The sequence below is a fragment of the Triticum urartu genome, chromosome 2A (genome assembly GCF_056163025.1).
Source record: "Triticum urartu cultivar PI428250 chromosome 2A, HENAU_Tu73, whole genome shotgun sequence".
NCBI classification, from domain to species: Eukaryota; Viridiplantae; Streptophyta; class Magnoliopsida; order Poales; family Poaceae; genus Triticum; species Triticum urartu.
In genome coordinates this window covers 295171360-295243448 of record NC_141874.1, presented here as the reverse complement: position 1 = coordinate 295243448, position 72089 = coordinate 295171360, and the positions used below count along the sequence as shown (strand labels likewise).

Here is a 72089-nt window from a genome sequence, read left to right as displayed (position 1 = left end):
GAACTGCATAGGGTGGCTGGATTGGCCATGAAGGATTTAATATTCCGTCTATGGCATGCCGAAGCCGTACCCAGCAGCCACTTTGGGCTCATGAAGCGGCTGGTCGATGCCTGCCCTCGGCCTGATGCCATAAAGCGATCGGTCTGCATCGAAGGTGTGCAGATGGCCTTCGCCCGCGTCAAGTGCAGTGGGCGAAGATGAACGCCGTCAAGCTTGCAACCGAGGGGCCGCCTGAGGGCAAAGAGCACCGCACGCCCGAGCGCTATTTTGATGATGTCCTAGAAGGATCCTGCATTGTAGCGGGCCAGTGTGCGAAAGACACTATCTTTGAATAAATGTATTTGTTTATCCAATCATGTATTATGGAACAATGCCTATATGTAATATATTGCTTATTGTTTTTCGAAAATATTTCCTCCTGTGCGGCCGTTTATTTAAATTTGAGAGTTGGCCAGTCCTCGGCTTCAGCCCCCACGTAGATAGTACGGGGGTCTTAGGATTGGAACCTAAACACACTTGACCCAATAGTTTGGTCCTTGAAGGAGGTATTTAGTGCATCGAACCAGGCAATCAGACTATGTGGCTTTATCACCCTCACTTAGACATAGGATTTCAACAAATAGGAGTATAGGCGCAACCCCTTGTTTGTTTATCACAAGAGATTTTAGCCACAGAATAGCTGACCCGCTCTCGCCGCACCATGATAGTCAGTTTTCGTCTTTCTCTACTGAGGTGTTTATCCGGATGAACCAGAAACACAATCGCATTAGTTCTCCCTTTACTACCCTAGACGATAAAACGGAATGTACGGTAGCAAGCACAGGAGCCGGGCAACCCAACTATTCACCAAAGACATGATTCGGAGCCAATGCATATAATGCAATATTTGGGGCACCGAATCGTACTGTAAAGAGTGTTCGGACTTGTTGCCAACATATGGGGCGCAATGGAGCCCCTGGCGAGTTAAGTCGTACCAAAGTGTATGGGTGCAGTTGATAAAAATAGTTTAAGTATAATAAAGGAGTAAGCCAATGCCACATATGTTGGCCACAAACTGTTTCTGTTGTAATCTAATTCATACGTCAAAGCGTATTTGTACAAATAATGCAATAAGCAACCAGGCTATTTAACATGCTGAGGCCAAGGGGAAGCTGCGTGCGGGTCCTTCAAACAGGCATAGTGATCGTCAAAAAGATCATCTAGATGTTTCAACCACACGTCTATACTGCTTGCATCCTTGTGTGTTTATCCTCCGAAAGGATCAATGATGAGGCTGTCGTGAGGGGCCATTGGAAATGAAACCTGAAAAAGGGTAAAAAGTAAAAAAAAAGGGAAAGTATGAGTGCCCGGGTACGGTCAAGCCGTATTGTGGACCATGATCGAGTTATGCCTCCGTCATTGCCCATGGTATTTTTAGTGCATAGTTATGTACGGACGGTACATATGCCGCAGTTCGGTCGGGACTAAGACGAAGGCTGAATTGCTACACCAACTTCTGACGAGCCGGGCTGTCATGCTGCGGAGTAATCCGCACTCGTTTAATAGTGTCCGCGGTCTTAGCCGCCAAATTAATGTTCTGCTTGGTAAGGCCGCCGTGTACTTCCGCTGCCAGGGACGCAGTGTGCTTCTCGGTATGGAGGGAGTAGTCCATGTTTTTGTTGACTATTATGACACCGCGTGGCACGGGCATCTTATGTTTGAGATAGGCATAGTGTGGCACCGCATTGAAGCGAGAAAATGCGGTTCGTCCAAGCAGTGCGTGATAGCCACTGCAGAAAGGGACGATGTCGAAGATCAACTCTTCACTTCTGAAGTTGTCCGGTGATCTGAAGACGACTTCCAATGTGATTGAGCCCGTGCAGCGAGCCTCTACACATAGTATTACCCCTTTAAAGGTAGTTTTGGTGGGTTTGATCCTTGACAGATTGATGCCCATCTTGCGGACTGTGTCATGATAGAGCATGTTAAGGTTGCTGCCACCATCCATGAGGACCCGCATGAGGTGGAATCCATCAATTATTGGGTTGAGGGGCAGTGCGGCTGAGCTGCCGTGACGAATACTAGCCGGATGGTCCATGCGATCGAAAGTGATCGGGCAAGATGACCATGGATTCAATTTTGGCGCGACTAGCTCTATTGCATAGACGTCCCTGAGTGCGCGTTTGCGCTCCCTCTTGGGGATATGATTAACTTATGTCATGTTCACCGTTTTGTCTTGGGGGGGGGGGGATTTCTACTGTCCCCCTGTGTTCAGTGGATGGGGCTCTCATCATCGTCCTCACATGGTGACCACTTCTCTTCGTCCTCGGTATTTAACTTACTGGCCTATTTAAAGACCCAACAGCTTCTGTTGGTATGATTGGCAGGTTTATCGGGGGTGCCATGGATATGACATGGTTGATCGAGGATTCGATCCAAGCTGGATGAGCCCGAATTGTTTCTTTTAAATGGCTTCTTCCGCTGATCGGGCTTTGAGCCGCTGAATCCGGCGTTAACCGCCGTGTCATCAGTATTACCATCGTTATTCCAATGCTTGTGCTTGTTGCATCGGGGCTTACCATTGCTATTTCTGGCTTCGGAAGTTGTCGTGGGTTTGTCACGGCAGATATCCTCGTGAAAGGACTTAGTCGTGGAGCCATCGCAACGGGTTAGCTTAAAGGGGTTAAACCGGACAAGGGAACACGTGAGTTTATACTAGTTCGGCCCCTTCAATGAAGGTAAAAGCCTACGTCTAGTTGTGATTGGTATTTCTAGGGTTTCGAAGGCCAGGGAGCAAATCCGCTTTGTCTGGCTCTCGAGTTGTTGTTGTCTGTCTCTAAACCGCGGCCGGGTCGTCCCTTTATATACATAGGTTGACGCCCGCGGGGCTACAGAGTCCCGAAGCCGGATTCTAAATGTATCCGGTTCGGCCTCTCTCTTTCTATCTTATTATACAAGTTACATGACAAGGCCAGTTTACATTTACAGTCTGTAACCCGCCTTTGGGCCCTTCGTAAAGCGCCAACATCTTTACATCTTCATGGGCTTCTAATCTTCAAAGAGTCAACCCGGCTACATAAGGCCGGTTTACCTCCAGTCAGTAATATCATCAACATTAGGCCCCAGATTGGTTTGAACTTGTTCATGTCAATCTTCCACACTTTAGAAAAAATCTTCTCTCTTATCTTCATTTTTGATCTTGTAAACCACCGTGACGTCATACTTCAAAATTACGATAAACCGCCCTGACGTCATCCATCTGTTGATGTCGGAGATTTCCTTCATTTAATATATATCCAGTCATCGAGGCGATACCTTTATTTACTTATCCATTTTTTGGGCTCCTCGATTCCCGTATTTGCCATTTTATCATTTCGCCTTATAAATAGGACCGAGGGGTCATTTTCACCGTTTCCCCCTGTGCCTCTTCGCGTCGTCTTCCTCGCGCCGCTCAGCCTATGGAGCTCCACCGTCACCATCGACCGTCGCCTCTGCTCCAACCTTGGCCGCTGCATCACCCTGAACGCACCAGAATACTGCGGCTCCCTTCCACTTCCTCACTAGCTCCGGTAAGTTCTCTGCTTTTTTCACCATAGATCTGTTCTAGGGTTTCGAAGTTCATCAGTGCTATTCTTCCCTGTTCTTCCTTTAATAGATGGACACTTCATGCTTGATGCATCTCTTGTCGTAGCTTACCTACCATGGTCATCACAAATCCTTATGCGCAAAGAACTGATCTAGTTTGTCAAAAATTGCTTCAGTTCTGCACCCCTTCAAGATCCAATTATTTTTGCTTTTTTGTCTTATGTTTAGATCCGAAAGTTTTATACATCATTGTGAGATCTGTTTCTATGTTCCTGTGAGATCCGTTTCTCCTCGCACCAATATAAGCAGTTTAACATTGTATAAATAGTCTATGCCATTAGCCCTCTAATAAACCGAAAGAGCATGTTACCTTCATAATTATGCTCTAGTTTAACAGTGTCTAATCAACCCTGTGCTAGCATTACCTTTCTCTCTCATTATACTAGTCTCCGGGTTGTAGCATTTATCATATCAGCATGTTTCTTACTCCCTTGTCTCTTGTGTATAATCGTGCGTAATTTATAAACTGGCCTTTCATTTTCAGTTTGTTCGCTTTGCAATGGCCAAACAATTCACTTCCTGCAACTGGGCTCGTTCCCGGGTTACTGAGGCTCAATTGAATGAGATGGTTAGCATCGGCTCTGTGCCTAAGAAAACTAAGATCAAACGGCGAGTTCCAGGAACAGAGAATCCTCCAACCCCAAGACAAGGCGAGGTGATAATCTTTGTTGACCATATAGGCCGTGGTTTCAAACCGCCAGGGTCAAAATTTTATCGAGATGTGCTTGCCAGCTTCCAACTGCATCCACAAGATATTGGTCCCAACTCAGTCTCCAACTTATGCAATTTCCAAGTCTTCTATGAAGTCTATTTACAAGAAGAACCAACTGCAGAATTGTTCCGGGATTTCTTTCACTTAAACCGGCGCACAGAGTTTGTGAATGGCCCGAACACAGAGCTTGGTGGTGTCTCGATTCAAAAGCGGAAAGAAGTGGAATTTCCTCATGCCAAACACCATAGCCAACCAAAGGAATGGAACCAAACATGGTTCTATTGCGGAGACACTTCGCCTGAGGATGAAAATCCCCTCACCGGCTTCCGTGATCATAGATTATCCAATACTCACCAAATGCCACAATGCCTGAGCTCTTCAGAAAGGGAAAAATATGCTCCTCAAATCGCCAAGCTTCGGGCCTTTATGGCAAATGGTTTAACAAGTGTGGATTTTGTGCGTTGTTTGATATCCTGGAGTATCTTGCCGCTAAGCCGGTGTCCCGGTTTAATGTGTGAATATACCGGTGAAGTTAACGATCCTCAACACCAATGCAACATCCAATTGTCTGAGGAAGAAGTTACAGAAGGTGTAAAGAAAATTCTGAATGAATTGGAACTGGTCTGTAGTCAAACCGGTTTGAGTCCCTTCTATACCAAGAACAAACCGCCTGCTGTAAGCATTACACTTCCTCTTCATCTCTAATATCTTTAACTTATACAAGCTGTAACCCTTCTTATTTATATATATATAGGGTGATGACCCTTTCTGGAAACGGAAATCCATAGAGAAAGCAGCAAAGCCAACTGGAGACAAAGTGGTCAAACCAACCCGCCCAAAGACCAGAGCCGTAAAACGGACGTCAAAGCGGAAAACGGCTGACCGGATTAATATGGAACTTGATGATGATACTGATGACCCAGAAGTTGAGGTAGAACTTGACTCACTTGGCTCTCTTTTTATGCATCTTGTTAACAATGATCTTCCTCAGGAGGAGGCAGAAGCTAGTCAGGTTGATGACATAGAGGTAATTACCCTTTCTTCCGGTTCAGACTCTATGCCAACACAAAAAACTCGCCAAGCAATCCGGAAAGTAAGCTTTTCTCATCCTCTTGCTCACTTGGATCCAACATTTATTTTGAAGACTCAACGGCATGAAGCTCCCCGGACAACCTGGCACAGTGGCCAACAGGTCACCTCTACTGGTTTACCTGATACTCTGGTTTGGAAGCTCCAGTCTGAGGTCTCTCCTACTTCTGACCATTCTTACCCCAAGGCAGGTTATTTCAGACAGCCTCTTAATCCATCTGATTCAAATTATCTGGTGACACCTCCTTCCTCTTCTGGTGAATCGACAAGAACTCAACTCCCCCCTTTGAAAACTATGGTCGGGTGAGTTATGAAAAACCTTTCCTTTCAATGCGCCCTACATCTTTTGAATAGGATGTTAATCCTTTTTTATTCTGTTTGCAGGGCTAAAGCCAGACCCAGCAAGAAAGCTCAGGTCACCAATCCGCCAGAAGACCCTGTTGTCGAAGAAGAAGAACCAAGAGGTGAACCGGAGCAGACTGGTGAACCGGAAGGCCTCCATCCTGAAACAACTTTTGATGATCCGCCCCTTGACGGCCAACATACTGACGAACCAATAGATGCTGAGCCTGCCGCCCCTGATACTGAACCGGCAGAACCAAACCGGGCTAATCCAATGAAAGACACTGAAATTCCATCATCATCCACCAAAAATCCTGAAGGCCAAGGTGATGACGTTATTATTACTAGAACAGGCCACAGCTCTCCTAGTCATCCCGTCATTTTGGCTCAGCATAGTGCCAAAGAAGAGCAAATTGCCAGGGATAAAGGTAAATGGAGCAGCGACTTATCAAACTATGCTCATCTCAACGCTGATGAGCTTCATTCCGGCTTCTTGAACCGTCTACACTCAAACCGGGATTATGAAGCCGGTTTGGTGAATTTGATAAAAGAACGATATGAGGTAAATGCTTCTCCCTTGTACATTCATTTATAGCTGAAATACTATTCCAAGTAGCCTCCAAGAGCCATTTTATCATTGTTAATCATAAACCGGGTCTTTGTAACACTTCAAGGATCCCATCATTGATCCTTGCAAAGGCGTGTCCTCAATCATAGATAAGACTCATGTTTGAAAAAAAAAGATAACATTCTGCATCATAGCCCCCAAAGGCCGGTTTAACTTGGCAAGTTAATCCGATTTTTAATCCACACCGCCAGTTTAGAACAAACGTACATTTTCCCCAAGTGTCAAGGATAATGCTTGCATTGTTCTGGAGACTTGTATAGAGGGTAGTATTTGAGAGCAAATAGGCATTAGCCCCCAAGTATGAAGTGGATAACTTGTTATATGCTTTATACTTAGTGCATAAATATGTTGTGTTGTTGAATATACCTTCAATGTTGCAGGCTGAACTGAGAAGCAAAGATGCCCAAAACTCTGACTTGCAAGAAAATGTGAAGTCCCAACAAGCCGAAGCTGCAAAAGCCAAAGAGGAGCTAATGCAGGCCCTGGCCGGAATGGAAAAAATTGAAAGAATCCTTCAACCGAGATCGTGCTGAATGGGAAACCGAAAAAGCCGGTTTGACCAAAAGAGCTGTAGATGCCGAGGAAGCCCTGAAACCGGTAGTTGAAGAACTAGCCAGTTTGAAGCGCCAAATCAACGCTATGACCTCTACTATCTTTGGTAAGTGTCTGCTTATGTATGTTGCACCAGTCAAGGAATCTTAAAACTGACCAAAATGTTGATAAAATCTTTGGCAGGAACTCAGATCACTCATCTTGGTGTAGATATGCGGATGAATCTCAAAGCGGCATATACATTGGTTGAGCAGCTATACTCTCGATCTCAGCGAGCCATTAGTACAACGGCTTATAACAAACTGGCGCCAACATTGATTAAGGAGACCCTTGAGAAGCTGGGCATGTTACCGGCGCGTACTGTCGAGTTGAAAAGAGCCGCTGCGAGAGCAGGAGCATTAACCGCCCTTATTCAAGCCAAGGCCTGGATTCCAGACCTGGAAGCGGAGGACATCATTAAAGGATATCCAGGCGTTAAAGAAGACGTTTCAAACTTTGACAATGATGATCTTCGGCGGCTGACCAAGCAGATGCGGCCAGCGGCTAGCAAATTGGCTCAGGACAACGATTTGTCCCATTTTCAACCGTTTTATGATGCAGAAGGGAAAAGACAGCCGACCGATATCCATGAAGTCAAAGAACATGTGCCTCCGATTCGTAAGCACACTTATGCCCCTGATATTAACCCTTCTGATCTTATCCATGAGGAAGCAGTGTTCCAAGCTTTAACCGGAATTGATTGGTCAACGACTGATTTCCAGCGGCTGGGGAGGGATGAAGAAGTGCCAACACCAATTGATCCGCCACCGTCAAACTGTCGTGATGAAGAGTCCTGATCCGGTCGCCGGTCTATATGGCTACTGTGAAAAACAATGGCACTGTTTGAACCGCTTTGAAGCTGCATGTAATAGGATAGCTGAAACTTTGTTTATCTGCCATGCCATCGAGCATGTTTCATAACGCTTTGTGACAATCTGTGCCGCCCTTCAGGATATATTTTATGCATAGCCTATGATGACTTGCCTTCCTGGGTCCAAAAAACTTAAAAGTGTCTAGCGGTTTACCGCTAAACATGTCATAATATCCAAGAAGTATATAGTACTTTAGCTGAATAATCAAGTGTTTGCACAAAAAATAATGTACAAAACATACCTCATTGATTGGCCAAACGTGTATACAGCAAAGGTGTTTGACACAAACTCGATACGTTTGATAATTTCATCTTCGTAATGCTGGTCTATCTATTAAACCCGGCCGGTATAACTACAAGATTTTTTTTATAACACTAGTGCTTTAGTCAAACCAGACCGGGTCAATGACCACCGATTATAATTGATCATGTGTCAACAACTGGTGGTTGGAAAGCAAGCCGGGTCAAGGACGCCGGTTTATCAAAAAATACTTATGATTATCAACAAACAAAATTCAAACAGGAAAATATGTGAGGCTATTTACGAGCTGCCAGGCTCCAAATTGAGGCTTTTCATGGGCTGCCAGGCCTCTGAGTTAAACCATTTAACAAAGCCTTTTAAGATGGGCCTCCAATTAACCAATCATCGTTTTAACTATGACAAGTTCAGGGTCTGTAAAAGATTGACTTGTCAAACGTTCAATGGGTCATGCCAGGATTACCTGGATAGGAGTGGCTTACTTGATAAAGGTAGGTTAACCCAGGGTTTTAGTTGAATACACCAGGCTTCCAAGCCGTGGCTTGATAGCCAATTACGAGGGTCCTTTCAAACTCTTTGTTGCTTTGCAAAAAAGAGCCCCCAAGTAACTTTGTGAGCGATGCTCAGCGTGTGCCTATGTTTGAGTTTGTACTATGTACAATACTCTCTTTGGCTCCACAATTTTTTCCTTGTGTGGCTGAAATGCCTATCAAGAGGTGTAGCTGTGGTTCAAACATGATCAAGCCCCCTAGTGATTTTATTTATCTTTATGTAGGTGCTAAAGATGGTTTAACAAAGACTCCGCTTTGACCGTTAACTTGTAAAAGCACACATATGATATAAGAAAGAACAGATACCCCGCTTATAACGGAGGCTCCGGTTTATTATATGGTATATACACTGTCATAAATATGTACAGGTGAAGAGCCTATGGCTTCAAGTATAGTAAGGCCGAAGGAGAGCTATGTTCCATGGCCGCTTTGTCTCCTCCTCCGATTGACATGAGTCTTCATGCTCTCGAACATCAATGAGGTAGTAGGATCCGTTGTGCAGATTTTTGCTGACCACAAAGGGTCCTTCCCAAGGGGGGATAACTTGTGCATATCAGTCTGATCCTGGATGAGCCAGAGCACCAAATCACTTTCTTGAAAGGTTCTAGTTTTAACCCGGCGGCTGTGATAACGTCGAAGATCTTGTTGATAAATCGCCGAACGTGCTGCTGCAAGATCCTGCTCTTCATCCAACAGGTCCAGAGAATCCTGACGTGCCTTCTCATTATCAGCTTCAACCTAAGCTGCCACACGGGGTGAATCATGATGGATGTCACTAGGAAGAACGGCCTCCGCTCCATAAACCATGAAGAAAGGTGTGTAACCCGTAGACCTATGGGTGTGGTGTTGATGCTCCATAACACAGAAGGTAGCTCCTCGACCCAACAACCCGGCGTCCGCTTTAAGGGAACCATAAGCCTTGGTTTGATTCCCCGTAGAATTTCTTGATTTGCCCTTTCCGCTTGACCATTAGATTATGGGTGATCCACTGATGCTAGATCAAGCCGGATGTGCTCACGTTGACAGAATTCTTCCATCTCTCCTTTTGATAAGTTAGTACCATTATCTGTTATAATGCCATGTGGAAAGCCAAACCGGAATAACACCTTTTTGATGAATTGAACCGCCGTGGCTGCATCACACTTGCTGACTGGCTCTGCCACTACCCATTTAGTGAATTTATCAACTGCTACTAACAGATGGGTCTTTTTGTTCTTGGAGCGTTTGAAGGGTCCAACCATATCCAGCCCCCAAGTTGCAAACGACCACGTAATTGGAATCATCCACAACTCTTGAGCCGGAACATGCGCACGGCGGGCAAACTTTTGACATCCATCACATCTTTTGACTAAATCCTCCGCATCAGCATGCGCCATCAACCAGTAAAAACCATGGCGAAAAGCTTTGGCAACTAACGACTTTGAACCGACGTGGTGACCGCAATCCCCTTCATGAATTTCTCGCAAAATCTCACAACCTTCTTGAGGAGAAACGCATCGCTGAATTGCTCCTGAAACACTGTAACGATGTAACTCCCCGTTGAGTATGGTCATGGACTTGGACTGCCGGACTATCTGTCGAGCCAACGTTTCCTCAGCTGGTAACTCGCCCCAGTTCATGTAATCCAGATATGGGATCGTCCAATCCGGTATGGCATGCAGAGCTGCCACCAACTAAGCCTCCGGATTAGGAATAGCCAAATCTTCTTTGGTTGGTATTTTGACTGATGGATTGTGCAATACATCAAGAAAGACATTGGGCGGAACCGGTTTACGTTGGGAACCAAGACGACTTAAAGCGTCCACCGCTTCATTCTTCCGCCGGTCTATATGGTCCACCTAATAACCTTTAAAGTGACTAGCCACTGCGTCCACCTCTCGCTGATATGCAGCCATGAGTGGGTCCTTAGAATCCCAAGTGCCAGACACTTGCTGAGCCACTAGATCTGAATTGCCGAAGCACTTAACCCGGCTCAAATTCACCTCTTTAACCATCCAAAGACCGTGGAGTAAAGCCTCATATTCAGCTGCATTGTTAGTACAAGGGAACATTAAACGGAGGACATAAAAAAACTTGTCACCTCGTGGGGAAGTTAATACGAGTCTAGCCCCTCAACCCTCTAACTGTCTGGACCCATCAAAATGAATAGTCCAATATGTATTATCTGGTTTCTCCTCAGGTGCCTGTAACTCCGTCCAATCGTTGATGAAATCTATGAGTGCCTGGGAGTTGATCGCCGTGCGTGGCATATATTTGAGCTCGTGAGGTCCAAGATCAATGGCCCACTGGGCAATCCGGCCAGTTGGCTCTCTGTTTTGAATGATGTCGCCCAGAGGAGCTGAACTGACCACTGTGATAGGATGGCCCTGAAAATAGTGTTTGAGCTTCCGGCTTGCCATAAACACCCCATACACCAGTTTTTGCCAATGTGGATACCTCTGCTTTGACTCAATTAGCACCTCACTGATATAAAACCGGCCGTTGAACTGCATACTCTTTGCCAAGCTCCATGCGCTCTACCACAATGGCTACACTGACGGCCCGGGCATTAGCAGCCACATATGATAATAATGGCTCTTTGTCGATCGGTGCTGCCAGCACGGGCGGTTCCACTAGCTGCCTCTTCGGATCTTCAAACGCCTTATTAGCTGCCTCACTCCAGACAAAGTTATTTGTTTTCTTGAGCATCTGATATAAGGGGATGGCCTTCTCTCCAAGGCGGCTGATAAACCGGCTCAAGGCTATAATCCGGCCGGCCAGACGTTGCACATCGTTAATACACGCCGGTTTAGCCAAGGACGTAATTGCTGCAATCTTTTCCAGATTAGCCTCAATGCCTCTATTTGAAACCAGAAAGCCTAAGAGCTTGCCTGCCAGGACACCGAAAACACACTTCTCCGGATTGAGCATCATCTTGTAAACCCGGATATTGTCAAAGGTTTCCCATAGATCATCTATCAATGTCCCCTCCTTTCTGGATTTGACCACAATATCATCCACATACGCATGAACATTGCGCCCAATTTGCTTATGAAGGCAATTCTGAACACATCGCTGGTAAGTTGCCTGGGCACTCTTGAGTCCAAAGGGCATGGAAACATATCAGAAGGCTCCAAAGGGTGTTATAAAGGCTGTCTTCTCCTGGTCCTTAACTGCCGTTTTGATCTGATGATAACCAGAGTAAGCATCCAAAAAACACAAACGGTCACAACCCGCCGTAGCATCAATTATCCGATCAATGCGAGGGAGAGCAAAGGGGTCTGCAGGGCAAGCCTTGTTTAAATCTGTGTAGTCCACACACATGCGCCAAGTGCCGTTTTTCTTAAGAACCAGCACCGGATTGGCTAACCACTCTGGATGAAAAACTTCAACAATAAACCCAGCAGCCAACAAACGGGCTACCTCTTCACCTATAGCCTTGCGTCTTTCCTCGTTGAAACAGCGGAGGAACTGTCGGACCGGTATGAATTTGGGATCAATGTTGAGTGTGTGCTCAGCGAGTTCTCTCGGTACACCTGGCATGTCAGAAGGTTTCCATGCAAAGATGTCCCGATTCTCACGGATGAACTCGATGAGCGCGCTTTCCTATTTGGGATCCAGGTTAGCGCTGATGCTGAACTGTTTGGATGAATTGCCAGGGACAAAGTCAACCATCTTAGTGTCTGTAGCTGATTTGAACTTCAATGTTGGATCATGTTCCGTAGTTGGCTTTTTTAAGGAGGTCATGTCTGCCGGATCAACTTGCTCCTTATAGAATTTTAACTCCTCCGTGGCACAAACCGACTCAGCATAAGCCGCATCGCCTTCTTCACACTCCAAAGCAATCTTTCTACTTCCATGTACTGTGATAGTCCCCTTATGACCTGGCATTTTAAGCTGTAGGTAAACATAACATGGCCGTGCCATAAACTTAGCATAAACCGGCCGCCCAAACAAGGCGTGGTACGGACTTTTGATCTTCACCACCTCAAATGTCAATGTTTCTGACCATGAATCATAGTCATCTCCAAAAGCTACCTCCAAAGCTATCTTACCAACAGGATATGCAAACTTACCAGGCACCACACCATGAAATACCGTATTCGATGGTTTAAGATCCTTATCTGTCAACCCCATACGGCGGAATGTATCATAATACAAAATATTAATACTACTTCCCCCATCCATGAGCACTTTAGTGAACTTGTATCCCCCAACTTGAGGGGCTACCACCAAGGCCAAATGACCTGGATTATCAACCCGGGGCGGGTGATCCTCTCTACTCCACAAAATAGGTTGCTCCGACCAGCGTAAATACTGAGGTACTGCCGGCTCAACAGAGTTGACTGCCCTTTTGTGAAGCTTCTGATCACGTTTGCACAAACTAGTAGTGAAGACATGATATTGCCCGTTGTTCAGCTGTTTGGGACTGCTCGATAATCCGACTGCTGCTACTGCTGACTCCCCTGATGGTTGTAAACTCCCTCGTTGCCTTGGTGTCCTTGATTGACGTGTCCGGTTTGATTGCCTGCAAACCCTGAACCGGAACCACCACCTCCATAACCTGGCATGTGGAAACCTCCTCCTAAACCACCTGGCGGGCCGCTGTCATATTGGAACATATTGGAATTCTTGAAATCCTGCATGATATAACAATCTTTCCAAAGATGTGATGCCAGTTTCTCCTTCGATCCATGCTTTGGACAGGGCTGATTTAACAAACGCTCCAAATTGTTGCCTGAACCTCCACCCCTCTGGGGCTGCTTGCCTTTACGGCGCTGGCAATTCTCCTGCGCGTTGGTATTTGCGAAAAAGTCCAAACCACTGTCGGCCTTGTGCTTACAGTGTTTCCATGGCCTGCCAGATTATGTTGTTGGCCTTTGGCATTGCCGTTCTTCTTACCCTTCTCCAGTTTGTCCTCCTCTGAATCCGGATCCTTAGTATTATCTGAATCGGCATATTTAACCAAAGCAGCCATGAGTGTTGACATGTCGTTGCAGTGATGTTTGAGCCTTCCCAACTTCTGATTCAACGGTTTGAAACGGCAATTGCCCTCTAACGTTAACACTGCGGTGTCTGCATTGATACGATCTGATGAATGCAAAATCACCGAGACCCGTTTGACCCAATGGGTCGTGGACTCCCCTTCCTCTTGGACACAAGCGGCCAGATCTACAATTGGCATTGGCTGCTTACACGTATCCTTGAAGTTCTGGATAAACCGGTGCTTCAGTTCGGCCCATGATCCAATAGAGTTGGTCGGCAAGCTCTTCAACCAAGTGCGAGCTGTTCCTTCCAACATCATGGTGAAATATTTAGCACACACAGCCTCATCCACATCTAACATCTCCATTGCCATCTCATAGCTCTCCACCCTCGCGTCTAGCTGCAAATCGGCGGTGTAATTTGGTACCTTACGAGGTCCCTTGAAATCCTTGGGTAGTCACACATTACGCCCCTGGCTCCATGGAGGTGGTGGGGTGAACCGGAGTGTGCTGTCGTGCTCCGTGTCGAGCTGTCAACTCGGCCTCTCGACGTGCGCGGCCATGGTCCACAGCATCTTACGCATTAGCACCTCCCCCAGCTGGGTTGTTCCCTCATGGAAAATTTCGGCGACATGCACTACTGGACACGGCGGGTTCATCCTCCACGTGTCTGCTATAACTCCGGCTTGGACGGGGAGTGGAATGAATCCCCTCACGGCTGTGTGAATATGCTTGCTGTTGATTTAGTGCTGTCTGAAGGAGATCCCTGGCCCGACGTGCTTCCACTGCAACTGGTGACTCACCGTCGGTTGGGAGGGCCGCCAGGCGTGAAGCGGCGGCCACAATGTTGTCCAACAGTTTGGAATAATGCCAAGCGGCGTTGATGGTACAACGTTGTTCTGGCGAGGCAGGTCCGTCGTGCGCGGCTGAACCGGCGCTCCTGCTCCCGGCGCCCCCGCCCGATTTAGCGTGGGTTGGTTACCAGCTCCTGCACCTGGCGTGTTGAAAAGATTCTGTGGATCATAAACCGACGGGAGACGTGATTGGTACCTTCTTCTCATGACTTCCTCTAAGGCATTCTGATCCAGTCTAATCCGGTAAGCCTGTGCTTCCAACTCGGCCCGCTCCATAGCCATCCTGGCGTTTTCTGCTGCCAGGTCCACTTTAGCCTGGGCTATCTGATCTTTCAATTTTACAATCTCCGCATCGTGCTGATCCCTGGCTGCTGAATTTATCTCCGCGGACATCAATGTTGCCAGAGCGTCGAACAAATCAGACAAGACTTGGGCCGGAGGTGGCGCCGAGCTTCCTGCCCCTGCTGGTGTGGCCGTCGTTGAACCGGAGAGCATTGCTACGGTGGTAGATGAATGAGGCGCCGATTGTGTGCCGGCCATGAAGATGGCGGCCTGGTTTGGCAGACCGGGGGAATCCAGAATACTGTTGCCCTCGGATCCTCCCTCAATCCGGCCGTCCTGCAACTGGTAAAGCGATTCGGTTTCTCCAGAAGACTCATCATCAGAGCAGACTATGGTTTCTCCATCGGACACCGGTCCGTCCTTGTACCCCATTCCATGGACGACACCTACGAAAACATGCCTTGCCTCGGGATGAACCAGCGAAGAACTTGCACGCCGAGCCGTTTCGATGATGTCGGTGCAGATGTCCGGCTCGAGGGCTGGTTCACCGATCTTGCCAATGAAGACATGAATCCCACCAAAGGGGACCCGATACCAGTATTCGATTGAATTGGCCTCGGGACCCCATCATGCGTTGTCGATGTAGAGCTTGCCGCGGTGACTCCTTGTCATCCGGCCCACAGCATATCCCTTGAGTGCATCGAAGCTGCCCTTCAAGAACTCAAAACCATCGTGCGATAGCCCCACAGTTGGCGCCAACTGTCGTGGGTTTGTCACGGCAGATGTCCTCGTGAAAGGACTTAGTCGTGGAGCCATCGCAACGGTTTAGCTTAAAGGGGTTAAACCGGACAAGGGGACATGGGAGTTTATACTATTTCGGCCCCTTCAATGAAGGTAAAAGCCTACGTCTAGTTGTGATTGGTATTGCTAGGGTTTCGAAGGCCAGGGAGCGAACCCGCTTTGTCTGGCTCTCGAGTTGTTGTTGTCTGTCTCTAAACCGCGGCCGGGTCATCCCTTTATATACATAGGTTGACACCCGCCGGGCTACAGAGTCCCGAAGCCGGATTATAAATGTATCCGATTCGGCCTCTCTCTTTCTATCTTATTATACAAGTTACATGACTAGGCCGGTTTACATTTACAGACTGTAACCCGCCTTTGGGCCCTCCGTAAAGCGCCAGCATCTTTACATCTTCATGGGCTTCTAATCTTCAAAGAGTCAACCCGGCTACATAAGGCCGGTTTACCTCCAGTAGTAATATCCCCAACAGAAGTGCCAGGTTAGCTTGCATTCTTGCTGCTACGGGCTAGCCAACTATCTGCGCTTGCGCAAAAGCGGGTCATATATGCCATGAGGGCTGCCATGGACTTCGGCTTTTCTTGGCCAAGGTGCCGGGTGAGGCATTCGTCGTGAATGTTGTGCTTAAAGGCCGCAAGGGCTTCGCCATCCGGACAGTCAACGATCTGGTTGAACTAGTCCAGAATTTCCTGGCCGACTCTCCGGGCAGTTGAACTATGTGACTTAAGTCATCGGCGTCCGAAGGTCGGACGTATGTACCATGGAAGTTGTCACGGAAGGCGTCTTCCAGGTCCTCCCAGCTTCCAATGGAATTTTCTGGCAGGCTGTTTAACCAGTGCCGAGCCGGTCCCTTTAGCTTTCGCGGGAGGTATTTGATGGCATGAAGATCATCACCCGGGCCATATGAATATGGAGGACATAGTCCTCAATCCATACTGCGGGATCCGTTGTTCCATCGTATGATTCGATATTCACGAGTTTAAACCCTTCTAGGAATTCATGTTCCATTACTTCATCACTGAAGTAGAGGGGGTGCGCGGCACCTCTATAGTGGGCCACGTCGCGACATAGCTCGGATGGAGTCCGTCTGCGGTTTTCGGCCCGGGTGTGGCTATGGTTATCGTGCATGGTGAGATAGCCGACCTTGCGTGTTGGAGCATGCCGTGCCCCTGCGATCCATAGATTGTTCTGGTCTGGCCCGCTTTATTTTCCAAATTCTACCATAGGTTGTAAGTATATATCTGAGATGTTGTGTCGCTACCTTTACAGCGAGGTAGTACGGGCTGGTATTCGGCTTGAGCTGACATTTTTTCTCGGCCACATGGTGGTCGGTCGGCTGCATTACGCGCCGATGGTACGGGCGCCATCGCCTCATCCTCGAAATGCCGTAGCAGCTTACACTTCGGGTAACTCTTGGTTGGGCGCTCGAGGCCGTATTCCTCAGCTGCCAAGATGTTAGTCCACTTGTCATTGAGTAGATCTTGGTCAGCTTGAAGCTGCTGCTGCTTCTTTTTCTGGCTCCTTGAAGTGGCTATTAGCCGGCGCCTAAAGCGTTCCTGCTCAAGGGGTTCCTCAGGCACAATAAAGACTTCAGGCATGATAAAGACTATGCTCCGAGTATTTGTTTATAAACTAATCATCAGGGCTAATTTCCCCATCTTCCCGGTCGTCCTGTTCGGAGGTTGGCTCGACGGGGTCTTCTTGGTCTTCCACGTCATCTGGAGTGTTGTTCTCTCCGGTGCCACTATTGATGTCTTTTCCACGGCGTGATTTAGAGCAACGCCGCTGATGTCGGCGCTTTGGTTGAGTCTCAGGAGGTATATCCTCAACTGGAGTTTTCTCGTTATCGCCATTAATCTCTTTGGGTGTATCCACCATATACACGTGATACGAAGAGGTGGCCATCCATTGTTCGATAAACGGTGTGTTTTGGGCCTTCTCCGGCATCATCGTCTATACCGTCAATGTCTTCGGAGCCATAATGGAGCATTTAGATTAAGTCCTCGACAGTGGCTATGAAGTTGATGGTCGGTGGGACTTAAAATTCCCTGCAGCCCTTAATCCTGGCTGGGCGTAGTTCGGACATTGCTCCTCTATAATGACGAGGGATCGCATTAAGCCTAGAGCCTCGCTTAAAGGCGAGGTTCAGTCAGGGAGAAGGGAGTTCGTGGAGTACAGCGAGGGGAAACTCCTTGGCCTAGCTCACACGATGCTGACTCCGAGGGCTCGGCGTTACGGCTACATAATGATTGCTGGTGATACTGCTTCCTCCGTCTCTCCCATACTAGGCTTAATAGCCGCAGAGAGTCTGGCGGACACGGTAATCTCATTTTCAGACCTGGAGACGCGCTCCGGATTTAAGGCCAGAGCTAAGGTTGTGGTCGTGAATCCTTGGAAGATCAAGTCTCCTCGGATATCAGCGACGTAATCCATATTTCCAAGACTAATATGGTGACCTGGGGCGTAGCTGTCGATCTTCTCTAGATGGCCAATCGAGTTGGCCCGCAGTGCGAAGCCACCGAACATGAAGATCTCGCCAGGGAGAAAGACCTCCCTTAGGGCATCATTGTTGTAGATGATTGATGGGGCCATGGAACCTACTGGCGACGACACAGCAGAACTCAAAATGAAAGCACCAATGTCGGTGTCAAAACTGGCAGATCTCGGGTAGGGGGTCCCAAACTGTGCGTCGAAGGATTGATGGTAATAGTAAACAAGGGACACAATGTTTTACCCAGGTTTGGGCCCTCTTGATGGAGGTAATACCCTATGTCCTGCTTGATTGACTTTGATGAGTATAGGGGTTACAAGAGTTGATCTACCATGAGATCGTAATGGCTAAACCCTAATTGTCTAGCCTATGTGATTATGATCGCCTCTACAGACTAAACCCTCCAGTTTATATAGATACCGGAGGGGGCTAGGGTTGTACAGAGTTGGTTTACAAAGAAAGGAATATTCACATCCGCACGCTAAGCATTCCTTCCATGCCAAGGAGAGTCCCATCCGGACACGGGAGGAAGTATTCCGTCTTGTATCTCCATGACCCATTAGTCCGGCCCATGTCACATAGCCCGGACGCTCGAGGACCCCTTAATCCAGGACTCGCTCAGTGGGGATGTAATTCCTCTCCCATAATAATTGCAAGTAGGAGCAGCAAGCACATGGATATTGTGCTCATCAGAATCATCATGTGCAACGGTAAAAGGCAACCCATCAATGTAATCCTTAATATGTGCAAATTTCTGCGATAGTGTGGTTTGGAGAACTCAAAAATATAATAGGATTATCATGTGTGGGTGCAATAACAACAATTTGATTCCTAACATAAGGAACTATAGAAATTTTATATCCATAAGCATAATTCATGTTGGCATCATGGCCACAAGCATAGCAAGCATCAAGTTCATCAAAAAGGGATATTTCAAACGAATAAACGGAATCATAGCAATGATCATGTCATTCATCCTTTGGTAAGAATGAAGGGAAATTAAACAATGTATGATTTGAAGATTTACTCTCATTAGAAGGTGGGCACGGGTGATCAATCCGTTCTTCCTCCATTTGTTCTTCGCTCTCCTCATCATCTTTTTCATCCAATGAGCTTGCAGTTTCATCAATTTGTTCTTCCATAGACTCATGCAAAATATTAGGCTTTTCATGGACAGCAGAGTTATTCTCAATAAATACATCAATATCATAATTGTATTTATAATTATCATAGCAATATTTAAGGATAGCAAGATTTTTAGGTCTATAAACTGAATCATCAAAATCTTCAAACTTTTCAAACAAAGATTCAATTTCAAATGCACCCTTAAAAGAAACAAATTGTTCTATTCGTTCCACATCATAGTAATCATATACACCATTAGCATAAGAAGCCTATGTTTCATTATCATTAAATTCACATGAATAGGGAAGATGTGGAGCATTCATCCTAGAGGAACAAGTATAATCATATCTCTGGCATAAATTCCTAGCATACCAATGCAACATATATATTTGTTCCAATAACAATTTCCCTTTATGAGTCAAGAGTTAATCCCTAAAGTATTCACGTTGATCCAGTGTTACTCCCATTATATAGTTACATGGGGTTTTCTCAGGTTTATCAAAGTACTGCATAATATATTTTACATAACGAGCATCGAGGGATTTTGGAGGTTCCCCATCTCCATGACTAGCAAGTACCACTATTTTTTTGGTGTTTCGTGTTCCATATTCATAACTAAAGATAGAGAACAACTTAGAACATGAAATAAAAACTACTTAGTGATAAAGCAAACAAGTACACACGAGAATATTCACCCCAAGCTATTGCTCCCCGGCAACGGTGCCAGAAAAAGGTCTTGATAACCCACAAGTATAGGGGATCGTTTGTTTCCTTCTTCGATAAATAAGAGTGTCGAACACAATGAGGAGCTAAAGGCAGAACAAATATTCCCTCAAGATCTATCGACCACTGATATAACTCTATGCATGATGTTTGCTTTACCTAGAACAAGTATGAAACTATTTTTCAACAAAAAACTACGAGTACTTTGCAAGAATAAAAATGCGGGTAAATTGCAAGGTAACAAAAGTGTATAGCTTTTGTCAACAAGAAAGTCATTTGTCCCTAGGCAATCGATAACAAGTTCCGGTAATCATTCTTGCAATTTTATATGAGGGAGAGGCATGAGATAACATATTTTCTCTACTTGGATCATATGCACTTATGGTTGGAACTCTAGCAAGCATCTGCAACTACTAAAGATCATTAAGGTCGCGCAAACCCAACCATAGCATTAAGTATGAAGTCCTCTTTATCCCATAATCCATAGTCCACCTACTCGGGTTAAGCTTCTATCACTCTCGCAACCCACCATAAGCAAACCATGAACATATTGCAACACCCTACAGCGGGGGCCCCTCATGTTTGCCCGAGAATGGTGGGCACCATAGGACAGCACCATAAATAAAATATACAATCATACCAACCAAGATCATGATTAACCCACAGGACAAAACGGATCTACTCAAACATCATAGCATAATCATAGATCATTGGGAAATAATATATGGAGTTGAGCACCATGTTTAAGTAGAGATTACAGCGAGGATAAGAGGTGTTACACCGCTGCATAGAGGGGAAGGAGTTGGTGTTGACGGTAGCAAGATTGTTGATGTAGATCACCGTCTCGATTGTTGCCCTGACGGCACTCCGACGCCACCACGGGCAAGTGGGAGAGAGCCCCCCTACTTCTTATTCTTCCTTGGTCTCCCCCAAGATGGGGAGGAGAATCCCCCTCTGGTCCATGGCCTCCATGGTGGCAAAGGGGCGGGAGCCCCTCTGAGATTCGATCTCCCTCTCTGTTCTCTTCTGTTTTGTGTTCCTCTGATGTGTCCAAAAACCGTTTCTTATATTCTAGGAGATCCGTAAGTCCGATTGCGCTTAGATTTTAAAATGATTTTTTCCGGATATATGCTTCACTGTGCCTGAAGTAGATCCCCAACCAACGTTGAAGGAGCGCACAACCCACCACCATCCGCTAGGGGCCTCTGGCGCACCCTAGTGTCTTGTGGGCTATGTGGGCCTCCGTCTGCGGTGATTCCAACTCCCAAAAATCACATATATTCCAAAATAATTCTCCATAAAACATTATTGCATTTGGACTTCATTTGATATGGATTTTCTGCGATACAAAAAACATACAAAAAACAGGAACTGGCACTCGGCATTGGATCAATAGGATAGTCCAATAAATCGTATAAAAAGTTGCCAAAAATTTGTGAAAGTTGTATAATATTGGCATGAAAAAATAAAAAATTATAGATACGATGGAGATGTATCATACCTCCAGTCCCCAGGTAGAATCACGATCTTTGAATCAAAAGGACTTTGGCTTGGGTCGAAGTCCTCCCCTTTCCTCGTCTTCCCAACGTCTTTTTACCACACGAGCTTGTTGTGGGAGGCGATGTTGGTGAAGCTCTCTAGATGATGGAGGTCATCCTCAGAGAATGCCTTGGCCTTCTTGTAAGGGGTAGTATAGGCCATGGCATAGAGGTCATACAACGGTGGCATGTCCTCCTTGATGTGTTTTGCCTAAATGAGAGCAACGGCATATTAGTTAAGGGCTCAAGCTAGCATGAAGAATGAAATTGCATGAATCGTTAAGGGCTCAAACCACATACCTAGTGATCCCCGTACTCAAATAGGTTGGTGCTCCCTTGATGGTGTGGCACACCTTGCATTTGGGCACACTTACCCCTGGCCTTGTTGTGGACGCCTAGCCATTGGGGAGAGCACCACTCATCCAACAACGCCTCCCAACAGTCCATTCTATCCGCACACCATCTCCGGGGCACCTAAGTTAGGAAAACAGAAATTTTAGTGCTAAGCTTACGAATGAAATAAAGGAAACTAAGTACAAGGCCTTAAGAATATGTAATTACCTTCATGTACTTATCCTTACTTAGATACTTGGCACGTCACTTCTTCTTGGCCCTCCTAATGTTAGTCGAGGTGTAGTAGTCTCAAACAGCCTGCACCCTAGCCTCGTGCCGTAAGTTCTGAAATAGGCGCTTGCACTCGGCTTCGAGAACCATAGCCGCTTCCGCCTCTTGTTCCTCAAGACACCTATAGAAGGTCTGCAATCGAACAAGACAACACTTTAAGGATAAATTACCCAAAACCGCTGCCTCACAATGTCGGCCACTGTCTCGCACAAGACATCGTCGACCCTCTCCTGCGGCGGGGCCGGGGCAGCCACATACAGCTCCTAGCTCAGTGCTAGCTATGGAACCTGACCCTCATCGGGCAACATGACCCACCCAGGGAAGTGGCGCTGGCAAAGCACACTAAGGAACTTGTTGGGCCTGCGGACACCATTGCCGTATTTCCAACCCCTGCAGTATGACAAGGCCAACACATTAGATGTTAATTGGAAGAAACGTGAAGGACAAAGGTTAAAAAGAGTAAATGCACTTACTTCTCCCCGTTAGGCTCAATCAACCACATCTGGTCGCGGGTTGCCGGCACGGCCGGGAGCTTCATACCACCACGCTCGTAGACCTTCTTGCCCCCCTCAACCATCTCGCCCTCGCTATAACTATTGTCAGAAAAGGTGTCCTCGCCATCAGCATGGCCACTAGTCTTTGGAGTCACGTGGGACAAAGCCTCTGGGACCGGAGTCTCATGGGATGAAGACTCTAGGGCCCGAGTCTCGTGGGACGAAGGCTCGGCAACCCAAGGCTCCTCGGCCTGAGGCTCATGGACCGGAGTCCGAGACGGGTCCAAGTCTGACGGGTCCACCTGAGACGGAGCACTCTGGTGGTCCGGAGAATCAGCTGGGGGTGGCGGCGAGGAAGGCGCAGCAGCCATCCTACCTCTGCCGCCTCCATGTCCACCTCTAGCAGCCCTCTTGGGCTTCCCTCGACCTCTCCCGGATGAAGAAGAGGCGCCCGCCGGTGTCGTCATGTTATCTACCAGCGCTCTCCGAAGGTGTTGGGGTGGAATAATAGCACCCCGTTCAACACGCACTAAGGAAGGAGGCTTGGAGCGCTCTCGACCCACGCCCACCATCTATCAATACCTGCAATGACAAAGAGTAAAAGAAGTTAGTACAACATAAACATAATAAAATATTTAAGTGTGTACCATCATCATGAACATAGTAAAATATTTAAGTGTGTCGGGGTCGGGTGCTGTTTCGGGATCGCGATGTCGGGTTGCCGAGGAGGGGTCGGGGTTTCGAGGCGGGGTCGGGGTGTTGTGTCGGGGTAAGGGGGTCCTGACGGCGACCCTCGACCCCTTCTCCCCTCAACCCTCGACCCCTCGACACCTCGATACCTTGATCCTTGACTCCTTTTCCCCTCGATCCTCGACCCCTTTTCCCCTCGATCCTCGACACCTTGACCCTCGACCCCTAGACCCTCGACTCCTTTTCCCCTCGATCCTCAACCCCTCAACACCTCGACCCTTGACCCCTAGACCCTCGACTCCTTTTCCCCTTGATCCTTGAGCCCTCAACCACTCGGCATGCCTCTTTTCCCTCGGCGACCTTCTTTTCTACTTTTCCTACTTCTTTTTTTCATCTTCTACTTCTACTTATTTTTTTCATCTCGACTTCTACTTCTTTTTATTCTTCTTCCATCTTTTATTTCTTCCACTTGTCTTCTTTTTCTTCTTCATTTTCCTTATTAAAATGCGTTGCATTTGGAATGTGGCTGTATAATGATAGTGGCTAGGTCGATCACCACTCCTGCCCCACTATAGCTACAGTCAGTGTCATTATCCCTTCAAAAGGAGGAAAAGCAAGCATTGCCCTCAATAGAAAAGCAAATGGTTGGCTTATTCCCTCGCTCGAGACAAGTTATGAGAATAAGGCAGATTATCTGGAATGGTGATTGACGAAGCACATGAAAATGGCGATGCTGCAACTAAACGAAACCACACTAAAGAGGCGTTATGACCGACTTATTATATCCCTTAAATCTCGAGCGGCAGCGCCAGCTACACTTGGTTTAGTTGCAACAACTGTGGAAATAAGCTTCTCCCAGCGACAATAGACTTTAGTTCTTATTTTCTTATTTTTCTGTTTTCTTTTTTCTTCTTCTTCTTTATTCTATGTTTTGTCCTCCTAGTCCTTTTAGGTCTTCTTTCTTTCTTTTCTTTTCTTGTTATTGGGCTTACCTAACTAAGTAATTAACCTAAAAAACTAACTAATTAACCTATGTATAGTAGGATAAAACAAGTAACTAATTAACCCAAAAAACTAACTAACCTAAATCAAAAAACAGTAACAAAAAAGACAGAAAAAAGAAGCCTCACCAGGGGGGGAGCAGTGCCGGGTGGCGGGGGGCGGAGCAACGGGTGGCGGGGCACCGGGGCGGCGGGTGGCCTGAGGGGAGGGGCGGCGGGGGGTCGGGGCGTCGGGGGCGCGGAACGGAGAGCCGGGGCGGCGGGCGACCTGAGTGGCGGGGCGCCGGGGGGTCGGGGGCGTTAGGGGCGCGGGGCGGTGGGGGTCGGGGGCGTCGGGGTGGTGGTGCTTGGGGGCGGCGGGGTTGGTGGGGGTCAGGGGCGGTAGGGGTCGGTGACGGGGCCGGCAGGCACGGGGGCGGCGCGGGTGAGGTGAGGGAGAGAGAGGGGTGGCGCGCGGGGCCGACCATTTTTTAATTATGTTCAATTTCTTTCCGTCTACTAGCACACGGCAAAGAGCGTAGCTAGTGGGGTGGTGCCGGGGGGAAACGACTATTAGGTTGGCTATTCTCTTTGTCATCTGCTCGCGGACGATAAAGACACTTTGCCGTGTGCTCGTCGACGGCAAACAAACTGGCCATTAGGTGGTTGTTGTTAGTGGGCCACCCTCCCTCTTTTCCGTCTGCTAGCACACGGCAAAGCTTCCATGTCATCTGCTAGCAGACTAGAAAGAACTAGCTGACAATAAACATTGTCTTTGTCGTCAGCTCTTTCTTTGTTGTCAGCTTTTTCTTAGATGATGGCAAAGACCTTCTTTGGCGCCAGCTAGGAAACGACAAAGAGCTGGTTGACGACAAAGATCCACATTCCATTAGTGTGAGTATCGGTTACAAGGGAGCGGACTTACTTGACCTAGCTATCGATTGATTGTAACCTGAGTTTCCCCGCTGCCTTTTCACTTTGGATAGACTGGTGTGCCACCTTTTCAAGACATATCTCGTATTTTTGAACTTTGCAAAAATGGTACCATCAGAATTATTTTTTTAGTGTGCACATTCCAGGTAGAGGAGACACACTTGATCATGAATTATTATTGTTGATAATTATCTATAAGATATGAGTTGGGAGGCGAAACATTAAGCCCCTATCTTTCTCTATGTTTTATGGATGCCATTTGTTCTAAAATATGGCTTGAGTACTAGCAATCATAGAAGACCATGTGATAATTGAGTATATGGCGCTCTTACATGGACTTTGTTGAATAAGTTGAATTGCAACTGCTTGGTCACTGAGAACATAGGTTGTTAAGTTTCAAGAGAAGGCACTGTTTGAACCGTAACATGTGAATTGATTGCTACTTTATCATGATGAGTTTTATGAGAAAGAGTTGTTGTTATGATGCTAGGAAAAGTGATTGAAATTATTATTGATGAAACTTATGCACTATGCTAGCATTCACAATTCATAAATTACTTCTTTTATCATTTACCTACTCGAGGACGAGAATGAATTAAGCTTGTCGGATGATACGCCTCCAACGTATCTATAATTTATGAAGTATTCATGCCATGTTTACACCGATTTTATATGGTTTTGGTATGATTTGAATGGAACTAACCGGACTGACGTTGTTTCCAGCAGAACTACAGTGGTGTTGTTTTTTGTGCAGAAATAAAAGTTCTTGAAATTGGACGAAATTTTTTGACGATTTTTCTGGAAGAAAAGAAAAGTAATGGAGCAAAGAACCACTAGAGGGGGCCCCTATTTGCCACAAGGCACCAGGGCGCGCCACCCGCCTAGCGCTTCTTGGTGGGTAGTTGGCCCCTTGAAGCCCATCTTCGCATGAAACTGACGCCAGAAAATCCTATATATTCAGAAACCTCCGAAAGTTAACCTAGATCAGAAGTTTCACACCGCAAGCCTCTGTAGCCACAAAAACCCAATCTAGACCCTGTTTCGGCACTCTACCCGAGGGGGAAATCCTCACCAAAGGCCATCTTCACCATCCCAACGGCCACCATGATGACGAGGGAGTAGTTGACCCTCGAGGCTGAGGGTTTGTACAAATAGCTATGTGTTTAATCTCTCTCCCTATCTCGTGTTCTTGAGTTGTCACGATCTTGATGTATCGTGAGCTTTGTTAATATAGTTGGATCTTATGGTGTTTCTCCCTCTCTATCTTGTTGTGATGAATTGAGTTTTCCCTTTGAGATTTCGTTTTATCGGATTGAATACTTTTATGGATTTGAGAGCACTTGATGTATGTCTCTTGTTATGAATACTCGTGGTAACAATGGGGTATCATATTGATTCACTTGATATATGTTTTGGCACTCAACTCGCGGATTCACGAGGTGAAATTGGGTGATGTATGCATATGGGTTGACACATGTTTTCATCCTTGTTTCTCTGGTAGAAATCTCGGGGCACTCTTTGAGGTTCTTTGTGTTGGATTGAGTATTATGAAGCTGAAATTGTTTGATGCATATTGTATAATCAACTCACGTATACTCATGGTGACATTGGAGTATTTAGGTGACATTAGAGTTGGTTGATATGTATCAGATGGTGTTATTTGAGTATTAACTCTTGGATAGATCGATCGGAAAGGATAACTTTGTGTTATTTTAGTACGAAATCTTAGATAGATCGATCGGAATGGATAAAGGTGCTTTCGCACCCTACAAATAATTTCTTCTTATGTTCTCCGCTAGATAAGAACTTTGGAGTGATTCTTCATCGCACGTTGAGGGATGGTTATATTATCCAGTTATATTAGCATTGTTGAAAGGTTGCACTAGCGAAAGTATTAACCCTAGGCCTCATTTCCAAGCATCGTAATACCGTTTGTGCTCACTTTTGTTACTTGCTACCTTGCTGTTTTTTTATTGTTCCTATTACAAAAATCAATATCTACTATCATCACAACACTTGTATCGCCACCTCTTTGCCGAACTAGTGCACCTATACAATTTACCATTCTATTTGGTGTGTTGGGGACACAAGATATTTTTATTATTTGGTTGCAAGGTTGTTTGAGAGAGACCATCTTCATCCTATGCTTCCACGGATTGATAAACCTTAGGTCATCCAATTGATGGAAATTTGTTATGGTCCTACAAAACTCTGTGTTTCGAGACCCAACACGAGTCTACAAGAACAAGTTGTGTAGTAGACATCATGGGCATTCTGTTTACAACCAACATGGAGACCGAGAAATAAAGAACGATGGCTAGAAGTATCGCTATATCAATAATTTGTAAGATGGTGCGCAATTCCTATGATATCCTTGACATAAAGAGGGTAATACTTCAAGGTAGAGGAGATTAGAAGCTCTATTAGCAATCTTGATCCACAGGATACAAGTGCTTTGACCCAATCGAAGAAATGGATGAGGTGTTGGAGTTTGTTTCTCCTAGTCATTCTAGAATGGAATGGCTTGACGGACCACAAGAGTAAAAGGCCTCGATGAACATGAATGCAAAACTACTCTAGACTATCCACTGATAGACGAGGGTTGAAATAGAGCTAAAGGGGGAAAACTCAAAGGAGCATGTGATTTTCTGGGTTGTGGACGCATAGATTAGTATGTAGAACAAGTTCAACATATTTCTTCCGGATAACCGATGCATAAGAGGAAGGACTGGCAGACTCACAACATAGAAAGGAGAACTCATCAAGAGCAATTTGGTTGTAGTCTTTTGGTTCAAAAGAACTTGTATTGCAAGAACAATATACCACGAACCTCGAGGACTATCACAAAGGCTACTAATATCCTAAAGAAGAGTGAATCTTGGGTTCAAGAATCCGGAAATGGAATACCTACTCACTAATACATAACATCATGAGATGATTTCGTGAATTGTGGCCAGAATCATCACACTGGGAACACAAATCATGGCTAGGTTACTAGTTGGTTCTCTAAGATATCTTAGTCTCTAGATAACTTCAACTTATATGTCAAGGAAACGGGGTACCTCAACACACCAATTAGTGTGGTTAATCTGACCCAAAAGGACATCGGAACAGAGAGGAACGATTTTGCAAATGCACCAGACTACTAGAATTTGGGACAACTCGGGCAACATAACAGCTGTAAATGCTCAAAAATCTTTTGAGATATCCTGCAAAATTGTGGCATAACCATTCAACATTACAATATCAAGGTTCCGAGAACAACTGTTAACACACGGAAGTACTAGAAACTGTACTGAGACTTGCATTCAACATTCCTATAAGTCTACGGATTAGTAACACATGATCCTGATAGAAAAATGAGAAGCATAGTTCTTAATCCCCGTAGGAAAGAGGAAGGTGACTCAGATCAGAAGGACATAAGGTAGAGGATTAAAAAGAGCCTTACGTTCCCTTCCACAATAAAGCCCCTTATATAAATAAAGCATTTCTAGACTCGACTTTGACCAGTTTGGCTTGGTAATCATACAAGCAGTCAGGCTCTGATACCAAAGCTGTCAGGACACCGATCCTAAGTCACACCGATCTAGCATGTAACACATCATATCACTTTGTGTCCTCATGCACGATATTCACATGGTTGCAGCCTTACCTAGGTCGGGACCGTTTGCGCCTTTGGGCTCACATATATGATTGTGTTGCTAGTATCCATATGACAGAGAACCCGGGCTGACATGATTAGTCATAAACCCAAGGTGGCACAAACTTATAGGGATAGGCATACATGACCGAGCAACGCTTGTGTCGGTCAGTAGCGAATGTAACCGGGCTGTAGCAAGCTATCATGACTCCGGTGAACACCGTCTGACATTTTCCCGAAGGGACAGACACAGGAGCAAAGAAGGACACATGTTGGTCAGCCCATGTGTTCTGGAGCAGTAGCAAACTACAATGGCCTAGTGGAAGCATTAGGAGACATTTCCCCATTATGAAAGCTACCAAGAATAAACAACTAGGTGTCATATCCCACACATACCAAGCATTTCAATAACATACACACAATATGCTGGATATGTGCAAATACAACATGGCATCACAATAGAACTCTATGACTCAAAGTATTTATTCAAAAGGCTCCGAGGAGCCATACCTATCATGATATTACAAACATGGGTCTCATGACCCAGCATTCAAGTCATACAAGCAACAAGCACACGTGAAAGCGTAAACATGTCTAAGTACAGACATCTGAAAAGAAAGAAGGCTAGAAAGCCTGTCTATCTACAAGACCCTCCAAAGGAACCAGACCTCTATCTGGGATTACCAAGCCAATCGGTCAACGTCGAACTCATCACAGGAATCTAAAGTGAGACTGAAGTCTCCTCTACAAAAACATAAATTAAGAAAATGTGAGTACACATGTACTCAGCAAGACTTACACCAGAACTAGCTATATATGCATCAGTGTCAACAAAGGGGGTTGTGGGGTTTAATTGCAGCAAGCCAGGTTTGACTTAGTGGCTGTCGTAAACTACGCAAGCAAGTAATTCCTTTGAGGTTGCGCACATGAGACCACATATTCACCATATCAATACACCACTATGGATCCGCTCCCATCTCCCTATGTCAATGCAACAAACCCTTGGTCTCTTGCCCAGACTGTGCACAGGCACAAGATCAAGATTGAGGCACCAACCCAAGTCAGTGATTGAAGGACCAAGAGATTTGAATAACCAACACGCAGTCCAGAGAGACCAAGATCGAGCCATAAGAGCAAGATATCGGCAAGAGAAGGGCCTCCCTTGCCGGGCTGGCGAGCCCGGCAAGGGGCAAGGCCACCACAACGAATAGGCAACTGAGGCACCCCGACAAGGACTCCCAGGGCTCGCGGGGGCAGAACCACCCCACTGACCACTCAAGCGCAACCCACGTTGTCAATCAGTGTGTTTTCAAGCCGCAAGATGATTAAGTGGCAGCCATTCGCCACATGGCAGCCATTTCCTACAGAAGCAGCCTACAGATGACACCCGTCCTACAATGTGTCAAGGTAACGGGCACGGAGCTGGCAAGGTAGCCTGCATGCCTTGCCGGGCGACCAGTGATGTGACACCGAGCGGCGCATTTAATGCACCCTGTCAGCCCGCAGAGTTAGGTATGATAGCACTATTCTCTATCATATCGATGGATAATGACTACTTTCCAAGTGGAGTGACCGCTTAACCAATAAAAGGAGGCCCATGGCACCCATCGGAGGGGTTAGAAGGTTGGAAAGTTGATGAACCCAAGCCACCATACACGCGTAGTCGCTGCGGCCCCGAGGCGAACCCTGCCGGGCAAGTGTACTATGCATCACCACATTCATACACCATCAATCCACCAAAGAAGGAGTACGGTCTTACTCCTTGCGGCAGGCCGAACCTAGGTAAATTGCTTGGGTGGTCTCTGTCGCGCTGCCGTGCCCTGGTGTGCTCTTTGTGCAATGCGACGTCCCACTTCCAAACCAGCAAGGGGCCGCCCGATCCCATAGGTGGCCGCGGACATCCCGTGACACCCTACGAGAAGGCCATCCATACCACTCATGCTTGTCTTACGCATTTTAGAGTATCCACTTGGAACTTGTCTATGAACAATGTAAACTTTCCAAGTAGTCCATATCCGAGGACACAGCTATCTCAATAGACCATTAACCCTACAGGGTGTACTTCTTCACACACGTATCTTTGTTTACATGACATGTACCCGGCAACCTTAAAGCGGAAGCCAGCGAGGGTGTCGGCCATGATCTAACTAACCACACAAGTCTCTAGTCCAGGTTTGTCGCCCATTTGAGTTCCATCCGCAAGGAAGTCCGGCCAAGGTTTCCCCTCTGGACCCAAACGATGTGTGCAGGGTTCCCGAGCCCACAAAATTGGTGCCTCGGTACACCGTGCCACGGTGTATCTACCGCATCATAGCCTACCCCTAGGGTTAGCGCTGCGCACTGCCTCCAACAGATATCCTACAAACACAAGAAACTAGTTGCAACTCTTGGACAGAGACCGAGGCGATTAATAAGTCGAGAGAGTCAATTAAGGATCCCAACGTGTGGTTGTAACTATCTTGGATCACAAACACAGAACTCAGTTCCCGAGGACGGTTTCAATGAGACAACCCACCGTGTTCCTTGACGGCGCCATCGACCATGGCACCAAAGAAGAAATCTGGTGCTTCGGCCCATCCATCCACCTCGAAGACTCCACCGCCCGCCGCCTCTAACGCCACGGGGGATCCGGAGGTGCGCGAGGACGTGGACACTGCTGAGGACGTGGTTGAAGCAGGTGGTGCCATTATGACCTCCCCCGCGGTCGACACAGGGGCTGGAGCTACCGGAAGTGAACAACATCAGCAATATCTCGACGGTCAGGCTTTAGCAGGTACGGGCGAGGGATTCACTCCGTCCACGCCACCTCCTCCTATCGGCGAGCACAACTGCAACAACGATGCTCGGTCCGGCCGAGCCATCGCCCTCCGATTGCCCCCACCACGGGAGTGACCCCGGCGCATGCGCCTCCTCCCGGACAAGCCAACCGGACTGCTGCGCTCAACAGAGCCACTATTCTTCGCGCACCACCTCCGCGCGACCCTGCTACCCCAGTGGTCGTCCGACAACTGCGTGGGCGTGCTGCCACCGCTGGCAGCATCCGGAGCCAGGCGACAGTGCAGTCGACGTCATCGACATCCAAGCCAAGCACAGCCACGGAGGCCATGGCGTGACCTCAGCTATTACTGAGGTTCCCACCTGTAGCCGAGCAGATGGATGAATGGCGTGTCACCAGCCAAAGCCTCGTTGGTTTCATCGAAGCTGGGGGCTCACGACGAGCTTTCCCACTACAACCTCCCCAATGGACAACCACCACCCACACCGCTTGCTATATGGAGGGGGCTGTCCCCACGGTTCAGTCCCCACCACAGTAGCCGGCGAGGCCATGGTAGAATCAGGACCCCAATGACGTCTCGATAGCCGCTTCTGACCCCCGATCACGTCCAGGCCAATGTCGAACCCCGGAAGATAGGCGGTGGGAAGACGCGCGCGTCATCACCGAACGGCGCTGCAACGACCCCCGCCTGACCGACGGGTGGGACGGCCTCAACATCAATGAGCATGTGCTCGGTGTTGGTGGGTGCCTACCTTTCGAGGTGGGCTGCCCTATCTTTACACGAGAGCTGCAACAAGTCCATTGGCTGTCTGTTCTCACATTCAAGCCAGAGATACCTGAGAAGTACGATGGGAGGCTGAACCCGGTAGTGTTCCTGAGCATCTACACCATCGCTGTTCAGGCTGCCGGGGGAAGAGATGAGAAGGTGTTCGCCAACTACTTCCCTTTGACCCTCAAGTCCAATGTGAGGTCTTTGCTGATGCACCTACCGGAGAACTCCATTTCGTCATGGGCGGACCTCTGCCACGAGGTCGTCGGTACCTTCACCGGTGACCACCAAGAGCCCGGCAGGCCCAACGACCTATAGTTTCTCCGGTAGAAAGAAGGAGAAACTCTTCGTAAGAATTTGCAGAGATTCAGTAAAGTTCATAGAAATATTCCAAATATTCATCCGGCTGCCATTATAGCAGCTTTCCAGTCCAATGTGCGCAACCACCGCATTCTTTCCAAAATGAACATGCGGTTGCCCAAGACTGTGAAAGAACTATATACGTTGGTGGATAAATGTGCCCGGATGGAAGAAGGAAGGAAGTTGCCTGGAGAAGAAGATTACATTAATGTTGATTCAGAAGATGAAGATGAATCAACTAGTAAGAAGAAGGGAAAGAAGCGCAATAAGAAGCCAAGGGACAAGGCAGTAATGATTGTGGAAGGATCGGGCACGCCTAGTACCGGCAAGAAGGCCAAGATAGAGGCCCCCAGCAAGGAAGCTGTCGTGTGCACTGCCTGCTAGGAAGCCGTTGCCACCGAAAAAGTTGGGAAAGGCGATGGACCATACTGCAAGATCCAGCGGACCAAAGGAGTGTTATCAGGTTGAGCAGCTCGTTAAGAAGTAAAGGGAAGAGTATGATAAGCGTGACAAGGAGGAAGGTCAGAATGCTACTGCCTGTAAGGGCCGGTGTGGTGAAGCAAATTGCCCCAGTAGAACCGTTCGGAACCAAGGAAAGCCCTCCAGGGGCCAAGAGAAGGAAACCTATGATGATGCCAGTGATGGAGGGGATGAAGAGGAAACTAGTGAGCAGGAATTTCAAAAGGCCACAGATGCCCTATGCATTGATGGGGGTGCATCTTTGCACACCTCTCATCGCCAACTCAAGCGATAGGCACGAGAGATCAATGTTGTGGAACCAGTGCCAGAGGATCACCCTGATCACACCACTACGGTAGGGTGTTTGCCATTGTTGGTCTCCCCAACATTTCGCAACCTCAAGGTTATAAAGATGCTAGTGGACTGTGGGGATGAGTTGAATCTGATTTCCCCAGCAGTTATCAGCAAGCTTCAGATAGGAGAAGAAGAGCTAGAGGTCACCGACACGTTTCAAGGAGTTAATCTCGGCAGGAGTCATCCTAAGGGGAAGATTACATTGTCGGTGGCGTTTGGGGGAGAACTGAACTATCAGACTGAGAAGATTGTGTTTGATGTGGTTGATCTCCCCCTGTCGTACAATGGGATTCTTGGACGACCGGCCCTAGCCAAGTTCATGGGAGCATCCACTATGGTTACAACACCTTGAAAATGCCTAGGCCACTGGGCGTCCTCACTATACCATCTGATGAGAAGGATGCAATTATCTGTGTGGACAAGATGTATCGGGATGGAGTTGCAGCAGAATCGGCAGCAATGACAGTTCCCGCCAAGGAAAGCAAAGGAAAGAAGAGGGGTTGTAGGACCTCTCGCATGGAGTCTGGGAAGTGTGCCCCCTTCGAGTGCATGACACCCGTTGACGACGTGCCGGAGTGTTCCAACAACAAGAAATCCAATGTTAACTGACCGCAAGTGAAGAAGGTCCCGACAGGGCTCGCTGGCGTTGATGGTACTTTCACCATCAGCACCACCCTCGATGACAAATAGGAAAGCACGGTCGTTGACTTCTTGTGGGCGAATATCAATGTGTTTGCTTGGCAGTATTCCTAGGGAGGTAATTAAGAACCACCTTGCTGTCTGCCCACATGCCCGACCTGTCAAGCAGAAAGTACGGAAGGAGGCCTTGGAGAGGCAGCAGTTCATTGCCGAAGAGATCAAGAAATTGGAGGCAGCTGATTTGGTCAGACGAGTACTGCCTCCTACATGGTTAGCAAATCCAATAGTGGTCCGGGAGGCTAATGGGATGTGGAGGCTTTGCATTGAGTTCACAGACCTCAACAAGCCTTGCCTGAAGGACCCATTCCCCTTGCCGCACATCGACCAGATCATGGATTCTACTTCGGGATGTGATTTTCTCTCCATTCTAGATGCATACTCCGGATATCATCAGATCTTCATGTCCAAGGAATGAAGAGAAGACATCATTCATCACTCCGTGTGGTACGTACTACTTCGTCCGCATGCCATTTGGGTTAAAGAGTGTCGGGTCCAGTTTTGCAAGGGCAGTCCAGATCGGTTTTGAGCCACAGTTGCGCAGAAGAATAGAATCCTATGTTGATGATATCATGGTCAAAACCAAGGATAAGGCCACCCTTATCCAGGATTTGGAAGAAACATTTGCTAATCTGCGCAAGATCAATCTAAAGATTAATCCGGAGAAGTGTGTATTCATGTTCCCTCTAGCAAGCTACTTGGGTTCTTCGTGTCCCATCGGTGGATCGAAGCTAACCCCGACAAGATCAAGGCCATTGAGAAGATCAAAGCGCCAAGAACTATTAATGATGTGAGGCACTTGACGGGATGCATTGTCGCGCTGAGCAGATTCATCTCCAAGTCTGTCGAGCGTGCCATGCCGTTTTTCGAAGTTTTGAAGAAGGCAGGGCTTATGAAGTGGACCCCAGAAGCACATGCGGCTCTGCAAGAGTTAAAAGCCTACCTGTCGTCCATACCCACCTTGGTTGCGCCCAATCCCCGAGAACCTTTGTTGCTATACTTGGCGGCAACCAACCAAGTGGTCAGTGCGGCTTCGGTAGCGCAGCGAGAGGTGGATTAGATAGAAACATAACAGAGAACAACAGAGTTAGATAAGGATCAGGAAAGAAGTGAGCACGACAATGAAAACAACCCCAGGGACATGGCAAGGAATAAAGTCGTGCAGTGCCCAGTGTACTTCATCAACTCTGGTGTGCAAAAGTTGATCTTTGGTCTCATCATGGCCTCAAAGAAACTACGCCGCTACTTCCAAGCCCATGAGATCACGATTGTTACTCGTTTTCTGTTACAAAGGATACTCCAAAACACTGAGGCAACTGGCAGAATAGCGGAATGGGTTTGGAGTTATCCAACTTTGGTTTGAAGTTTGAGAGCACTTGAACTATTCAGAGCAGGGCATTGGCAGAGTTTATTGTAGAATGCATGCCAACCCCTAGTGAGGAAAGGACAGAAACAGCCATCCTCGGCAAGGAATCACCCCAAGAATGGATCATGTATTTTGATGGTGCTTTTTCCCTACAAGGTGCAGGGGTTGGAATGCTTCTTGTTGCCCCCTCCGGGGAGCACTTGCAATACGTCATCCAGATGCACTTTGCCTGGTAAGAAGCCACCAATGATACAACAGAGTATGAAGGGCTCCTTGTCGGGCTTAGGATTGTAGTACAATTGGGAATTAAGAAGCTGATCATTCGAGGAGATTCACAGCTTGTGGTGAGACAAGTCAACAAGGATTACCAAATCCCATTGATGGAAGCATACGTCAAGGAAGTAAGGAGATTGGAGGAGAACTTTGATGGGTTCTAAATAGAGCACGTACCCCATGCGGAAAACAACATAGCTGATCATCTGTCAAAGTGTGCTGCGCAGAAGCTTCGTGTTGAACCAGGAACTTTTGTTCTCCATCTCTCTCAACCCTCCGTATCACCAGCCACAATGGCCTGGAAGAGGAGAAAGTTGGACTATGGTAAGCCTCTCCCGGCAAAGACACTGCTGGAAACAACTCCTCACAGCCTGCCGGACCACCCCCTCCAGCCGGGCCTATGGACCCCGCGAACGAGGCTGGTGCTCCAGCAGACGAGGAGGTTCCGCTAGTCCTTGCTCTCGAGCCTCAGGCTCCAAATTTGGCAAGGCACATTGTCCACTTCCTCCAAACCAGAGAACTCCCTAGCAACCAAGATGAAGCTGAAAGAGTAGCCCGGAGGGCCAGTATGTATTAGTTTATCAATTACACTCTATACAGAAGGAGGCCCAAGGGTGTGAAATTGAAGTGTGTTTGCCGGGAGGATGGAAAGAAACTGCTGGCTGAGATCCACAGAGGAATGGGTGGGTCCCACATTGGATCAAGGGCAATAGTTGGGATAGAATTCCGAGAAGGATTCTATTGGCCCACAACCCTCCAAGATGTTGTTGAGTTAGTCACGAAATGTGAAGCCTGGCAGTTCCATTCCAAGAAAATACACCTGCCTGCCTAAGCTCTTTAGAAAAACCCTCTATCATGGACATTTTTGGACTGGGGGCTCGATATCCTCGGCCCCTTCTCCCGAGCAATCGGGGGCTTTGAATTCTTGTTTGTTGCCATCGACAAGTTTACAAAGTGGTCGGAAGTGACTGCCATGAGAAAGGTGACTACTCGGTCAGCTATCATGTTCTTGAAAGAATTGGTGTGTCGTTTCGGAGTTCCGGCAAGGATCATCACTGACAACGACACCCAGTTCATGAGCCACGCCTTCATGTAACATGTTCATACCCTCGGATGCAAAATCTCATTCGCTTCCGTGGCACACCCCCAGAGAAATGGACAAGCTGAGTGGGCAAACACTAAAGTTCTTCATGGACTCAAGACACGAACTTTGATACACTGTAGAAGCACAGCATGCGGTGGATTGAGGAGCTACCAGTAGTTTTCTGGTCCCTCAGAACGACACCTAACTGAGATACCAGGCAGACTCCCTTCTCCCTGGTCTAAGGGGCATAAGCAGTTATCCCCATAGCTCTCATTTACGGGTCCCCTTGAGTGATTGCCTACGATGAAGTAGCGCAAGATCAGCACCGACGTGATGAAGCTGTTCTACTCGAGGAAAACCGTCTCCGGGCTGCTACGGCTGCACGCTACCAGCAAGCCTTGCGTCGTTATCATAGCCGCAGGGTTCAGGCCCGGTATTTTGAGGAAGGTGACCTTGTCCTTAGTCGCGTTTAATCCGCTAAGGGTACAAACAAGTTGTCACCAAAGTGGGAATGCCCTTACCGGGTGGTGCGAGTCACAAGACATGGCGCAGTCCATCTGGAGATCTGAGATGGCACATAGTTGCAGAACTGATGGAATATTGAGCATCTCCGTAAGTACAACCCATAAGGTGCGAGGCTGCGGGGCACTGACCGGCAGCCACCCTTTTGTGCAGGCCTTGCCTCAGTTGCATGTAACCACTTGTACAAAGCTGGGATGACCCGGTGCAAGAGAAAATAATGAAGCATTGTGGGGGGGCCCAACCAATATCACATGCATGCACGAGCACACCCAGATCACTGCATAAGCATTTCATGAGCATTTGCATATGCATATAGACAGGATTGCATTCTGCATCCATAATCATCTACATGGAGTTGCAGGTTCTTGCCGTGAACTTGACTCCGACAAGGGACGAGAAGATTGCACGGCACATTGATCCCTGGCAAGCCAAACAGATAAGTTTACCTCTTGTTCATTACTATTCTGTAAGCTATAACTTGTGCATAATTAGGGGAGTTGGTATAGAAAGGGGATGAGCTACAGAGAGCACAGAGACAGATAGAGTTTCCTTTTCTTCAAAGATAACAAATACACACTACATAATTATCATGGATGTTGTAAACATATATGTATTGCCTTTGTTTCTATTATTTGCCTTGACATGGAGGGAGTGAACTAGCTAGCTTGTTAATTCATATTGCTGATTAGTTCTAGGCATTCTTGATTCCTGATTCTTGATTCCAGTTAGTATTAGTTCTACATGTCAAAATCCCAACAAGGATTAGTAGTCAAAGTAGTGTGAGGCCCTGATATGGGTCTCACGGATTAATCATAGAAATAGTAGAGAATGAAGAACGGAGAGAATGAGACAAAAAGTGAGATTCAGATGTTTTTCTGCATATCACAATCGCCTCTTCGGTACAGAACACACCCTGTAAATAAAACACACACACATAACTCCTGCACATAATGTACACCTGGTCGTTGATGCTGTGAAAGTAGATACAGAAAGGACTAGTGGATGCCATGAAAGTATATACTAGTGATTTACAAATGTAAGAAAAGGTAATCCAGCAAGGACTAGTGAGATCCACGTGACGTCTTATTGATTAAATTCCCTTTCAATCCATGGATGTTATAGGAAAGTAGTGCAGAAATGCATCTTGAATTGTCTCCTGGCCGTTGGAATGTAATTAAGCACTGACCAAGTATTGCCTTTGTTTCTTTTATTTGCCTTGATTTATTGACATGGATGGAGTGAACTAGCTAGTGAACCCCTTCTCTGCCAATAACCTGTAACTATTATTTTCTTTGGACTGAAATATGTTAGTGAACCCATTCTCTTCCTATAACCTGTAACCCCTCCTACCGTTGGACTCAAATATGTTAGTATTGAGATTGCTTAAGAAATTATTATTTGTTTTGGGATTTTCTTAAGACATTATTATTTGTTTGTACTGCAGTATCTTGCTGATTCTTTTTCACCATGGTCTTTGTTGGTATGTAACTAGGAGCATGATTGATGATTGTTCATCGATATGTGTTAAATTGTAATGCTTGTAATTAATGTATAATTTTCTTAAAGAATGTCTGCCGATTGGAGTGACGATAACACTACGATCTTGACCGAGCTCTTTGTCCAACAAGTGTGTGCTGGCAATAGGCCAGACAAGCACTTGACTCAAAATGCTTATGAGGAAGTTGTGAAGGATTTGAAAGTCCGAACAGGTCTGGAGTACACCAGGCTCCAACTGAAGAACAAGTGGGATAAGTTGAAGACTGATTACAACAATTTCAGAAAACTCAAATTGAAGGAGACTTGTGGTGGGTGGTACTATAAGAGAAACACCATCAAACAAGATTCTGAATGGTGGAAGAAAGCAAAGATAGTGAGCCGTGACTTTTCCTATTTATACTTATCATATAAGAAATTGTTCCGTCAGTAGTGATGCTAATTAAGCTTTGTTTTGTTTTATTTTAGGACATCCCTGGCTGTGGCATGTTCTGAAAGAATGGACTTCGAAATGCGAATAACTTATCTATCATGTATGGTGACATCACGAGTGATGGTATAGATCACTGGAATCCTGCTTCAGGCACCATTCCCCAATCTAGTAGTGCAACTTCAGTTTTCAATGTGGATGACATACAAGTTGTTGATCTGGAGGAGACCCAAACAGGTGAGTCACATGCTGATGTAAAAGGGAAGAGACTTAGAAGGTATGTGGATGGCAATAACAAGAAGCCGAAGACATCTCTTGTTAAACAAGAACAGATAACCAGGGTTGGAGATATAGCAGAGAGGACAAAATCCAGCTTTGAGTCATACATGAAGAAAGAAGAGAGTTCACTGATTACTTCTGTGATGGATCTGGTTGTTGAGTGCGGTGCAATAGTAGCCACTGATGAATACTTCATTGCTAGTGAACTATTTGTGAAGAGAGAGCAGAGGGAGATGTTCCTGCATATGGCTGAAAGTGCTGCTCGTTTAGATTGGTGGTGTAGGCAATACAACACCAAGTACGGGCATTAGATGCTACTGATGTTAGTTCTGCCTATTGGGATGTAATACTAATTTAAAGTTTGAACTTAATTATGTACTCTAGTTTACTTGTAAGACTATTTGGGTTGTAACATTACTATGTTAGTCCTATTCTTCAGTTCTTTTAAGTTGCGTGTCTTCATTTACCTTGTTTCAGCCGTGTCTCTTCAATCTCGGTAATATTTCTTGTAATCTTACTTATGTTGTTGCTATGACTCATCTTCCTGATGGTTCAATGATAAATCTTGTTACATATGACTGGTATTAATGTTAGTATTATATTCTTACTTATCTTTCCACTATGACTAATCTTGTTGATAATTAAGTACTAATTATTGTTACTTCTATATGTTCAGATGTCATCGGATAGTGACAATCATAGTGATAGTTACGAAGAAAGGAAGAAGAGAGTATGTCACCATGTTCAGTCAATGTCCAGCATCTATGCCGGTGCATCAACACTTCCTGGGATGTATTGTGACAACTATTTGATCAAGGCAGACCCAAGGACTTCTATTCTCAGTGGGTTCGGATGGCTGCAGGAGACAGTATCAACACCTGGAGAAACATATACCATGTTGCGGATGAACGCATGCCTCTTCTTTCAATTGCATGACTTGTTGGTCGAAAGGTATGGTTTCAAATTAACCTATTTCATGAGCAGTTATGAGGCGCTTGCATTGTTCTTGTGGACATTAGGGGGTTGCGAGTCAAATACGAGAACACAAAATCGTTTCAAGCACTCAGGAGATACAGTCCACCGAAAGTTTCATGAGGTTTTACTCTATGTGATTAAGATGGCAGCAAATTACCTCAAATCTAAGGACCCAAACTTTAGTAGTGTGCACCCAAGGATTCAAAAGGATAGAAGGGCTTCTCCACATCTTCAGGACTGCATCGGTGCACTAGATGGTACTCATGTTAGAGCTACCATTCCTGCTGGTGACCAAGTTAGATACATTGGAAGGTCAGGATCAACAACACAGAATGTTCTGGCAATATGTGATTTTAACATGCATTTCATGTACACTTTAGTTGGTCAACCCGGCTCTATGCATGATAGCAGTGTCTTGTATCATGCAATTGAAGCTGACAAAGATACCTTCCCTCATCCTCCAAAGGGTTAGTAGTTCCTATAATAATTTCTTTTTTCAAATTCTGTAAACAAATCATAGGCCTTACATGCAATCTACTTGTTTTTTGTAGGTAAGTACTATCTTGTGGACGCGGGCTATCCTAATGAACCTGGATATCTCGCACCTTGCAAGGGAGAGATGTACCACATGCCTGATTTTCAACGAGGTATGGCGCCAAGAACACCTAAGGAGAAGTTTAACAAGATACACACATCCAAGCGTAATGTGATCGATAGAGTGTTTGGTGTGTGGAAAATGAAGTGGCAGATTCTACTAAAGATGCCCAATTATTTAGTTGAAACTCAAAAGATGATAGTGGATGCAACTATGACCCTCCACAACTACGTTCGATATCATGATAAGGGGGATCTTCACTTTCCTCGAGTCGAGAGAGATCCCAACTATGTCCCAACTATCCGTTCAAGGTATCAATGGTATGCCATCCCTCCGAATGCATCAGATGCGTCAACCTCGGAGGCTAGTGATAAAGACATGGATCGGTTTCATAATAGACTAGCAACTGGTATTGCTCTTCGTTGGTGACTTCCAATTCTGCAATAAATGTGAGTGTTTTTATTTTCTACAATTCTTTATTTTTTACCTTGCTTGAAAAATTCATGCTTTCTCATAGATGACTGGTTGTAAAGTTAAACAAGTGAATGTTTTCTCCAAACATGTCAAAATTATTCACTGCCTTTGTTAGTAGCTGAAATATTAGTCACAATATTACTTGTCATTTATTTCCTTGTAGCAAGATGCATAAGTCTAGAATCCCGAAGATGTGCTTAGCTAGTTCAATGACAACATGATTTTCTTCTTTCACAATTGATATTTATCTGTACCTATTAACAAATTTTGCAATTTTGTAGGTGAAACCATCTGAAGCAGAGTATATATGTTTTTGGTTCTATTCAAACAATCACCAGCATTACATAAAGGTTTTCATGTGTTGAAAATTGTTTCTGCATGACCTCCACTTGACTAGACTGATGTCTACAAAGTACATGTGTTTATGCTGCCTTTGTCTGTGTTTGTCTTATGAAAAATCCTATTTGTTTATGTTGTTAAAATCATTTAATTTCAGCAAACTCATGCTGAATCCTTCTTGTGCGATAAAGTGAATTTTTGCACACAGAAATTATGTGTGAAATTTCAGCATTATTTTCAGTCAACTTGGCATATTTGTGTATTTTTTATGCACTGTGTTGCATCATTGGCACAACAAGTGATCCACATATTGACCAGTATCAAACCAGCTTGATGTGTTGTGGGGAGCTTGTAATCCAGAGTGCAGAGTGGAGTTTGTTGCCGAACAAATTGTTTGCTCCTCATTTTCCCTGGGGAGCTAGCAACCTGGGAGTTGGGAGTGGAGCTAAGGATCTAACGGAGTGGAGTGAATACGAATAGGCCCCTAATGCGGTTCGTGTTCATCTGATCATCATCTCCTTCTTGTGCTAGCTCGATGTTCCTTCTATGCTAAGTTTCCATTAATTGATGGTGTTTTATGAACACTCCACCGTTTCGCGCCATTTCCTCACCTGGTTTCCGCCACCCAGTGATATTGCGCATAGGCGGCACACGACGGACGGACGCTACAAGCGCAGCCTGTAGCACATCCACCTTTTCCAAGCATGCCAACCCACCAAAGCGCTGCCTCTGCCATCAACCTTGTCGACACAGCGTCGCAGCTAGGTACACGTCTGGTCAGTACCCCCATTCCTCATCAGGAGTGGGCAGATGCCCTCAGCGCCGTACTTGCACCAGAGGCCGGTCACGCCGTACTTGCACCGGATGCCCGCCGCTCCGCTCTCATGGGTGCCGCCGTTCGCCTTGTCTGTGGCCCGCTGGATGCCAACGCGCTAGTCCATAGGCTCGACCGCCTCCTTGGCCCAGGTGTCCACCTAGATGTAGTAGAGGAACATGGCCGTCGCATCCTCGAGCTGGTGATCTCCGATGAAATAGCCAACTTGGGGCTCGAGATCGCGCTCCAGATGTACAGCGAGCGTGTCAACCGCTTGGACGAACGCCTGTACGAGTTCAGGCAGAGCCAAGATCTACCGTAGGTAAGGGCTGCTGGTCATGGTCTCATGGACGCGTTTTATCTTGAAAAATCGTTTCGACGTGGATAGCTATGTATTCACAGCAATCATAGTATTGCTCTGTTTATTGCTCTGTTTCAAAGAGTGTACTCTGTTTTCCATTCTTATATATTCTGTTTCAATGTGTGTATATACGCTTTCCATTCTGTATATGTGGATGATAACAACTAGATTCAAATTAGTATACAAAAATAGATAGAAAATGGAATTCATAATATATATATATATTAAATGTTCATTAGTTCATCACATAATATATATATATATAATATCATCACATATACGTCATGATACTTTACTACTAGGTACAATGCATAAAATTGAAAACGAACAATACTAAAACTAATAATCCCTCCTGGGGCCAGTATTCCGGTAGCCCCTCGCCAACAGCTCCCTGGTGCGCAGCGTCTTCCCAGTGTGGAGGGAGCACTCCACCTCCTACGCCTCGCAGCGCTTGACGTACCAATCTGCCTCTTACTGGCGGACACGCGTGGCCGATCTTGCCATTTCGTTGGGCGCCCACCGGAGCTCCTCGTCGGTGGCACGCTAGAGCTTATCGGCCCACCTCCATGCAGCGATGAGGTGCCCAACGCCTATGACCTTCCTCGCGAAGTGCCCGTCTTCGTAAAACTACTCGGCACGACGACGCGCCCGGCCCCAATGAACCGCCGCCACCTTTTTCCAGGCGGCATCACGGGCTTCACAGGCTCCCTGGTACCTGGCTTCCTCCTCTGCCATCTTCTTCTTGAACGCCACTTGCCTGGCTTTCTCAGCCAGTGGCAGCGACTTCCATAGACAAAGATTGTACTGGACCCAAAACCAATACAAAGTCGGTGGGTCCGGCCCAACCTCGTCAAGCAGCGCGTAGGGGTCCTTATTGCTGCTAATCGAGTGAGCGACCTTGGGGGCGGCGACTCCTCGTCGGCGCATGGGCAGACCGGCGGCGCCATGGCAGAGATTTGAGAGAGAGAGAGAGGGAGAGCGTGGGCAGGATGTAGATGAGAATGCAGGCGGGACGATGTGACCAAGGTAGTATGTATTGGCGGCCGGAATATAGATCGACGAGGACAATACAAATGCCGGTCACCGGAATTTATGAGTATTATAGTTTGAATTACACACGATTCCCGCAGCAAAATCCGCGTGTGAACATAATAGCCGACGGTCTCCAATGCAGAACCGTGTCTGATTAAGGATCCCCGCCATTCACCTACCAAACCTCGAGCCGTGAGATAGACTGCCAATAGTGTGGGGGCCGGTTGTCTTGTCAGATCTTTACAATTTTTTTCAACACCAGATATTTACATCGTCTGATGATTTTTAACTCGCACACAAGTACACAAAAATAAGATTTTTCAAACCGTTATGGTTAGGCGTTGCATGTAGATGTAGATCAAATTTGAATTACGGGCATTAAATGGTTAAAAAATCACTTAAATGTCTTTAAAAGGTCAAATGACCCTTGAAATTTTAAAAAAATTCACATGACAGTTGTATTAGTGCACATTAGACGTAGAACAAAGATTGAAGGCCGTAAGAGGAAGCTATCTCCCGTTCATCATCGAACATGCATTGTTCCCTCTCGAAACCATGAACCTTCTAGTGAGTTGCTCCGGTTTGTGAGGGGTGTGTGTCCAAACTTTCGTCAAACAGGCCAATTTTTTACCACATCATCTTTGTAGCATGACATTAAATCAACCAAGGTTTCATGTTTTTCTGATAATTTTTTTAATTTTTTGGAATTCAAATGCCATGTCACTCCATGCATACTATGCATGTGTCCATGTTGTGAGACCAATATTTTTGAAAATTCCTTCTAATTTACTGCACATGGAATTAACTTGCACACAGGTACACATATATGATTTTTCAAACCATTTTGGTTAGGCATTGCATGTAGATGTAGTTCAAATTTGAATTACGATCATTAAATGGCTAGAAAATCACTTAAATTTTTTAAAAGGTCAAATGACCCCTATAATTTTCAAAAATATCACTTTACATTGTAGTAGTTCACGTTAGACGTAGAAAAAAATTGAAGGCTGTAAGAGGAAGTTATCTCCCGCTCGTCATCAAACATGCATTGTTCCCTCTCGGAACCACGAGCCTTCTAGTGAGTTGCTCCGGTTTGTGAGGGGTGTGTGTCCAAAGTTTCGTCAGACAAGCCAATTTTTTTACCACATCATCTTGGTGGCATGACATTAAATCAACCAAGGTTTCATGTGTTTCTGATATTTTTTAAATTTGTTGGAATTAAAATGCCATGTCACTCCATGCAAACATATGCATGCGTCCATGTCATGAGACAAATATGTTTGAAAATTCCTTCTAATTTACTGCACATGGAATTAACTCGCACACAAGTACGAAAATATGATATTTCAAACCGTCATGGTTAGGCGTTGCGTGTAGATGTAGTTCAAAGTTGAATTAAATGGCAAGAAAATCACTTAAATGTCCTTAAAATGTCAAATGACCCCTATAATTTTCCAAAATTTCACATTACATTTGTAGTAGTGCACGTTAAACATAGAAAAAAATTGAAGGCCGTAAGAGGAAGCTATCTCCCGTTCATCATTAAACATGCATTGTTCCCTCTCGAAACCACAAGCCTTGTAGTGAGGTGCTCCGGTTTTTGAGCGGTGTGTGTCCAAACTTTTGTCAAACTGGCCAATTTTTTTACCACATCATCTTGGTGGCATGACATTAAATCAAGCAAGGTTTCATGTTTTTCTGATCATTTTTTTATTTTTTGGAATTAAGATGCCATGCTACTCCATGCATGTGTGCCCATGCCTTGAGACCAATATGTTTGAAAATTCCTTCTAATTTACCGCACATGGAATTAACTCGCACAAAAGTATGCAAAAATATGATTTTTCAAACCGTTATGCTTAGGCGTTGCATGTAGATGTAGTTCAGATTTTAATTACGGTCATTAAATGGTTAGAAAATCACGTAAATGTCTTTAAAACGTCAAGTGACCCCTGAAATTTTCAAAAATTTCACATGACAGTTGTATTAGTGCACGTTAGACGTAGAAAAAAATTGAAGGACGTAAGACGAAGCTATCTCCCATTCGTCATCAAACATGCATTGTTCCCTCTCAGAACCACGCACCTTCTAGTGTGTTGCTCCGGTTTGTGAGGGGTGTGTGTCCAAACTTTCGTCAAATAGGCCAATTTTTTTACCACATCATCTTGTGGCATGACATTAAATCAACCAAGGTTGCACATTTTTCTGATGATTTTTTTAATTTTTTGGAATTAAAATGCCATGTCACTCGATGCATACGTATGCATGTGTCCACGTCGTGAGACCAATATGTTTGAAAATTCCTTCTAATTTACTGCACATGGAATTAACTTGCACACAAGTACACAGATATGATTTTTCAAACCGTTTTGGTTAGGCGTTGCATGTAGATGTAGTTCAAATTTGAATTACGGGCAATAAATGCCTAGAAAATCACTTAAATTTTTTAAAAGGTTAAATGACCCATAGAATTTTAAAAAAATTCACATTACAGTTGTAGTAGTGTGCGTTAGACATAGAAAAAAATTGAAGGCCGTAAGAGGAAGCTATCTCCCGTTCGTCATCAAACATGCATTGTTCCCTCTCAGAACCACGAACCTTCTAGTGAGTTGCTCCAGTTTGTGAGGGGTGTGTGTCCAAACTTTCATCAAACAGGCCAATTTTTTTACCACATCATCTTGGTGGCACGACATTAAATCAACCAAGGTTTCATGTTTTTTTTATCATTTTTCTAATATTTTGGAATTAAAATGCCATGTCACTCCATGCATACGTATGCATGTGTCCATGTCGTGAGACCAATATGTTTGAAAATTCCTTCTAATTTACTGCACATGGAATTAACTTGCACACAAGTACACAAATATGATTTTTCAAACCGTTTTGGTTAGGCGTTGCATGTAGATGTAGTTCAAACTTGAATTACGGTCATTAAATGGCTAGAAAATCACTTAAATTGTTTAAAAGGTTAAATGACACCTAGAATTTTAAAAAATTTCACATTACAGTTGTAGTAGTGCATGTTAGACGTAGAAAAAAATTGAATGCCGTAAGAGGAAGCTATCTCCCGTTCGTCATCAAACATGCATTGTTCCCTCTCGGAACCATGAGCCTTCTAGTGAGTTTCTCTGGTTTGTGAGGGGTGTGATGTCCAAACTTTCGTCAAACATGCCAATTTTTACCACATCATCTTGGTGGCATGACATTACATCAATCTAGGTTTCATGTGTTTCTAATACATTTTTAATTTTTTGGAATTAAAATGCCATGTCACTCCATGCATACATATGCATGTGTCCATGTCGTGAGAAAAATATTTTTGAAAATTCCTTCTAATTGACTGCACATGGAATTAACTCGCACAAGAGTACACAAATATGATTTCTCAAACCGTCATGGTTAGGCGTTGCATGTAGATGTATTTCAAATTTGAATTAAATGGCTCTAAAATCACTTAAATGTCTTTAAAATGTCAAATGACCCCTAAAATTTTCAAAATTTCACATTACAGTTGTAGTAGTGCACGTTAAACATAGAAAAAAATTGAAGGCCGTAAGAGCAAGCTATCTCCCGTTCATCATCAAACATGCATTGGTCCTTCTCGGAACCACGAGCCTTCTAGTGAGTTGCTCCAGTTTTTGAGGGGTCTGTGTCCAAACTTTCGTCAATCTGGCCATTTTGTTTACCACATCATCTTGGTGCATGACACTAAATCAAGCAAGGTTTCATGTTTTTCTGATCATTTTTAAAAAAAATTGGAATTAAAATGCCATGCTACTCCATGCATGTGTGCCCATGTCTTAAGTCCATTATGTTTGAAAATTCCTTCTAATTTACTATACATGGAATTAACTCGCACACAAGTATGCAAAAGTATGATTTTTCAAACTGTTATGGTTAGGCGTTGCATGTAGATGTAGCTCAAATTTGAATTACGGTCATTAAATGGTTAGAAAATCAATTAAATATCTTTAAAAGGTCAAATGACCCCTAAACTTTTCAAAAAAGTCACATGACAGTTGTATTAGTGCACGTTAGACGTAGAAAAACATTGAAGGCCGTAAGAGGAAGCTATCTCCCGTTCGTCATCAAACATGCATTGTGCCCTCTCGGAAGCACGAACCTTCTAGTGTGTTGCTCCGGTTTGTGAGGGGTGTGTGTCCAAACTTCCGTGAAAGATGCCAATTTTTTTACCACATCATCTTGGTGGCATGACATTAAATCAACCAAGGTTTCATGTTTTTCTGATCATATTTTTTTATTTTTTTTGAATTAAAATGCCATGTCACTCCATGCATACGTATGCATGTGTCCATGTTGTGAGACCAGTATGTTTGAAATTCCTTGTAATTTACTGCACATGGAATTAACTTGTGCACAAGTAGACAGATATGATTTTACAAACCGTTTTGGTTATGTGTTGCATGTAGATGTAGTTCAAATTTGAATTACGGTTATTAAATGCCTAGAAAATCACTTAAATTTTTTTAAAGGTCAAATGACCCCTAGAATTTTCAAAAGTTTCACATTACAGTTGTAGTAGTGCATGTTAGCCGTAGAAAAAAAATTGAAGGCCGTAAGAGGAAGCTATCTCCCGTTCGTCATCAAACATGCATTGTTCCCTCTCGGAACCACGAGCCTTCTAGTGAGTTGCTCCGGTTTGTGAGGGGTGTGTGTCCAAACTTTCATGAAGCAGGCCAATTTTTTTACCACATCATCTTGGTGGCATGACATTAACTCAACCAAGGATCCATGTTTTTCTGATCATTTTTTTAATTTATTGGAATTAAAATGCCATGTCACTCCATGCATACGTATGCATGTGTCCACGTCGTGAGACCAATATGTTTGAAAATTACTTCTAATCTACTGCACATGGTATTAACTTGCACATAAGTACACAAATATGATTTATCAAACCGTTTTGGTTAGGCATTGCATGTAGATGTAGTTCAAATTTGAATTACGGTCATTAAGCGGCTAGAAAATCACATAAATTTTCTAAAAGTTCAAATTTGAACCAAGGTTTCATGTGTTTCTGATTTTTTTTATTTTTATTTTTTGGAATTAAAATGCCATGTCACTCCATGCTTAATTGTGTCATAGCCTTGAGACCAATATGTTTGAAAATTCCTTCGAATTTACTACACATGGAATTAAATCGCACACAAGTACACGAAATATGAGTTTTCAAACCATTTTGGTTAGCTATTGCATGTACATGTAGTTCAAATTTCAATTACGGTCATTAAATGGCTAGAAAGTCAAATAAATGTCTTAAAAGGTCAAATGACCCCTGAAATTTTCCAAAATTTGACATGACGGTTGTATTACTATTACAAAATTTTCTCGTACATTTAAAACACCATACGTTGACACTGTACTCCAAATTCGTCTTTCACACCTAATGAAAAATATCTACAACATCACACATAGTTGTTCTCGAGGAACCGTTTGTGATGAAAATATCTTGGTCTATTTAAGTCTCCCTCCTTCAGCTTCGCCAGCTCATCTGCTTCAGTGCCGGGAACCCCCGAATCCACGAATCCCGACCCCCATTCCTGAACCCCCTTCTTGCAAAGATGACACCGTGGAAACACTTTGTGAAGGCCCTTACGATGGTCGCGTCCCCCCGAGCGCGGCCGCCTAAACCGAGAGTACCGCCGCATCCGCATTGAGCGCGGCCGCTTCCGCTGAGAGGGCATATGCGGCAGCCGTCAAGGCAGCTGCAACAGCCGAGACGGCTGCAGCCGCTGCTGCAACGGTGGCTGCAAACGCCCAGAGCGCTCGAGGTGCCGTCCGGGCCGCTGATGTCGCCCTGGCCTGGGTCGAGGCCATCCACGCCATGATCGAAATGCACACGCCAAGATATTCCAGTCCACCTCGGACTCCAGCATGCAACCCACGTCTGAAAAGGCGATCGTGGCCATGGAGCACCTGCTTCCTCATGAGGTCGCCGAGCGGGAGCTGGAGATGCAGGAGGCGGCGGAGATCGAGGAGCATCGGGAGGAGGAGTTGCGTGTGGCCGAGGTTGAGGTAGAGAAGAGTCTATCCGTCGAGGAATCGGCTGTGGAGAACCACCACGACCTCTGGCGCAGCCACAACTACGAGTACTAAAACCTTGAGGGTGGCGCCGAGGACGAGGAAGAGGACATGGTAGACTTCAGCAGGGGGGACGCGGAGTCCACCAACAGCGACATGTCGCCAGGACAAGTCATCGACGTCTCATCTCACACCGGCGATGCATAGGCCGGCGTAGCAGTGGATTTGTTAAAATTATACGTACTTAGGCTTTGTTTTTAATACTGATATTTTGTTTAGCAATGTTTAGGTCAACTGGCTCTGTTTAATTACTAAAATTGCTCGATTCAGTAAGTGTGGTCTGTCTGATGTATGCTCTTTTGTGCGCCCAAATTAGCAAGCGATCTTAAATTACGCAATGACGTACCCGGGGAAATTTCCACCACAATTTAAATTATTAAAGTCATCTCATGCGCGTAAAGCTGAAGAATCATTTGCGATTCACACAATCGTTCAAAGTGAATGGTCCAGCGGCACCGCGCGCAAAGTTTCCCTCCACATTTCCAAAAATTTTGCCTACTGCCAAAATATCTACCCCTGCCCCCTTCCCCCCTTCCCCACCCCCTTTCCTCCCCGACCCCAAGTCACATTTCCCCTGTTTTCTCTTTCCTTCCTTCCTTGCTAAGCTATAACCGCTTCCTTGCTCTCGTCGTCACACATCCTACCATCGGGGTCGCCATGGTCTTCTTCAAAGACATCCCCAGCGGTTCCTCCTCCGGCGACTACTCCTTCAGCACCCGGGTATGCCTCTCTTCTCTCTCTCGGGCTATGACTTGGAATGAAGGATTTTTACCCGACGGTCGATTTGAGTCGTTTCTTCTTCTTGTAGCTTCCTAAGACCATCAGCGGCAATGAATGGAGCGTGGTGGCTGAAGATCTCTCTTCTCATTGTCACCATCAATCTCCATGCTGTTCGATTCTATGGATAGTGGGAGGAAGTTTCTGGCATGTGTAGAGAAGGTTAGACCCTATTTCGTTGTTACAAATCATTTGTTAGATGTGATTCAAACACTGTCACGGTCCCAACCCATTCATACCACACCGTTAACCAAACACATCCTAAGACAGTGTCACAGTTTGTGCCTACTATCTTAAATTATTCCCATCTCATCAACGGTGCCATTAGCAAATTATTTGGCACCGCTTCAGCAGTTTGTGCAGCCAACTTTGGTCCACACATCCAAGCAGCCTAGCAGTAAAATACTAAATCTTTATGGCACGAAGGAACTAGGGATCGAAGCAACTACGTGATCCGGAGTGCGGGTCCCTGATTTTTTTCCCGCTAGATCGGCTCGCTAGTACAGGGCACCTGTGCGAGATGTAGCAACAGTTGTCTTTACCCCAGTTTTGGCATACATTGTGGACGGTCTTAGTGCTATTAGTTCTATGTTACTGAATTTGTGCACGTACACACCTGTTAATATCAGTTCGTTGTCATCCAAACACTGTCGCTATGTTGTTGCAATTATATTTACCTTCCTCATAAAATGTTCAATTTGTTATTTATTGTACATGAGTAAGAACTTGTAGCGTCGTTGTAGTTAATTATTACTTCTAATGTTCCAGAATTTGGTTGTTGTCTCAGTACCAATTATTTCATTTGCAAATTTGATCTTTTTGAGAAGATATGTCATAATTAACATGTTTCTTCAGATTTTCAAAAAAAGCATAGGTGATTTTCTATGTTGCTATAAACCTATTTCCCCTACAATTGTTACTGATCTAGTTTTCAATATTATAGGATGAACGGAAGTGTTCTTACTTGGAGTGGGTTGATCAATAGTGGCCACAGTCTTTGAAGATGTGCCTAGCGAAGCTCTAGAGCATGTATGAGGAAGAGAACACACGTAGGCTTAGAGAAAGTGTTGTCAATGCTGAAGCATATTTCAAGAGGCGGGATAAAAAGTTGAAGGTGGAGAATGAGCTTAGATTTTTTTATATCGGACTTTGCTAAGATGGTGTTGGCGAAGGAGGAGGCACTTTCCCAGTTGGCCCGTGCAAAACAGGTTCTTACTGAATTGAAAGCGGAGGTGGATAAGATGAGCCTGGATGATCTCAACTAGAGAAATGGATATATTGTTCTTATGAAGTTGAACTAGCTATATGTCGTATTGTGTTGTTTTCATGTAGCTACCGTACTGTGATGTTATAATATATTTATGTGCCTGATATGAAATTGGCAAACAGCTGTACGATATGAAATGTGAATTTGCGTAATATTGAAATTATTAATTGTAAACTAATAAACCTGCTAAATGTGTCATGGACCTTTGCAAACGGTTCTAGCAGAAAAAGCGCTTGCGATGGATAGCCCAATGCCACAAAGTTTTCTTCATCAAACCGTGTGTGATATAGTTGATAAAAGAAAACAGTTAACCTTGGCAAACCGTGTGTGATAGTTACACCTTTCACACACGAGCCTACACATAAAATTGTGTGGGATGTACGGTCAGAGGCGAAGGCATCCACGCCATCGTACTCCGACCTGACCCCTTGCCACCGCCTTCTCCGTCTTCCCCTGCTTTCTCCTAACCACCGCTGCTCCCGGGAAGCGCCAACACTCCGGTCTGATGCCTCCAGCGGAGAAACAGCAAGCAGCCAGAACGTCTAGGGGGCTCGAGGTGTGCCGCGCCCCACCTTGGTGGGCAGGAAGGCCCACCTCTCGTCGATGTCGGCCCCAAGACCTCCGGGAGGGGCAATGCTGGGATTGCCAATGATCTCCGGGCCCTCCTCCCAGACGAGCATCGAAGATACTAAAAGACTCGCCAGGCCAAGGACCAGGCTCACTCCCCAAGCATCAACACTGGCATGAGGCAACAAATGCCTCGAGCCAGAGCCCAGGAGCTGTCCCCAGGCTTCCTTCTCAAACATGACCAGTAGAAACAGAAGATGAGGAGAGGAGGACCACAAAGGTGGGTGACTCCAGCCTCCTTCGCCCTCCCTTTTATAGGTCGGGCGGGGAAGGGCAGCTGCTCCATCCACTGGTGACCACCACCCTCCTCCACCAATTCAAGACGGGAGGGCCCTTTCCAAGGTATTCTCCCTCGCCACGTGCCTCCGTTACCTACCCCACGCATGGCTAAGGATAAGGGCGCACCGTGGGAAGATTAAGTTGGTAGTTTCTACCCCGTGCATTAAAGTCATTCACGGGCCATCACTGGAGCAGCCCCACCACAATTGGCCTTACACCATGCATGGGCAAACCGGAAATTGGCCCGGAATCAAGGATGATGAAGAATCAACGGAAAACTCAAGGGGCCAACCACTTCAACAACCTTGCTGGTGCACTTATTAGGCCCTGCCCCAATGACGCTCAGCAGCGTGTTCGGGGCAGGCCCGGGGGCTTCTATCGGTGCAACAAACCCTGGGTCTGTTGCCCAGACTGTACACATGCACGAGATGAAGATTGAAGCACTAACCCAAGTCAGGGATTGACGGAACAAGAGATTTGTAGAACCAATACGTAGTCCAGAGAGACCAAGATTGAGCCAGAAGAGCAAGATATCGGCAAGAGAAGGGCTTCCCTTGCCGGGCAGGCGAGGCCAACAAGGGGGAAGGCCACCGCATGGAGCAGGCAACCGAGGCACCTCGGTAAGGTCTGCCGGGATCACGGGTGCAGAACCACCCCACCAACCACTCATGCGTGACCCACATCGTCAATCAGTGTGGTGTCAAGCTGCAAGATGATTAAGTGGCATCCGTTCACCACATGGCAGCCATTTCCTACAGAAGAAGCCTACAGATGACACCCGTCCTGCGATGTGTCAAGGGAACATGCGTGAAGCTGGCAAGATAGCCCGGCGAGGCTTGCCGGGCAACCAGTGATGTGACACTGAGCGGTGCATTTAATGCACCTTGTCATCCCGCAGAGTTAGGTATGATAGCACTGTTTGCTATCATATCAGTGCATAATGACTACTTTGCCGCTGTGGTGGCCCCTTAATCTATAAAAGAGGCCCATGGCAACCGTAGAAAGGGTTGGAAAGTTGATGAACCCACACCCCATACGCGTGTAGTCTCTACTGCCATAAGGCAATCCCTGCCGGGCAAGTGTACTATGCTTCACCACCTCCATTTCTCCATCAATCCACCAGAGCAGGAGTAGGGTTTTACGCCTCGCGGTGGCCCGAACCTGGGTAAATTGCTTGTGTGCTCTCTATCGTGTTGTCATGCGCTGGTCTTCTCTTTGTGCTACATGACGTCCCCTACCGAACCAGCAAGGGGCCTCTTGGTCCCATAGGTGGCCACGGATATCCCGCGACACTATGGAGGGGGTTGGTATGATTTAACCATCGCACGCTGCTACTTGTGAGCTGGGTTTGGGTTTCCCCGAAGAGGATAGGATGATGCAGTACAATAAAGATAAGTATTTCCCTCAGTTAAGAACCAAGGTTATCAATCCAGTAGGAGAACCACTCCACACCCTGATACATCCATTTTGCATCATGTTTTCCTACTGTTATTTATAATGTTTTTATACATAATAATACTTTATGGAGTAATTCTAATGCATTTTGTCTCATAATATGCAAGGTTTACACAAAGAGGGAGAATGCCTGCAACTCAAATTCTAGACCCAAAAAAGTTATGTCAGAGTTACCTATTGCACACAACTCCAAATGAGATGAATATTTATGAAGAATTATTTTGGAACATATTAAAAAACTGGAGCAAATAACTACTGGAGACGGAGCACCTAGTGACCACAAGATACAAGGGCGCAACAGGCCCCCAGGAGCGCCCTAGTGTGTTGTGTTCAGCCCAGCCCACCTTCGTTGCCCATCTTCTAGTATATAGGTCATTTTGACATAGAAAAAAATAACGATAGGACTTCTAGGACGGAGCTCCGTCGTCTCGAGGCAGAACTTGGGAAGGAGCACTTTTGCCCTCCGACGAAGCGATTTCGCCGAGGGAACTTCCCTCCCGTAGGGGGAAATCGAAGCCATAGTCATCACCAACAAGCTTCTCATTTTTGGGAGGCCAATCTCCTTCAACAACTTCAAGATCACCATCTCCACTCAAACCCTAGGTCATCTCTTGTGTTCATGTAACATCCCAAAATTTAAAATTTTGGAATGATATATTAAATAAATAGTTTTGATTGATTGTTTGATTGTGGTGTGGTTGCTTGTGTGAAATTGAGTGAAATTTGAAATTTTTTGAAAGTTGAATGAGAAGGAATGAAATGACTTTCCCAAACTTTCACCTTGCATTCATGATCTCCATGAATTCAAATTTCATTTCATCACAAAACCCTAGAGAGAAGATGATATGACTTATTCCATTTAATGAAATTAAAAGGGGTTTTTGAAAAGGTTTGAATTCCATAGGAATGTATTTGAATTTCATTTGGAAACTTTATGCAACTCAATGATTTTCATGAGAGAAGATAAAATGACTTCTTCAAATCATATGAAATATGAGTTGGAAGTTAAACATAATCAAACTTAAAGTCCCTTTGAAGGTGTTTTGAAAATCATTTTTAATTTGGAGTTATTTGGTTTTTATTCAAATTATTTTTCTCCAAAAATTAAATATATGGAAAATTGGGTAATATGATTCCCTATAGTAGAAAATTGGACAAAAGTGAGTTTGAAATTATTTTGGTCTTTGAAAATATTTTTATTTGGTTTTTAAATGAACAACATTATTGTTTTCTTTATTTAATTTTTTTCCCAATTTATTTGCCGCTGAAAATATGTTCATGTTTTAGGAAATAGTTTTCTGAAAATTTTGATATATAATATGCCATCATTTCTCATCGATGTGATACTCTCTCCTTTTCTTCTCCACACAACTACCACCATCATATTCTATTCCGCCCATAGTGCTATGTCCATTGCTCACGCTCATGTATTGCATGAGAGTTGAAAGGGTTATGAGCATTAATAGGTATGAACTAATTGCTTGGCTTGTCATCAGGGTTGTGCATGATAAATACTTTGTGTTCAGAAGTTGGGGCATGACAAGACTATATGATTTTGTAGGGATAACTTTCTTTAGCCATTATATTTTGAAAAGTCATAATTGCTTTTTAGTATGCTTGAAGTATTATTGTTTCTATGTCAATATTAAACTTTTGTTTTGAATCTTATAGATCTGAATATTCATGCCACATAGAGAAAGATTACATGATAAACATGTTAGGTAGCATTCCACATCAGAAATTCTATTTTTATCATTTACCTATTCGAGGATGAGAAGGATTTAAGCTTGCGGATGCTTGATACGTCTCCAATGTATCTATAAGTGCAACAACTCATGAGTGACATGTATGAAATGATTATGAACGGTGGCTTTGCCACAAATACGATGTCAACTACATGATCATGCAAAGCAATATTACAATGATGGAGAGTGTCATAATAAATGGAATGGTGGAAAGTTGCATGGCAATATATCTCGGAATGGCTATGGAAATGCCATAATAGGTAGGTATGGTGGCTGTTTTGAGGAAGGTAAATGGTGAGTTTATGATACCGGCAAAAGTTGCGCGGTACTAGAGAGGCTAGCAATGGTGGAAGGGTGAGAGTGCGTATAATCCATGGACTCAACATTAGTCTTAAAGAACTCACATACTTATTGCAAAAATCTATTAGTTATCGAAACAAAGTACTACACGCATGCTCCTAGGGGGTTATATTGGTAGGAAAAGACCATCGCTCGTCCCCGACCGCCACTCATAAGGAAGACAATAAAAAAATAAATCATGCTCCGACTTCATCACATAACGGTTCACCATACGTGCATGCTATGGGAATCACAAACTTTAACACAAGTATCTCTCAAATTCACAACTACTCAACTAGCATGACTCTAATATTACCATCTTCATATCTCAAAACAATCATCAAGTATCAAACTTCTCATAGTATTCAATGCACTTTATATGAAAATTTTATTATATCCCTCTTGGGTGCCCATCATATTAGGACTAAATTCATAACCAAAGCAAACTACCATGCTGTTTAGAGACTCTCAAAATGATATAAGTAAAGCATGAGAGATCAATAATTTCTATAAAATAAAACCACCACCGTGCTCTAAAAAGATATAAGTGAAGCACTAGAGCAAACGACAAACTACTCCAAAAGATATAAGTGAAGATCAATGAGTAGTTGAATAATTATGTAACTATGTGAAGACTCTATAACATTTAAGAATTTTAGATCTTGGGATATTATTCAAACAGCAAGCAAAACAAAATAAAATAAAATGACGCTCCAAGCAAAACACATATCATGTGGTGAATAAAAATATAGCTCCAAGTAAGGTTACCGATGAACAAAGACAAAAGAGGGGATGCCATCCGGGGCATCCCCAAGCTTAGGCTGTTTCCACTCCTTTTTCCATAGTCCATCGAACCTTTACCCAAAACTTGAAAACTTCACAACACAAAACTCAACAGAAAATCTCATCAGCTCCGTTAGTATAAGAAAATAAATCACCACTTTTCGTACTGTTGTGGACTCATTATAAATTCATATTGGTGTAATATCTACTGTATTCCAACTTCTCTATGGTTCATACCCTCTGATGCTGCTCATAGATTCATCAAAATAAGCAAACAACACAAAGAAAACAGAATCTGTCAAAAACAGAACAGTCTGTGGCAATCTTGAGGTTTTGAATAATTCTATCACTACAAAATTCTGAAATAAATGGGTGGGCCTGAGGAATTTGTCTATTAATCTCCTGCAAAAAGAATCAACCTTACCGTACTCTCCAGTAAAAAATGGCAGCTAATCTCGTGAGCGCAAAAGTTTCTGTTTTTTACAGCAAGATTCCAAAGACTTCACCCAAGTTTTCCCAAAGGTTCTACTTGGAACAAACACTAAATAAAACATAAAACTACATCAAAACAGAGGCTAGATGAGTTATTTATTACTAAATAGGAGCAAAAAGCAAAGAACAAAAATAAAATTGGGTTGCCTCCCAACAAGCGCTTACGTTTGATGCCCCTAGCTAGGCATGATGATTTCATTGATGCTCACATAGAAGATAACAATTGAAACATAAAGAGAGCATAATGAAGAGTATGACTACCACATTTAAGTCTAACCCACTTCCTATTCATGGGTATATTGTGAGCAAACAATTTATGGGAACAATAATCAACTAGCATAGGAAAGGAAAACAAGCATAACTTCAAGATTTTAAGCGCATAGAGACGAAAATTGATATTATTGCAATTCCTACAAGCATATATTCCGCCGTCATAATAATTTTCAGTAGAATCATGAATGAATTTAACAATATAACCATCACATAAAAGCATTATTCTCATGACGCAGAAGCATAGAAATTTTACTATTCTCCACATAAGCAAAATTCTTCTCATTCGGAATAGTGGGAGTAAACTCAACGAAATAACTACCATGTGAGGCATAATCCAATTGAAAATTAAAGTCATGATGACAAGTTTCATGGTTATCATTATTCTTTATAGCATACATTTCATCACAATAATCATCATAGATAGCAACTTTGTTGTCATAATCAATTGGAACCTCTTCTGAAATAGTGGATTCATCACTAAATAAAGTAATGAACTCTCCAAATCCACTTTCATAATTATCAGAATAAGATTCAACACCCTCCAAAATCGTTGGATCATTACTTCCTAAAGTTGACACTCTTCCAAACCCACTTTCATCAATATAATCATCATAAATAGGAGGCATACTTTCATCATAATAAATATTCTCATCAAAACTTGGGGGACTAAAAATACCATATTCATCAAACATAGCATCCCCAAGCTTGTAGCTTTGCATATCATTAGCATCATGGGTATTCAAGGAATTCATACTAACAACATTGCAGTCATGTTCATCATCCAAAGATTTAGTGCCAAACATTTTAATGCATTCTTCTTCTAACACTTTGGCACAATTATCGGAATCCTTATTTTCACGAAAGATATTAAAAATATGAATCATATGAGGCAACCTTAATTCCATTTTTTGTAGTTTTCTTTTATAGATTAAACTAGTGATAAAACAAGAAACTAAAAGATTAGATTGCAAGATCTAAAGATATACCTTCAAGCGCTAACCTCCCCGGCAACAGCGCCAGAAAAGAGCTTGATGTCTACTACACAACTTTCTTCTTGTAGATGTTGTTGGTTCTCCAAGTGTAGAGGTTTGTAGGACAGTAGCAAATTTCCCTCAAGTGGATGACCTAAGGTTTATCAATCCGTGGGAGGCGCAGGATGAAGATGGTCTCTCTCAAACAACCCCGCAACCAAATAACAAAGATGGTCCCCAACACACCCAATACAATGGTAAATTGTACAGGTGCACTAGTTCGGCAAAGAGATGGTGATACAAGTGCAATGTGGATGATAGATATAGGTTTCTGTAATCTGAAAATATAAAAACAGCAAGGTAACTAATGATAAAAGTGAGCGAAAACGGTATTGCAATGCGTTGAAACAAGGCCTAGAGTTCATACTTTCACTAATGCAAGTTCTTTCAACAATAATAATATAATTGGATCATATAACAACCCCTCAACATGCAACAAAGAGTCAATCCAAAGTGACTAATAGTAGAGAATAAACGAAGAGATTATTTTAGGGTACGAAACCACCTCAAAGTTATTCTTTCTGATCGATCTATTCAAAAGTCTGTAGTAAAATAACACAAAGCTATTCTTTCCATTCAATCTATCCTAGAATTCGTACTAGAATAACAACTTAAGACACAAATCAACCAAAACCCTAATGTCACCTAGATACTCCAATGTGACCTCAAGTATCTATGGGTATGATTATACGATATGCATCACACAATATCAGATTCATCTATTGAACCAACAAAAAGAACTTCAAATAGTGCCCCAAAGGTTCTACCAGAGAGTCAAGACGAAAATGTGTGCCAACCCCTATGCAAAAATTCACAAGGTCACGGAAGTCGCAAGTTGATCACCAAAACATACATCAAGTGAATCAAGTGATTATCACATTGTCACCACAGATAAGCACATGTAAGACATACATCAAGTGTTCTCAAATCCGTAAAGACTTAATCTGATAAGATAACTTCAAAGGGAAAACTCAATCCATTACAAGAGAGTAGAGGGGGAGAAACATCATAAGATCCAACTATAATAGCAAAGCTCGCGATACATCAAGATCGTACCGAATCAAGAACACGAGAGAGAGAGATCAAACACATAGCTACTAGTACATTCCCTCAGCAACGAGGGTGAACTACTCCCTCCTTGTCATGGAGAGCTCCGGGATGATGAAGATGGACATCGAAGAGGGATTCCCCCCTCCGTCAGGGTGCGAGAACAGGTCTAGATTTGTTTTCAGTGGCTACAAAGGCTTGCGGCGGCGGAACTCCTGATCTAGGTTATGTTCTGGAAGTTTGGGTATATATAAGAGGTTTTGGCATCAGGAACAAGTCAGGGGGGTCTCCGAGGCGGCCACGAGATAGGGGGGCACGCCCCCACCCTTGTGGTGGCCTCGGGACTCTTCTGGCCCATCTCCGGTACTCCGTGGGCTTCTTCTGGTCGAAAAATGATCTCTGTGAAATTTCATGTCAATTGGACTCCGTTTGGTTTTCCTTTTCTGCGATACTCGAAAACAAGGAAAAAACAAAAACTGGCACTGGGCTCTAGGTTAATAGGTTAGTCCCAAAAATGATATAAAATAGCATATAAATGCATACAAAACATCCAAGGTTGATAATATAATAGCATGGAACAATCAAAAATTATAGATACGTTGGAGATGTATCAATGCCCCCTCCCCCTCAACCAAGGTTCACCTAGCAAAGTTTGAAGTCGCTAGCAGACCCCCTCCTCCCTTGTGTCGGCACGAAGGGAATCCTAAGCTATGAATGCATGCCCCCCCAACCGATGTTCACCGTAGCAAAGTGCGAAGCAGCTAGCAGTCCCCTCCCTTGTGTTGGCACGAAGGGAATCCTAAGCTATGAATGCATGCCCCCTCAACTGATGTTCACCTAGCAAACTATGAAGTATAGCTAGCATCCCCCCTCCCTCGTGTCGGCACGAAGGGATTCTTAAGCTATGAATGCATGCCCCCCCAAACAGAGGTTCACCTAGCAAAGTGCGAAGTAGCTTGCAGACCCCTCCCTCGTGTCGGCACATTGGGAATCCTAAGCTATGAATGCATGCCCCCTCAACTGATGTTCACCTAGCAAAGTGTGAAGTAGAGCTAGCATCCCCCCTTCCTCATGTCGGCACAAAGGGATTCCTAAGCTATGAATGCATGCCCCCCCCAAACAGAGGTTCACCTAGCATAGTGCGAAGTAGCTTGCAGCCCCCCTCCCTAGTGTCGGCACGATAGGAATCCTAGCTAAGCTAAGAATGCATGCCATCCCCCCCCAACTGAGGTTCACCCTAGCAAAGAGCGAAGTAGCTAGCAGCCACCCCTCCCTCGTGTCGGCATGAAGGGAATCCTAAGCTATGAATGCACATTCCCCCCAACCGAGATTCACCTAGCAAAGTGCAAAGTAGCTAGCAACCCCCTCGTGTCGGCATGAAGGGAATCCTAAGCTATGAGCATGCCCCGCCCCCAACCGAGGTTCACCTAGCAAAGTGAGAAGTAGCTAGCAGCCCTCCACCCTCCCTCATGTCGGCACGAAGGGAATCCTAATTAAGCTATGAATTCAGACCCCCCCCCAACCGAGGTTCACCTAGCAAACTGCTGTGTACCAACCCCCCCCCCCACACACACACATTTTCAGTCGGCGGGCCAGAGAGGCATATATCTCATCGAGATGGATCGTAAAACGGACCAAGAATAATCCACCTTGGTCGTACAACCTCTTTCTCATTGTTGGTCAAAGTGATGGCCGTCCATGCGAACACGGAGATGGGCTAGCTCGCCAATAATCACGCAAGTAGCTAGTCCCCGAAGACAACCATTGCATGCATGTGGCCCAAACATATGTATGGAGAGGTGTGTTTTTGAGTAACAATGGAACAACTTTGATGTGGCACCATGATTTCAAACTAGAAATCCCCACACTGAGTGAGGGTTAGGTTGACAATGCATATGTATGTTACACCACACTTCAAGCCAACGACGGGGATTCATATATGCATGCATAGTATATGCGCTCAAACTTAATTAGGTCTGAATCTCACCATGGCCGATACTATGATAAAACGAACCAAATGAAGAATCCGCCATGGTAACCTATCTTGTTGTTGGTCAAGGTGATCATGGATGTCCACGCGGGCCCACGAATATATAGGCTTGTCGCTGAGAACCACGCGAGGGAATGTATTGCTCGAAGGCAACCGATACATGCATATGTATATAGGTGATGTATGTTTGAATACACAACATTGATCTGGCGCTTGTGTCAAAAATCATACACTAGCTCTCCACACAGAGCGAGATCGGTTCATGATGGTGTCATTGTACTTCGACTCGATGGGAGGGATTCATGCGTACCCATGCAGGTGTGTGTTCTCAAAGTGTATCATGAATGTCATCCTAGAGGAAAAATAATAATCCCCTCCTAAGTCAAATTAACCTCTCTTGTTGTCAGGAAAAAAGAAGCGATGGACCAAGCGGGCCCATAGATGGAAAGCATCGATATCGCTGGTAACCGCTTAAGTGGGTGTGAGAGGAAAACCACCGTCTTTGCATGTGGGCCAAACATATATATGTTGAATACCCAAAATGCACAACTTTCATGTGCCACATGCCTCAAAAACCGTAAACCATGCACCCACACAGAGCAAGGTTCATATCAAGCATACTACATATGATGGTCCCCTTCCCCCCTCTTCACCGCATACTATATGCTCCTGCCGTAATATATGTACAACCCAAAAGAATCATCATCAATGGTGAAATTAATTAACCTCTCCCAATGTAGGTCAAAGTGATGCATGCATGCATGCATGCATCGACGATGGCCTCATGGGCCCATATATGGAAGCATCACACGTGAGTGTCCTAGCTAGGATATATATATGCATGTGGCCCAAAAAGGTGTTGTGTGATGTTTGAATAACCAATCTCACAATTTTGATGTGCCACGTGCCTCGGTAACCAAAAAGTCCCGACACTGAGTGAGGTGTACTTGTTCACGGACGCATACATATAGTATATATGCTAGTCCCCTCCCACCTCTTCGATGCGTACTATATACCACCATAACACAAATAAAAAAGATTCTACCTTGCTGGTCAAATTAACCTCACTGCCGGCTGTTCGTCAAAGTGATGGATGACGACCTCACGGGCCCACAGAAAGCATCACACGCGAGTATCGAGTGTCGTATAGGACAACCATCGACTGCATGTGGCCAAAACATTTATGTATGAAAGGGTTGTGTAATGTTTTAAATAACAATTTCACGACTCTGATGTGGCACCAGCTTGCCTAACAAAACGGCCAACCCACATGGTGGCTCACAACTCGTAGTTTACTACAAGCCACCCACCACCCCCAGACGCACACACCCACACACACACCGCGAATCCACCGCAACTACGATGCATGTTAAATTAATAATCACGCGATGAACATAGATGTTACCAAAGGAGGGACGTTTTAATTTCAAAAAAATTACAGAGATCATTAAGACCTTTTAGTACATTGATTGATTGATTTTCTATGGTTATAATGTGCAAAAATCAAATTTGAGCTACATGCACACGTGACAGTGCACCTAAATGGATTGCAAAAACACATGAGTCTCAATGGGTGCATGTTTACTCCCCATGCAACAAATTTCAAACATTTAGAATCTTGATTTTTAAATTCTAGTACATCCAAAACTTATTTGAAGTTCATGAAACTTATCGTGTTGTCATATGGATACCAATACAAAGTGGCATTGTACTTTTTTTAATCAAATTTGAGACCAGTTTTGATGTAATCTTTATCTAATTACACACGGGAGATTATTGATAATTGGTAACCAATATACCAAACGGATTATCTATTCGAACCATGAGCGTTAGACCTACAATGGATTCGTGGCATGCTTCAGTTAAGCAATAAAACGTCATCATTAATCCTCCAAATAGAAAAACAATATACGTGCCACCGCGCGACCCGTCTGTCGTGCGAGCAGGCGTGAGTTGACGGGACGCATGCGCTGCACAGGCAAAGGGGGAGGCATGCGTGCAGGTGTGTGAATTGACGGAGGTGTGCCCGCTGTGTAGTTTCATCGAGAGGCGTGCGAGTAGCTGTGTGAAACTTTGGTAAGCACGCCAGCAGTCCGGTGCGCAGGATCACCGGGAGGTGGGCCAACGGTTTGACCGCCGCCCGCCTCTCTCCCACTGCTCCCACTACTCCATATTAATTGTGCGCCCGAGCGGCCGCACCCCCCATCCTCGCTACGCACAAACAATCCTCTCTCTCTGCTTGCATCCTCGATGCCGCTCCCAGTCCTCAAAGCCGTCAGTGTATGAGGATGCCGCCGAAGTGCCCCATCGAAGGGAGGGGCGACGTCGGGGCTGCTAAAGCACTAGAGCACTGCACGGAGATGGAGACAGAGGTTGTTGTCACTGCCAGCGAGTTATCACTGCACCCTGACATTGTCGACGAAATTGAGATTCCACAGCCGGAGGTGGAGTTCCACACCGACTCCGACGACCAGTCCAACTCCGACGACCACTCCGGCGACGACTCCGACGATGATGGACAGCTGGTTAGTCATCTATACCCATTTATGTGTCAAATAGATCATAGGGTTTCTCTGGTTACTCCTGCCTCCCCCTTTTTGGAATAGAAATCCTGTGGTTATATTCTCCCAATCCATGGAATCTGAGTAAGTTTCGATAGATTCGTGTAGTGTATTGATTGTTTGAATGGTACAGGTGATAAGTGATTAGTTGTTTCATCTATGCAAATGATTTCTGCTAGTAATCCGACTAGGGTTAGTGTTCATGCTAATAATTCCTAGCCAGGACTTGACAATTGATTTTGAATGACCTACATATGTTTGTGCCATAATTTTCTTCAAGAATGGTCTGTACATAGACAACTGTGCTTAAAATTCGAACCATAATCTCTGGATATGTATAAATAAATAGCCATAAATTCCTAATCCTACTTCATGGCATGTAATTAGTGATTTGATGCCAAATTTGTTTTACTATTTGTATAGGTGCTGTCTGACGATGTGGACGAGGAGGATGAAGATGCCCAAAGGAGATACAAGAGGCGAATCCTGAGGGAGCTTTATGCGGGAATGCATAACAGGTGTATTAGGACCTGGAACGACGGCTATGGATGCCCATTTTGCAACCACAAGATACATGACGCGTATCTAAGTGTTCTGGCGCATGCAAGAGGACGGGTCGTTGGCTCCTTCAAGCAGAATTATTCTCGCAGGGTGGCGCACGACGTGTACGCCGAATAACTGGAGAATCTTCAGGATCGTGTCGGATGCATACGAGATGAGATGTGGGATGGATCAAACTATGTACGCTTGAGTATGCTTAGTGACGGTTGAACTATGTACTTATGGTTGAACTATGCTTATGTATGTGTATGCTTATTATCTTTGTCTGAGTATGTCAAATATTTCGCCAAATTTTGGGAAAAATTACAATGGGGGACCAATAAGCTAGGACGGAGGTAGTACATCATTCACACACGGTACCCAAAATTGTAACCGTGTGCAATGACTTTCATTTTTCCTGCTACGTCAATCACACACGGTTCGCTCTAGCAAACCGTCGCCCCCAAAATTCTTTGTGGGACAGAAAACCCTCACCACCCAATTCAAAAGATAAAAAAGAAAACCCTCACCATCCCCACATCACAAAAACCCTCACCCCGCCCGCCACCCCCTCGGCCCCTCCGGTACGTTCCCCATTCACACCAGCACAAGCTCCTTCGCATCTATGCCATGGCACCGCCTATTGCGGCGGTAAACACTTAGCTTGACGCCTGTCGCCGCCAGGCTGCCGGCAAAGCCCACTGCATTTTGCCACTTCCGCTTGCCGCCGCCTATCGCCATCGACTTTATCGATGTTGCTCACGGTCGACCCAGATCCGCTCGGCTGGGGAATCTATCGTACTGAGGGTTCTTTCTCATGGACGACAAGGTAACTAATTTAACAACATATTATCTCATCTCTTATCCTAGTTCATCTGCCTCCTTTAATCACCTGGCGGAAATCGCCGTGAATTGATTTTTATTCGAGCTGATTTGAGGGTTTTCTTTCATTCATAGAATGTATGGTGTGCCGACACTTCAGGACTTGGAAACCGCTACCAAAGATTCCATCTCATCGTACTGGATAACTTGAGGACGTGCGCGATATGTTCAATCTCACCATGAATCGGTTGGCATGGCCTACTTTCCTGAACATATTCTAAATATTGCTACATTTGGATAAAAGGTGCCACATGCACCATATACGTAAAAGGGGATTACCCCCCTCTTCTTTCTATATTAGGAAAATTAATGATGTATTGTTCTTCCGATTACTCTCATATTTCCATGACATCATGTTTACCCTATCTCATTAATTATAGACTTTTTTCCTTCGATTTCAACTGTTGTACAGTTCTTTCAATTTGGGCCAATATTTGCATGTTACCATGTTTTCTTTAACAATCCTACCATTTTCTGCAGGACATCCCTCGCTTTTGAATAGATTATGTAGTGCACAATTTTTCCCTTTATATACATCAAGGCTCCATGAATGTCATACTGCACACAAACCATGAATTTACAATCGTTTCTCCTGTAAGACCTGATGAACATGGTGACTCCTATTTTGGCACTAGCTTTTGGAATGAAATTGCAAAGTTTTATGTACTGAAAGATGGCACTAAAATTGCACTACACATAGTAGGGCCTAGTCATGAGATATATGCTAACTTCCCCGACAAAATCATCCGTCCAGACTTTGTTCCAAGTAAGTTTTCTTTTCAACTAGCTGCATATGTTGACTTACCCAGCAATGTTAAATGAATTTTGTAGTATTTAAGCAACCAATTGTTATTCCCTTTTCTTACTATATTCCTACCTCGTAACTTCTAGTTACCAATACACTTTTCTATTGCCCTGTTTTAACAAAATATTCCCTGTACTCCCATTTCTATCAGAAAGCGCCGCTGACAAGGAGACTCCGGAGGTGGAGAACGAGGCTGCCAACAAGCAGAGGTGGGGCGAGCTAGAACCGCAAGTGACTCCAGCAGGCCTTGACTTAATTAGTATCCTCCCCAATGATATGTTGAGAGTCATTATCTCCCTCCTCCCAATCAAATATGGGGCACGGACAACTCTCCTTTCCCGGCGGTGGCGCCCCCTATGGAACTCCAGCCCTCTCGACCTCATCGACACCCACGAGCTCTGCCATGGCTATCGCAAAAGCTTGGATGCATTCTCCAAGATCCTCGGCAGTCACCTTGGCCCAACCAAAGGCCTTAGAATGGGCAAGTTCCGTTCCAACGACAAGGACCGAGCCAAGCTTGACTACTGGTTCCGATGCCCCGCCCTAGAACATCTCGAGGAGCTCACTTTTGATGATGGGCATACGCAGTCGCTGCCAACGTCCGCACTCCGCCTCGCGCCACGTTGCACGTCGCCAAGTTCAGGAACTGCCATTTCCTGCCCCTAAATGACGTGCCCGCTCTTATTCTACCACGACTGAAGCACCTCAAGCTCGTCACCGTCTGCCTCTCAAAGGGTGTCATGGAGCGCCTGCTTCATTGTTGTACTGCACTCGAGTACCTTCGTCTTCAGGCGATCAATGTGTTTGAGTACCTTCCACATCACCTCCATGACTCTCCGGACTATTTATGTGTGTTGCTGGTGCGGTATGGCGATCAATGTGTTTGAGTACCTTCCACATCACCTCATCGGCAGGAAGACATCACAAAAGGTGGACCACGGTATGGTCATCCAGGACACACCTGCACTAGAGAGATTACTTGTAGTTGATCAAGAAGGTCCAACAAGAATCAATGTCATTTCTGTGCCTAAATTGACAGTGGTGGGCTACTCGTCTGACAATACTCTGAACTTGTTATTGGATCCACACCCGTTCAGGTACAACAGCCGCCTTCTACATCTCTTTCTACAAATTAATGTTATTTCTAGTTTTGAAGATGTTTGCTCATCTATCACTCAGAAAATGATTCCGACAAGCTTGACCCTGAAACTATGCATAGTGAAGGTCTTGGCACTAGAATCTATCGGGCCCGACCTGGAGCAAGTTATTAGTTTCCTAAGATGCTTTCCGTGCCTGCAGAAGCTATATATCGGGGTGATGTTCCTTTCAAGTTAAATGTTAACCATAAGGGATTTCAATTTGTGACACCTTTTTCCAAGCTTACAATGACAATGTACTACGATTTCTGAAGGTTCTTTTGGAGGATTTCAGTACATACATGCCCCCCCATATTGGTTGCTTGATCCGTATGGTTACAATCAATAAGCATTTCTCCTTTGGATTCATCTGTACTAGTTTTCTTAGGGAACTTTTCATCCACTCCAACCTCTTGTGAAGAAGGCTACATTTTACTAGAATGTAATCAAATGCCCATGTTAATCATGTCAGATCGAAGATGGCATGTTTGTGCATTTTAAAAATCTTGCAAACGAAATAGCTAGGCATGTAGTAATGTTCAAAACTACATGTAGGCACTCACACGTTTTCTTCTTTTGTAGATAATATTAGGCCTAGTGGTGGATAATGTGATACAATATAACAATCACGTTGAATGCCTAGATATGCATCTCTCATAAATTAGTTTGGACTCCTACCGAGGGACCTTACCGGAGATTATATTCGCCAGGTTCTTTGTTCTCAGAGCAAAGGTTCTGAAGGAAATGAGGTTTGCCCTACATTTATTGTGCAAAAATGAATGGTCTGTTGATCAGTGCCGGCGCCTGCGGCAGAATAGAGTAGGCTCCAAAAATTCTAAATTTCATTTTGGAACTTCAGATGGCTGAGTAATCGGAAGTCATTGGGTCAACACCATACATGACTTCTTAGTGGCTGACCCCTTTGCAAAAATTGTGAGGTTTCGAAGCCAGACTTAGAAGCGGTGATATTAGTTGGAACCTCTCTGATATCCATGTTCAGCGCATCAGTGCGAGCGTTTGCAGCTGATGAGCTGAATTTCATTTCTAGTATCAGTTTGAACCTTGTAATCTTCGAATTTGAGCAATATAACTCTGGAATTTGAACCTTGTAACATTTCGAGCTTTCTTTGGTACAATTGTTGAAATGGCATCGTATGAGACTCGTATCTTGCTAGCACTATTTTGACCTTAATATGCAATGGCCTTAGATTTTATTAACCATTCTCGAATCAGTTTACCTTGTCGATCTCACAACACACAATCTGTATAGCTAACTCGACTGCGATCCTCGACATTATTGCACACAGTTGGTTTCTTCCACCGTGTGCACTGTAGAGCGTAGAATTAATTATCGCACTCGAGTGTCCATCATCACCATTCTGTGTAACTTTGACCTCATCACCCAAGGGTAAACTTATGACCGATGTCATTCCACACACTTCATTTTTACAAACCTTTTTGCCAATAAACGCCCATGATTTGTCCCTCTTCTAGCTGACACGTGGCCAAACTAGCCGGGCAGGAAGCTTGCGCGATAAACTGCGCGGTAGCGTGGGAATAGGGTCACCGACGATACATTTGGCGCCTCTTCGAGCCCACGCCTGGGGTGAGGTGTTGTCAAGCATGCACTGGATTCTGGAATCCTCCGCTATGAACGCCGTGACAAGACGTGACGATTACGGGCCCGCCGACCCCCATTTATTAAAGCGGCCATTTAACCTACCCTTGTGTCTCTTCAACCTTTCGATCACGCCCCACCATTGCAAGAAGCACACCCACCACGAGAAATTCTTAGAAGGTATCCTGCGCGGCTCCAATGGCGCTCCGAGCGGCTGCCGAGGATGAGCAGCAGTTCACCATGCGTGCCGTGGTGGACACCCACAGAAGGTTCATGGACCTCTCGGTGGTGTACACCAACGACCCGGTTTGGGCAGAGCACTCCATCCGCATCATGGAGCTGTCACTTGCCGAGGAGAAGTACAAGGTGGTCGGGTTCGACCTCGAGTACACCCGTGCTCATGTCGGGTCTCGTACCAAGGTCGTCGTCGCCCAGATGTGCGTGCGTCACCACGTCCTTGTCTACCACTACTGTCTGGCCACAAGGCCTTGCGAGCGTTTCGCCAGGTTTGTCAACACCCCCCACTACATGTTCGCTATGGTGGACATCACCAATGATGTAAAGGCGCTCGAGAATTCGGGCATCGCCTGCTAGAATCTTGTCGACATCCAGGGCCAATACAAGATCAGCGACATCAAGGAGCATGAGAAGGCCTCACTGGTTCACCTCGCCGAGGCCATCATCGACCCCTACTATAGAGACATGAAGGATTCGTGCAACAAGGACAAGCATGTCTGGCACTCGGCCTGGATGGAGAAACTCGACAAAGCTCACATCGTGTACGCGGCCAAGGAGGCGTACACGAGCTACGACATGTACAGGCGGATCGTTGACATGAGGAAGTCCCTCCTTCCCCAAAACGGCCAGGGATCCTACCAGAAGCAGAGCAATGGCAAGCGTAATTGGAACAATAAGTAGATGATTAGATCCTTGTTTCTCCTACTTTAGTATGCATGTAATTGCTTTCTTTGGTGTCTGGAAATGTTATGTGTGTAGTCACTTGTGTAATTGTATGCTTAATTTGGTTATGCAATGTTGTCCTTTTAAGTATATATGTTGATGCTCTATAGACAGAACATAGATGTTGTGCGGACAAACAAAATCACATCACACACGGACTAAACAATGGAACCCGTCGGTGATGTTTTCAAGAATCACTCACAATTGTATACCAGCAATCGTTTACTCACAACACACACGGCTTGTTAGCAGTAATCGTCTGTGTTGTTATCTGTCTTCGCACACGTTTTCGATTACAGACATATTTGCCTCGTATCACCCACATCTTGTTCATTTGAACCGTTTATGTTCTCATGTCTCAAGGCAAAGAGTTCATCTGAGTGAATCGCATGCCGTATATCACACACACCTTTGATCTGGCTGACCGTTTATTTTGCGTTGCCTAATCACAAATAGTTCATTTGGGTGAACCGTATGTTGTACATCGCACACACCTTCATCTGGCAGCCCGTTTCTTTTGTTGCTCCTAATCACAAACAATTAATTGAGCTGAACCATATGCCTTGAATCGCACACGCAACTAAAATCTAAACCGTGTTTGATGCATCCTCCATCGCAAACATTTTGCACCTTTTTTGACGGTTATTTTACACCACCGTTTGCGATTATGGCATCGCACAGAATTTCGTCGAAGGGTCTCTGATCGTAGTGTCACATTAGCAGCATCCTGCAGTAGTGTATGCTGAGTGTGAAGCATCCTGACACCCACCAGATCTCAATCTCGGGCAGATATGAAGGTTGGAACACATCCCAAGAACTATAATATTGGTCTTGTAAATCGGTGAAGTGGATGTTGTGGCTACCCCACCTGGCCAGAAGGCCAATTATTGTAGTACCCTGATTCAGCAATTTAGCCACCTCTCCATGAGGATTCCATGTCACTTATTCTAGAAGTTGATCTTTATGGATTCTTTGTGTCTCTGAAGTCTGACCTTTACTTGATGGACATGTTGATGCTTTAAGCATGATCATGGTATGTAGTACATCAAGGAGAACATTAGAAGTGGGGTGCTAAATGTATCCCGGTCGATAATCCAGATTTTGTCTCCTTGGTATCGCTAAGG

General features: G+C 45.0%; 1 protein-coding gene and 1 pseudogene across 1 annotated transcript; both read left to right on the top strand.

Moving 5' to 3' along the window:
• The first annotated feature begins 39030 nt into the window (after positions 1-39030).
• Positions 39031-39977, top strand: LOC147984877 (L10-interacting MYB domain-containing protein-like; annotated as a pseudogene).
• A 365-nt stretch (positions 39978-40342) lies between these two features.
• Positions 40343-41665, top strand: LOC147984876 (uncharacterized). The gene is made up of 2 exons (XM_087539816.1): positions 40343-41108; positions 41193-41665. The coding sequence occupies exons 1-2, from the start codon at positions 40343-40345 to the stop codon at positions 41663-41665; spliced, it is 1239 nt and encodes a 412-aa protein (XP_087395942.1).
• Positions 41666-72089: the final 30424 nt, after the last annotated feature.

Coding starts and splice junctions, on each gene's coding strand:
- LOC147984876 (XM_087539816.1), top strand. CDS start 40,343: ATGTCATCGGATAGTGACAATCATAGTGATAGTTACGAAGAAAGGAAG. Junction 41,109..41,192: donor CTTCCCTCATCCTCCAAAGG/GTTAGTAGTTCC, acceptor TGTTTTTTGTAG/GTAAGTACTATCTTGTGGAC.